Here is a 72,089-nt window from a genome sequence, read left to right as displayed (position 1 = left end):
GAATTACTGGAAGGTAGAGATAAGCACATTTTTTTTTGGTAGGCATGGTGAAAATTTCGCGTTGGAAATTTTTTTTACGTACACCAGTGCACAAATTTACCCTATTAAAAGATTTGCAAACAAAAAAACAGTTGCATTAAAAAAGCCGTGGTTATGTTGAAAATTAATTTTTTTATGCTGTTTCAAATGCAGATGGTAACATGCAGAATTTTGCCTCAAATCCATGCCTGGGGAAAGAATGTGCTCATCAATAAAAGTATTCTATTGGATAATTTTAAAGAATTCATAGTGTTTTTGGTAATTAACAATTTTTGTTAATTCAGCTGTGACCATTATTCCTGTAGTTACAGACCTATAGGGAAACATGAGATACATTTGTGTTGCCTTGTAGTGAGCCCGTAGCCCCACACACGTTGCCTGTACATGCCAAGTGGCAACACTATTTTGAACACAGAAAATCTCTTATACAGAAGATACAGTGATTATGATTTATGAACAAATCTGTTGTAAAGATTCTTATGAGACAGAACTTCTTACCTCATGAGAAGGAGGTTTTGCTGCAGCAAAGTTGTTCGGTTATTGATGCATGATAGAAATGCTCAAATACATTGGGCAAATGCAGAGAGAAGTTTATATACTCTATGGTTACTGGTCTAGAAAATGATTATTATTAAAATTAATTAGCAGGTATATGCTATAATTATAAGATAATGCTAGTTACAGGTTAATATAAGAGTATAGCATGCTTGCAAAATATCTTTGGGGATTAAAGTGAAAAGCTGTCATGGCATCCATTTATAATTAAGGGGAGGCAGAAGCATAAATGACATCAGCATATTTGAAAGCAAAAGTATGTAATGAGTGGCACAGTGACTGCAAAACCCATAGAGGATAGGTACTGTATGTCTTTCCCAGAATGCTTTATCAGACTCTGCAGAAGTTGAGAATAACAGAAACTGTGCTCACCAGGCTGAGAGCGAGTACATTAAATCAGACATCACCTGTGAAAAGGGCTGAGGCTGAGAGTGTTCTCCATTTCCAAGAAGATACTGAGACTGTCAGCAGACATTCTGCCCTATTATTAGAAGAATGGACATTAATTTGTTGGTTACATGTGCAGGGCACCCCGAGGCCGATGCCTGTCTGTCACCCAACCCCTCCCCCACATGCGCAAACTCGCGATCACGCATGCGTGGGTCTTTACAATCGCATACGGAGCAGTGGGGGAGAGGTCCCCATTGCTCCATATGCAAAAAAAACTTCAATATTTTGGGCCACAAAAGCCCGGGCCTAGGGCAGGACAGATTGGGGGGCGGCATGCCACCCCCCAATTTGTGCCGCCCTAGGCCCGGGCCTTTGTGGCCTTTCCACAAATCTGGGTCTGTACATGTTCTGTATGAAATGTAAATGTTATTTGGTGAAAATAAAACAAAAAACATGATGTGAATAAAATATACCAAATAGTAATTAAGAAAAAATAAATTGCAGAAAAACTTAAGTTAAATTCACCAAAAGGTCCTGAATGTTAAATAATTCCTCTGATGAAGCACCCAATGGTGCGAAACGCGTTAGGAAGGAGAGTGGGTACCATGAGGCACTGGGTTTTCCTTTCCACTGTGGTATAGTATGGCTTATGTTTTTTTAAATTTGTGTTAAATCTTCTGAGCCAATAAATGTTTGTTTTTTTCACTAAAAAACTTTTGTATTGATTTAAATATACCAAATACCAACATTCCAAATTGCTGCTTAAAGGGAGTCTATCATGATTTTTATGTTAAAATGTTATTTCTAAATTACAATGTTTACACAGCAAATAATTCACTCTACCATTTAAAATTTTATTCTTGAACAAATTTATTTTTTTAGCTGTAATATTGGGGAGTAGGTGCCATCTTAGTGCATTGTGCCTGAGTCTGAGCTTTCAGAAGGAGCCAGCGCTACACATTAGAACTGCATTCAGGTAATGTATTGTTTCTCCTACTCCCATGTAACTGGAGGAGTCCCAAGCTGGACCTGGATTTCTTACTATTGAGTGCTATTCTGATACCTACTTGGGGCTGCTATCTTGCTCCCTTCCCATTGTTCTGCTGATCAGCTGTTGGGCACACCTGTCCCACTTCTCCCTTAACTTTGACTTTGTGTCAATCAGATATGGCAGTTAGGGAATGCCTGTGGGTGCAGGCTACAATGGGCCCTGTATTTATCACCTGCCTTGTGGTTGTTTGAAGTTCCCACACTGTAAGTGGGCTTGTATGCACCTGTACTAAGCTCCCTTTCCTTTTGTCTAAGAACTCCCTTAGCCCAGCCATAAACCCCTGGAGGCCTGTGTCAGCACCACCAATTTTTTTCCTATTTAGTTCTCCTTGTGTAAAAAGTTCCCCACTGAACATTTTGACTGAGGCAGATGCAATCGCCAAGCTTGCGCAGACTCAACTAGGAAAAGGGGAGGCTTCTAGCTATACCTTTATACAGGCCTCTCCTCACTCTGCTGCCTGTGCCACAATCTGTAGAAGCCCCTGTAACATATCCTCTATTTGCCCCCCTACATCTACATAACCAAGTCCACTACACTACCCTTAGCACGATAGGATTGTCCCTCACTAACAGTCAGTGTGTTGTTGTAAAGAATAACTCGGTTTTTATTTGTATGACAATGATAAATAGTATGTTTTCATAAATTCAATATTGTTGATTATTTTCTACCATTGAATGATTCTAATTTGTATTGGTTGGTTATTGATTTATTTTTTTTTATGCTTATCTATCTCCCCACCAGTTTTGACACAGGAATATATTTCATATAATGTTCTAAATATGGGATTATATACCCAATAGCTTGGGATGTTAGACATTATGGGTCCCAATTACTAAACAATTTTGAGATAAATTTGTATTTTTTCTTAACTGTAGAACATTTCGGAATGTATGTGAAAAATTCATTAAAATCCCATGAGTTTTTTGTGGTTTTCAGTAAATTTTTTACAAAAAAAAAGTATTTTGCTCAAAGAATACGAACATTTCGGAATTCGCTAACGCTATTCGCTACACTTTCATTGGGACAATCTTTTCACCAGGTTTGATATTGTTGATTGTGGGTCACACTGGATGCCAAGTTCACTGTGTCTGTGGTGTGGCAAGAACTGCTGCTTTATGTTCTTTCACCGCTGGAGGTCCCTGAAATGCAAGAGGACAGGAAGCCCTAAAGCTATAAGCACGGGGACTGCATGACAAGGGATCCAAATAACCAGCAGCCACATTACACTGGTTTATGTTTAGAGATTGGCAGAATCAGGTGCAACTGTGATTGGGTGAGAAGGAAAGAGTTAAGGCAGGAACTGGGCTGGGGGCGGAGTAAGAGAGGGAAGTGATGTCAGAAGCACTCACTTCCTTATCTTCTGAGCTGGTAGAAACATGAGGCAGAGCTCTCTCTGTAATATAATGTTATTAGCTGCAGTATATACACACTAACTCCTCACTATACTGCTGGCTTTGGCTGCTTGTAGTCTCTTGCTGTATATTAACTGTTTTACAGCATTTAATCCCTCTGTAGTCACTCATGGAAATCAGCCTGGGCCCAAAAGTATATCCTCTGTATTATATAGGAATCAGGGCTGTGACATTGAGCTGCAGCTACTGCAACTCATTACAGTATACAGAGAGCTATAGTTAGAGTATACAGAGAGAGTTATAGTTGGAGTATACAATGAGAGTTATAGTTGGAGTATACAGAGAGAGTTACAGTTGGAGTATACAGAGAGAGTTACAGTTGGAGTATACAGAGAGAGTTACAGTTGGAGTATACAGAGAGAGTTACAGTTGGAGTATACAGAGAGAGACAGTTGGAGTATACAGAGAGAGTTATAGTTGGAGTATATAGAGAGAGTTATAGTTGGAGTATACAGAGAGAGCTATAGTTGGAGTATACAGAGAGAGTTATAGTTGGAGTATACAGAGAGAGTTATAGTTGGAGTATACAGAGAGCTGTAGTTGGAGTATACAGAAAGAGTTATAGTTGGAGTATACAGAGAGAGTTATAGTTGGAGTGTACTGAGAGTTATAGTTGGAGTATACAGAGAGTTATAGTTGGAGTATACAGAGAGAGTTATAGTTGGAGTATACAGAGAGAGCTATAGTTGGAGTATACAGAAAGAGTTATAGTTGGAGTATACAGAGAGAGTTATAGTTGGAGTATACAGAGAGAGTTATAGTTGGAGTATACAGAAAGAGTTATAGTTGGAGTATACAGAGAGAGTTATAGTTGGAGTATGCAGAGAGTTATAGTTGGAGTATACAGAGAGAGTTATAGTTGGAGTATACAGAGAGAGTTATAGTTGGAGTATACAGAGAGAGCTATAGTTGGAGTATACAGAGAGAGTTATAGTTGGAGTATACAGAGAGAGTTATAGTTGGAGTATACAGAGAGAGTTATAGTTGGAGTATGCAGAGAGTTATAGTTGGAATATACAGAGAGAGTTATAGATGGAGTATACAGAGAGAGTTATAGTTGGAGTATACAGAGAGAGTTATAGTTGGAGTATACAGAGAGAGTTATAGTTGGAGTATACAGAGAGAGCTATAGTTGGAGTATACAGAGAGAGTTATAGTTGGAGTATACAGAGAGAGCTATAGTTGGAGTATACAGAGAGAGTTATAGTTGGAGTATACAGAGAGAGTTATAGTTGGAGTATACAGAGAGAGTTATAGTTGGAGTATACAGAGAGAGTTATAGTTGGAGTATGCAGAGAGTTATAGTTGGAGTATACAGAGAGAGTTATAGTTGGAGTATACAGAGAGAGTTATAGTTGGAGTATACAGAGAGAGTTATAGTTGGAGTATACAGAGAGAGTTATAGTTGGAGTATACAGAGAGAGTTATAGTTGGAGTATACAGAGAGAGTTATAGTTGGAGTATGCAGAGAGTTATAGTTGGAGTATACAGAGAGAGCTATAGTTGGAGTATACAGAGAGCTATAGTTTGAGGTGGGGCTTTGCTGTACTAACACTACGTATTGCACAGTGGTTCTATAGATATATTCATTTGATTCAGCAGCCTGCTGTCAGAGTTTGACCTCTAATTTTACAGGGCCTTATCCAGTTGCAGATGTCATCTATCTATATACTATTAACCCATGCAGAACCTGCCAGATAGCCATCTAGTTATTTGGACAACATTCCAGCTGCCCTGTTATCCCCTGTAGAAGCTACACATTGTCATTCAGGCTGTGTATCTAGGGCAGAAGTAGTTCTACTGTGTTTCGGCACACACACACATATACATAGAGAGAGAGAGAGAGAGAGAGAGAGAGAGAGAGAGAGAGAGAGTGGATTACAGTACAGTAGCCCCTGTGAGTGTATCATGGACCATGTGGCAGAATTCTCTCTTTTACATAATGTTATTAGTTGCAGTATATACACATTTATTCCTCATTATTATACTAGCATTGTGGGTAGAACTATTTGGGCAGGCTGCTTAATAGTCGTTTCCTTGTTGTTGTTACAGCAGTTAATCACACTGGCAGCAGGGGAGTCAGCCTGGGTCCAAAAAGGCATCCTCTCTATTATATATAGAAATCCAGGCTGTGACACTGAGCTGCTGCAACTCATCAGCGTACACAGAGAGCAGTAGTTGGAGTTTACAGAGAGGAGCTTAGTCAGGAATAGGGCAAAGCCTAAGTACAGTAACTTTCCCAGGCTTTGGTTTAATAAGTCTGTACATTGCATGGTATTTCTATAGATATAGTTCTTGATTTAGCAGCCTTTAGTAGGATTCTTACCTCTAATTTATTGAGTCACAGATTTCAGCTCATGCTCAGAGGACAATCCGCTGCTACTGCAGACAGAACTTACATATAGTACAATCCTCTATTAGTACGTCTAGTAGGAGTCCAGATACCGATGGGTAAGTATAAAAAACAGAACCTGTCTATTGTAGCTTAGCTGGGATGCAGCCGACTGGTAGCGAGGCAGGTGCTTGATGGGCATGGGTCCCGCAGGAGTGATAACAATTAACTGCCTGGTTACACTTGCCCACCCTACCCCTAGCAGTTGGGTGACTGACATGCCAGGTAGCCAAGGAAGGAGGAGAACACTTTAAAGCAGAAGAGTTCAAAACAGATGACTGCTTTTTACTTTTAAACTGAATATGTTGGCATCTGTGCTCATATATAATGTAGAGTGTAAAGATGAATGTTTCAGAACCCATAATGTGGGGAATCAATTAGTATATGTAATTCTAATAAAATGCAGATAAGTTCAGATGCCTATTGTATCCCTTGGTTTCTAGTATTTCTCCCTGTGATGTACTGTCTGCTGTTCATTTCTGGGTGCAGTAATATTATATAACATTTTGGGGAAAAAATGCAAAAAAGACACCCAGCACTTGAAGAGAGAATGGCAAATATTTCTACTGCCACTGTCTGTTTCCCCTTGGTACTGAGATAAGCAGGTATAAATGTCACCCAAACACTGGCAAATACCAACATACTGAACGTAATGAACTTGGTCTCATTAAATGTGTCAGGAAGCTTCCTAGCCAGAAAGGCAACAAATAAACTAACGGAAGCTAAGAGACCCATGTACCCCAAGACAGAAGCAAATAACACCCTGGACCCCTCATTGCACTCAATCACTATTATTCCTATTTCTGCTGCCATATTGTACTCTGCAAATGGAGCGTCTGTGGTCAGCCAAACTATGCATAGAATTATCTGAACCATGGTACACACTGGGACAATATAAATGGGTATTCGTAGTCCCACTAGTTTCTTTAGTTTACTGTCTGGATTTGTAGCACTAAATATCATTACGACAGTGATAGTCTTTGCTAGTATGGTAGAAACGCAAAGTGAAAAAATGACAGCAAACATGACCTGGCGTATCATGCACATTATCCGGTTGGGTCTGCCAATAAATGCCAAGGAACACATGAAGCCAAACATGAGGGAGATGAGAAGTAGGTAACTGAGATCTCTGTTATTTGCCTTCACTATGGGGGTCTTTCTTTTGATTATAAACAGGCAGAACACTGAAAATGTAACGAGACAAAACAAGACTGAAATACAAGCTAAAATGGAGCCCAGTGTCTCTTCATAAGAAAGGAACTTAATGGGTTTTGGTAGGCACTCTTCTTTTCTGCTATCAGGCCATTTGTCTTCTGGGCACTTGAGACATTCACTGTCATCTAGAATAACAGAAACAATGTTATACAGAGAGAAGAAGGCACAGTACGAATGCCCCAGGAGGTGGCCCCCCTCATTCTCTGGCAGTAAGGCCTTTCCATACACAAACCCGGTGTGAACTGATTGGATGCAGCTGTGGATAGTAATGCTTAATATTGGTTGGATTCTGCACCATATGTACATGACTGCAATCTGAATCCCAGCATATGTCATAAGTATACGTACAATGGATTTTTCACTGTATTTATATGTGAAAATTGCTACTCTGATCAGATGTAAGTACCTAAAAGTATTGAATTGTGTGCTTCAAATATTGCATGTGCTACTGCCTTTGTTCAAACTATTGGCACAACCTATAATGCATTAGAGTGTGTGCGAGTTAAGCCTACACACAACAGTGAATACATGCTGCCTCTAGAAGTACTTAAAGACACACTTTGAATATAGTTTGTGCTACTTTATTCTGTCCTGTGATTAACATATGTTCATTTAATTCTTGGATCACAGAAAGTATATCATTGTCTGCTCATATCAATTAGGAGGCAGTAAATAACCACTTGTCTGACCACTTGATACTTGGATTACACATTTTTGGATCTGCATTCATTCAACCATCACCGGAATCATTGAATTTAACTCAGATAGAATCAAAGCTTGGCCTTACTAAGAACCATACTTGATATATTATGATTCACACTACTTTATCATGTTATTATGGTGATGTCATGCTCATAGAGTGATATTATAATGGTAATATGTTTATAGAGTGATACCTTTATTACCTATTATACATATTGTATACATGTTTCAGTAATGAGGGGCCCCTCCTTTGATGGCTTCGTTGTTGTTTTCGTTGTTGGTTTAAGGATGTCTAAACATACATGGAAATAACTGCAGGGAATTTAAATCTCCTGCTTAAGATCAATTGGCAATTTAGCGGTCTAGGTCTCCAGGAATAATGAGTGAATGAGGCACCAATCCTAAATGAGGATTTTTTATAGGATTGTGCTCTATTTTAATATAAATTCTGTATGTGTAACTGTAAGCCTTGGGCAAGTCTTTTGTACCTCTTGACAAGATATATGTTTGTAAATTGGCCAAAAAGTCTAGTTGCAATTACTTTAGTATAAATGGAACCATTGTATCTACTGTATTCCTTCTCATGACTAAATACCGACAATCAGGAGAGTATTTTAGGGACATGAAAGTATCTTTTAACTAAGTATTTAATTCACGCAGCTTTCATTACAGTCTATTTTACTGTAGACTCTAGGGGCCATGTTGGAACAGAGACAACTATGGGACACTCCTGGGGACCCTTTTAAGCTTGAATAATCATTTTCTAAAACCCCACCTGAGATCCTGAACTCAGGCAGGGTTTTGCTCCAGTTAGCTTGGCTATTTCCTAAGTGGGGCTTTTGAAAAGAATAAAAAGTTCAGCACCTTTCTCCCATGTACCTAGAATTAGTCTGGGACTCAGCTTCTCTACATAATAACTGGTTTTGAATTAAGAGTAAAGTTCATTTTATTTAATATTTGCTATTAAAAATTATAGTCATCTTGGAGGGCTACCCTAGCCAACATGGGGACCTAATTTAGGGTCCTGACCCACTAGCAGGCCCTGTCTGTTCTGTAACTAAATAGCATCACTTTTATGGTCTCAGACTGAAAGGGTCCATCTGAATATCTAGTGTCTCAAGTAGCTGCACAGTGTGCCCTTTATAGCATGAAGAATAGGTTCAATCATTGCGGATTATACAGGGGCAAAAAGGCATATAAACATTCAGTGGCCAAAGTGCTGCATCTGTTTATTTGCAGTATATTTGTGTAACCTCTATTTCAGCTCAATAGCTACCTCCCTGGACTAGTACCAGTAGAACATGGGTTACGATGTACACTCTTACCCAGAATGGGCCTTGGCTAAGTGGAATAGGAAGGTGAGGGCGTTCCGAAACTACACCTCTCTTGCTGCTATGCAGAAAAATAAAAACAGAGGGCACCAAAGATTCTTGCACGCAACAAAATAATAAGTGTTTATTTAACATCCACAGGGTTTACTCATAATTCAGTTTCTCAGAGGCCAAAGGTACACCACATGCATAGTGTAATACAGACTGACACTCCCCTGTGGGCAGACTTGGCAGGAATCTCACTTCACCTCTGCCACACCCTGTTGTGGATCCCCTCAGGGAATTCTCTATCCTGATTCCCTAGTCACTGGGATCCCTACACTACAGGCAATATGGTCTGGGAGAGATACCTTCAAAACTACCAGTTCTATGTAGGAGATCAGAACTGCTCTTTCTAGCTCAGCCCTAACTGCCTTACACCCCTAGAGTGGTACTATAAAGGGGGCTACACCTGCCACTATCTAATGCCTTATTCACGGGGCCCTGTTCCCCGACTATAACTAGGCCCGTGCCCCGGGCTCACAGCAACACCCACCCTGTTCCTCAGGGGGAAGCAAAGAGGAAGTGCCACTCCTTTCCCAGCACTATACCAAAGTGAGGCAGGAAGTGGTCACCATACCTTCTAACAAATAGCAGACATATGTTAATGAACCTACTTAGATACATTTCCTTCTGCCCAGCAACCAAGGGAACTGAACCTGTAGGGATTTAAAGCCATAGGGGGTTATTTAACCCTATGGGACCTACATTTGTTTTTAATAAAGCTTCAGGGTCTGACTTTGCTACCAAAGAAAAAGCAAGTGTAACTGAAGTCATGTTGTACCTAGGAATATGTATGGCAATGCATCCCTGCAGTGGTAAATAACAGTACTTCAAAACACATTCGGGCCATCGAGTGATACAACTCCTTAATAAAGTCAAAATAGGTGCTAATGGCATCTGTATTATCTATAGTTAAACATACAGTAGGTTGAATATTTTTCTTAAAACAAATTATGTATCAAACTATACCAGTTATAATGAAGGAAATGAATGTGCCACTGAGGCCATCATTAGTAAGGCACCCTGTTCTGTTTATTTATACAGAAGAAGAATGGTAGTATTGAGATAAAATAAGATTGGCTTGAACTGTATATTTTTCCTCAACCTTAATATCTATTATCCAATAACTAAATGCTAATGTTACAAACCATTTGGGTTGAGAATCTCTCCTTCAGAACATGGCAGGCAATCAAAGCAGCAGATCTTCTGCCCCTGAATTGCAGCTCTTCTGTAGCCTTTGGGGCATGGATCACTGCAAACCGAACTCGGGACCTATGAAGAAATGATAATAATTATGTATTTGACAGCCTGGGTATGATTCATTTCTAACTGATAAATAAATGGTAAATAAAAAGTTCATGAAAACAAATTAAATCTGCCCAATTCAATTAAATTTCATTATCAGCATTTGGCCTACAGGCAGGATTGGCTTGTGGCCTGATAACACTGCTCTCTGCCATCACTAAGGGGCCCATTTAATAACTTTTGTAACTTTTTTGTTTCCTTAAATTGTATTTTTTAGCAATAAAAATCATGGATTCTACTTATTACACTAAACCATAAAGAAATTATTTATTTATTAAATGCAAAAGCCACAACAAAACATTAATCCAAAACTATGCCATCTAAAAACCTAAGTCATGCAGAAGTCAATGGGAGCTGTCCGAGGCAAATTGTAACGATCTTCCTTTGCTTTGTGGCTTAAAAGGTTTTTTTCATTTTCTCATTTGTAAGCACAAGAAAATTAGGATTTTGAGGTTTTTGCTTTGGATCCATTTTTTTGTACTTTTTTTTTAAAAAAAAGGCTGTTGATAAATTACTTGATTTTTTCTTTAGTGAAAAATATTTTTTCTTGGGGTTTCAGAAATCACTAAAATTAGAAGGTTGATAAATGGGCTGTCTTTAAAGTGATACTGACACTAAAAAGTACTTTTCAAAATATGAATGTACATTAAAAGTCGCCTACAGGTCTTGTTGATCATGTTTCACTATTAGAGCTGCTTCTGTAAGTAAGTGTTACTTGAACTTCCTAAACCTGACTGTTTTGCAAATCTGACTGTCTCTTTACAGCCTGTCAGTTATAGCTCCTAATGCTAATGGCCTACTGCAGCACAAATATGGCCGCCCCCTCATAGAGGAACATGGGGGATCAGATAGGTATTGTAAAAGCATTGAAAAAATACTTTTAAGGTAAAATAATAAATAATATGCAAAGAAAATGTTATGATAGATGTAAAAAAAGGTATAATTGCTGGTGTTAGTATCTATTTAACTCATTATTTGCTAACATAGTTCTCTATTTCCTTTGCTGTTGCCTAACTACACATCTGACCTTTACCTAGTAGATTTCATGCTAAAAGGTTTTCGATGCAGCAAACACTGCCATCCCATAAATGATAATATTACCAACCCTTTGATGCCACTTGCATGATTTACCAAAGTCCAATAAAACTTACTTGGCTGTGTCCTCCATTCCATAAAATCTTGTTTAGCTGAATGCTGAGCCCCTCGCCATTTAGAGAGCCGAAATCAAAACTACCAATAGAGACATACTGATTACTTCCATTCGGGAACAGCTGCCAGTTCAAAATCTCCACAGACTGAGGGACATCCCCATTCTCATCAAAATATATTCTTTTTCCTGCTGTGTTGTTGAAGTCTATGTTTCTGATGTAATGAAGCAGCTAGGAGAAAAGATGACACTATTTGTATAGTTCGTTTTCATAGAGCAAAAATTATGGAATACAGAATCATTGCAAAGAGAGAGTTGCATTAAAAGCAGCAAGTATTTTAGTTTTTTGTTGTAAAGGGAGGCTGGCTGGAATCCAGTGGGAGGCATCACAGAGGGTATTGTGGTTTTTCAAGTCCAAGATAGACCAAATGGGAATAGAGCAAGAGTCTGTCTGCAAGAGCTAGGTGGCTATTCTTTCCCACTCTTAATGTAATTTTTAATAAATTATAGGCCAGCTGTTTTGGTGTTTCGCCAGTACAGCTTCCTTCCTGATATTTTGTTGGTTCAGGCAGTAGGAAATGACCTGGGGAGGATATCGCAGAGGGAGCTGATAAGAGTTATGCGTCAAGATACGGAAAGCCTCAGGCTCAGAACCAGGGTTTGGAGCTCGTCTCTCCATTTTATTTTTGGCCTGATGATGTGCACCTAAATGATGTAGGCCCGGGTATGTTTACTTTGGGCAAACAGGGAGGGATCCAAACAGCCATATATGAGGTTGATAGGGTTGCCCAGCCTTCTTAAGGCATCAAGCAGCCCAGGACGTGACAGATATAATGCTCGCCAAGCAGTCAGGTTTACATTTCCTAGGGTAAAAAGCACAGTGTTACGCGGTCTTCTTGGGCATGGGGTCCCGGGAGACAGAGGATATAATTACCTGCTTTCACTTGCCCACCTGTGTGGCTGTAGAAGGTGATTAGCATGGCAGATAGCTTGTTTCTGTATATTTTGTCTATTGAGGTAAAGGTTGAGCAAAGGTTCAGGTCTCAGGAGCAGTAGGTTGGTCTGACCTAATTAAGGGTAAGTTAATTTTGCAGAGCTGCTGCACATCTAAAATCACAATTGGAGACGCTCCTCTGGGTTCAGCCTGAGATCCATTTAGGGTCACTTCCATGGTCTCTTAAATTCTGTTGGAAACCTAGCTTGAAGGCCAATTATAGTGAGATTTGGGATGAAAATGTATGTGCTGCCCTTGATATCCTTAGGACTATGGCAGGTACAGGTATAATGGCTGATATAGCTAAATACTATAAGCTAAGGCTCTGGACAAATGTTGGATATTAATGCAGACTTGAACCAAAAAAGCAACACTCACATGAGAGAAAATTGGTAGCTGAAATATTGCTAAAGTACAATGTGGGACATTTTCACTGTAGTATTTTGTAAAAGAGATGCACCAAGACTGCATTCCCTAGTGTAAAATATGACCTTTCCTTCCAGGAGGGCAGAGTTTAGATCCAGTTATCTTTTGCTTCACTCAAAATACAGTTCACTTTTGTTATATGAATTGGTCAAGTTCAAAAAGACTACAGGGCTCATTGATGAAATTCAGGGGAGGGTGCAAACGATGGACACTGCTTTATTCATGATAACTTGTTCATCACTAAAACATGCAAGTTAGGGAGCACGGTAGGTGTATGGTACAACTGAACCCTAGAATTAGTGCCTGCCAATCTAAACCTGGGACAGGGCGCACAGATCAATTCTGTGTAAATGAGCTTTAAAGGGTGCTATTACTCTTGGCATAAGTAAATGAGCCCTTACAAATCCCATAATGGGCCAGATTCAATTCAAAGAGAAAAAACACTTTAAACTTATAATGCAATCCAAAACCTTTGTTAACAGGTGAGAAACAATGGCATTTGGAAGATGTAACAATGAGGAATATAAAGGCTTATGTCAGGTTGGCTAATGGTCACAAAATAAGTAGCCAATGGCACTATTATGTTACAGCTGACTTTCTCATATACCAGACAAAACTGTTCCTAAGGCTATGAATTAAATATTAATGACTTTTGTAAAACAGATCACAGGAGGTTAATGTAATATAAATGGAACTGGTGCTTTTTACAAGATGATGACATTAACACTATATTAAGTTATATATAGTTCTGTATTAAGCTATTTCATAATTACATTAAATTGAATGCATTTTATAGATATTTGCACATAAATAGCAGAACAGTTCCACTACACATAACTTGAAAGAAAAGGATAAAGGAACATCTAATGAAATCATAATATCCTGTAATGATATATACAGGTCCTTTTTGTCACTGGCTTTAATTAAAAATTTTATGAAATGAATGACTGCTTTCCCCTCACACAACTTAATCTGTGCATTATATACAGTACCTGCCAAGGCCGGTGGTTATAAATATCAGCACAAGATCCATTCTTGAAAGGCCCTTTCCCTGGGACACAGTTCTTCATCTGGTGCAAAGCATGAGCTACTGCAAAGACTGCATTATGTGTTCTATATGAATATATAAAGTTATAGACATCATATATATTGGGATCAATACTGTCCAGTCTCTCCTCTCCTGTGCACCAAACAATGTCTTCTTTAAGCAGTGCTGGAGATGTATTATTGACTGCATCATTTCCTGGCCAAATACAGTGAAAAACATTCTCCCAAAATGTCTTCATGTAAGGATCATCTGGAAATCTGGAAGGATGGATGCTATAAAGAAACTCCTTAAAGCCTGGAATTTTCCCCTTTTGAGGTGATAATGCAATGCTCCCATTTAAGGTTGTTAAGATGTCAGTCCTAGGGAAGTCAGAAGTAATGGACCAGCCTGCCATTTCCAGCCATACTTTGTCAGTGATATTGTGAAAAGATGCCTGTTCCATTAAAGGGACAAGGTCTTCTATGGAACAGAATAAAATGATCACTGTTGCTCTGGATCTCTTGACAAGACCAATGATACGGTAGACAGACTCCATAGAGTTGATTATAGGAAGTATCTCTTTAAATGCAATGCATCCACCATTCTTCTCTATTTCTCTAGTTACAATTTGAGCACCCAATATTCTCAATTCAATGTTTGAACATATAATACCCACCCAGGTCCAGTTGAAGTACTTAACCACATGAGCAATGGCAAAATATTCATAGTCAGCGTTATATATTGTCCTGAAGAAGGATGGAAACTGAATTTTATTGCTCAATAAAGGCAGCACAGAACCATAGCTAATCTGTTGAAAAATAACGGCAAGAAAAAAGATATAACTCAACTTTATCATTGTGTGGATAGTTATTTATCCCAAATTACTTCATTGGTTACATAATTACACTTGCACTGAGCTAGAAAAAGACACTTGCCCTTCCATTTTACCCCTTGGGAACACCCAACACTGCTAATCCAGAGAAAGGTTTTGCCAACAATGCCTCTAGTGCAGGAACATAAAGTTAAAAGAGGACTACTTGTTAGCAATCAGATGTTTTTTCTAGATCATCTGATCTGGGTAATGTAATAAAAGAGACCATTTTTGCCCAGGTCCAGTAACTCTTAGCAACCAATAAGGCATTTGACTTTAAAGAGATGTTAATGGTACCTGCTGATTGGTTGCTGTAGGTGACTAGATCTGTAGAAAACATTGCACGATTTATTACATAACCTGTTTATTTCTTAAATATATATATTTATTTTAACCTTTGATGCTGTGTTAATGTCACTTAGTGTATCTTGTGTAACAATAGGCTTTTTTGCACACGATTCATCAGAAAAGCAAAGACGGACATATTGGTGCTCAACCCAACTATGCAGAAGCACAAGGAGCATGTGTGGATGGAAATACTAGGGCCAATATGAACAACTTTGCATCCAATTGACAAGCACAGTGGGGTCACAATTAATTTGGATGCAGATATGTCAGGTAGTGACACCATTAATGAAAGTACTTGTGTCCTTGCAGTTCCATATTGGGCAAAGCTCCACTGCAGCTGTCCTGTCTCTTCTGATAAATCATGTGCAAGTGCATCTATTGGCAACTAGGAACCCTGCAGTTACAATCACCCTTAACATGATGGGAATTCCTGGGTTCTAGTAATACCCTGTTTTCCCGAAAATAGGACATCCTCCGAAAGTAAGGCACCCCCCGATTATTCACCCCCCTCGGAAAATAAGGCACCCCCTGAAAATAAGACACCCACCTAGGGTGATGGAATAAATGTGTCCTGTATTTTTCTTCATGGAAAAATAAGACATCCCCTGAAAATAAGACCTAGTGCATATTTTGGAGCTTAAAAAAATATAAGACAGTGTCTTATTTTCGGGGAAACACGGTAGATTGTGTTAATAGGTTCAGCAAACTGTATCAAAGAATCATGCGCTAATGCCATTTTTAACATTGCATGTCATTAGTGACACATTAGCCACAACTTCACTCTGGTTTATAAAGTTGTGTTAGTTTTGACACATCAGGCGTATTTATTGTAGGCGCAACTAACTGTGTGGCTGGAATTCTGAAAAAAGAAAAATGTTCCAATTTGCATTTGAAAACTGCACTTTTAACACTAGACTGCACTTATTAATAACCGCTGTGATCGTAAATGAGGCATATACTGTAATTCAGTATTAGCATTTATGATCCTGTGGTTTTTATTTTTATTGTAATCACAGAGAGTAGTTTAACATTACTACAAAGGGGTAATGTACCTGCGGATATCTGTACAATCCCAAGATCCTTGCTAGGGGCTCTGAGGCCTTAGAGGGCAAGTCTCCAACAATAGCCAGTGGCATAAGATCCTTGTTGCAGTGAAAGTTTGGCACTCCATTTTTTTTCCCAGATAAAATCCATGTTGCTCCTATTAGTGACCGTATCTCATTATAACAGGAATCATAGAGGTGGAAGCCCAGTGTTATATTGGGTAAAAGATTGTTTGATTCATTAATTTCCATAATTGCAAACACCATTGCGAGTAGGAAGCGATAAAATCTAATTTGAAAACTTGAAAATAAAATAATAAACTGTCAAAAGGACCAAGTGATCAAAGTACTATGAATACTGTCCTTACTGTATATGAGGTGGATCAGAGGTGGATCAGAGGCACACAATGACACACATGGTTGATAACATGTGCAGATACACGGAGTGGATTTTGGGAAGAAATGTAAGAGTATGCATTTTATGTCAAAATCCTATTTATGAGGCCAATTTATCAACTCATTTAGTTGTTCCAGTGGTTTTTGAAACCATGAAATATCTAATTTTCACTAAGACCACAAATGTCAAGTTATCTATCAAAGAATAAATAAATAAATATGGATGGAATTTGAATACGAATCCAAAGTCACATAATACACAGTAGTAAGAGGGCCTGGGTGCAGTTCATCACAGGAAGAAATCAAGCCTGAAGCAGAAATCTGCACATCTCAGATCTTATGAAGCATGAAGGATTGTGTATTTGAGACTAAGGCTATTGTCACACAGAACATAGTCTCCACAAGCTGAAAAATGCTTGCCGAGAAGCTGCCCCGATACTGTACAAATCTACTACTTGTACCTGCACCCACAAGCACTGAATACGCTCGAGTGCAGGTACATGGGGTGTATTTCTGCCTGAGAATGCTGCCATATGCAGTTTTAGGCAGAAATACAATACGTGTGCCTGCACCCAGACAGAAGTCCCTCCCCTATCAAAAACTTTAACGCCTCCCCACTCCCTTACACAGGTGTCTAAGTACCAAAGTGCCAGGTTCCTTTATGAATATTAATTAGTGCAATTTCCAGGGTTTGCTACTCACTTCAGATACCTCGTGTCCCAGGTCAAAATATAGTTCAATGAATACTCCAAAGTACCCTCTTCTGCCTTAGACTTGGCAATGAGGTCTTATGAGGAAAAGAAAGAGAAAGAAAAGAGAGAGAAAAAAATAGTGTGATACTGTTAATTTCCAATGTGCATCCCATATGTGCATCATTTAATCACCAGGGATAACTTTGCTTATAACACCCTTCTTTGTGCCCAATTATGGTACTCTTTTCCCATTGCCAATCTACTTACAGACCCCCTTGGGTTTATACAGTATCCAATAGGTCACTTTCAACCCACGACTCTCTGCTTTTTCGTTTCCAACTCCTTTTATTCAAGTAGTGTTTGGAACCACTTTAAATCGGTGGATACCCAGCATTGGAGACTTTAGGTTAATTACACGTTTCCCTTCCCTTTCCCTTTCAATGCGCTTACTGTTGGGCAAATGCATATGTGTAAAAACTTAATTACTTTAATACAATAAAACTTAACCGATACACTCACAAACAAAATATAGGATGCGCATATCAAGAGTCACTTGTATAGGTCAGGTTGCTGCTCCTTTATTTCCCCTGTTCATGACCTGCAGAGTCGCTCCTGGGTTCAGCAGTCCTGCCCGGTATGGTGCTCCTCGCCACGTCCTTTCTCACCACTGACGCATTTCGCCACTTCTGGCTTCTTCCTGAGCGATGACCTCATTCCATCCTGGCTAAGTTTTTATGTCCCACAATTCAAAACATCCAAATCTTTATTGATCCATTTGCTTTAACTGCATCTCTAAATTTATCAAAGTCCATATATTCACTTTATTTATTCAAAATAAATAGTTAATTTCAACCTCAGAAATACTAAAACATTATAACTTAGCATAAATTATTACCTGTTCATAAAAATTTCTCAGTTGTAAAACTTCTTTTCCTCAGAAGACCTCATTGCCAAGTCGAAGATAGAGAAGGGCACTCTGGTGTATTCATTGGGGTTCCTTTATGATAGAGAATAGTGTTGGAAAACCTTTCTGACATGGAGAATGGCCAGGAAACAAAAATCACAGTAAGTATGATGTAATTTTCCCTTTTACCCTGACCATCTCCATGTCAGCTACGGATGGGATATACCAATGCTTAACCCATAGGGAGGTTAATATAAGGGAGTATTATCAAAAGAATCTCTGAACTTAAAACATCGTACTAAGTTTAAGTAGATGGATTCTGCTCTCATTTTAACCCAACTTATGCAACTAATTTAACCCATATATACTAAAGGAAATTCCTCAAAGACTGCAGTTGAGGGTCTTGTGAAAACAAAAGGAACATTCCCAATGGGAAACTTAAAGTAGAATAAAATAACACTAAAGCACATACCAAAGTATCTAAGGAAAGAGCCCTACCAGAAAGCCTCCCTCCAATGAAGCAAATTGGACATGAAACAAGCACATTGTGGGACCCAACAGGATTAACACAGGAAGAAATCCTGCCACTCAGCCAGGGAACAACAAATCTAACAGTGTTAGCCCTAGTGTAAGATTATTAAAAATAACCATGTTCCAAAACCATGTCTACTACCCAAATGTTCTATGTAAATATTTCCACTATTAGTAATCTCAATGCCACTCTAATATCTGCCTCCTGCCTGGCTCGCCAGTTATGTAAGATTATTAAAAATAACCAAAGTTCTACAGTATAGTGTGGCAAAGAGAGATCACTGAACAATAAATGTAAAAATGATTTTATATTGTTTGGAAACAAATATTTACATAAACATAATTCTTGAACTAGATAAAACATATAAAACAAGAGACTACCATATACACAAAAAGGTCATACAAAACAATACACTACAAATATACACACTAACGTAACTAAACACACTAAAATGAAACACAGAGGCACAACTACCTAAATAATAATAATAATATCCCACATCACACCATATAACCACACTGTGGAACCTTAACTCTAGAAGTTTACACTGCCTAAGTATACCTCTCCTTAGGTTTGATCAGGTGCCTGGTCTGTGATGTCAGGATTCCCTCTGATTTGGTACGGTGGTCACTCCTCTCCTGGCCCTGTGTCTACCTGTGCCCTATTGAAGCCAACTTATATACAGGAGAGATGGGTGGCTTCTTCAACTTTCTAGAAGTCTCTCCTGATTGGTCCATTTGAATGATGCTAGCACATACCAGTCAGTTACAGGAAGTTACCCGTCCGCCATTATGGGTATTCCAGTCTTCATGTCTGCATCTCCACCAAGACTGCCCTTCCTGACTAAGTGATTATGCATATCACCAGGGATCCATTCAGCCTGCTCAAGTATCCTTGACCCTTTGATAATGTTAATGAGAGTTTAGGGTGACAGCACCTTTCCCAGACCAGTACCTTTGTTTTCCAAATGAGGAAACTCCTATTGTTTGGACCAGACAACCAGGTGCTAAGCTAATTAGACTGTTTACTCTACTAGAGTAAAAGGCTTCATTATTTATTAATAAAATATAGGAACCCACAACATATACTGTATATATTTTACAAGAATCTTACACAAAATAAACTGTAAAAACCCTATCATGACCTGGTCCCCAATAGTGAAGCAGTGCTGCAATGAAACAAGTACTCAGAGTAGACCTACATTAGAGTTGTCTAGAATAACCTAGAATTATTGTACAGTTGAAAGAGAAAAGGCACAGGTTACATAACAGATAACAGATAAATTCTGTAGTGTACAATGGGATTCTGCCCAGCTTATCTGTTATCTACTTTGTATCCTGGCACCACAGGATTCCTACATGCCCCAGCCAATGCATTCTTAGTAAGCCAGTTTGGGAGATTATATTGGCGGGGGAACAGCAGCCTTCTTAGCGAGGCCTTAAGTACCAGGGCCTACACAAACTGCTTTTCCTGTAAGCAGGAACCTTTATCTGGTGCAATAATTACTCATTCAGTATTACACTATTCAGAAGCCCTTTATCAGAAAACCCTTAAAACCTGACTCCATTTAAAGGCAGCCTTCTCAGCAAGGCCCTGAGATAGATCCTTAATGAAAGAAATATCATTACTGCCTGAGGTCCAAGGCAGAAGGCCAAAAAGATACCTGTGTTAAGGAGGGAGAAGTCTTTATATGTTAAGAGATATTTTACTGAAACCAATGACACAGTTGGACGTACCTGCTGCACTGAAGAGGTTGGGGACTTTCCCTATAGGTTTTTTCAAGATGAGTCACTTCTACATGAATAGAAAAGAGGCCTCCCAGTGTGATATCTCCAGGGAGAGAATAGCCACTGACTTCTTCAGTAACCAGTCTGCACCCTTCTAATAATGTTTCACATCCACCATCTTTGTACCATAAAAGTATTAGCAACAGACGGCAAAGCATAATGGTAATTAGAGGCAAGTCCATTCTGTTTATTGGCCTGTTGTTTGAAAAGTAAAAACAGATTCTATATTATAGTGAAAATACACTTGCTGTAAATGCATTCAGTGGAGTGGATATCAGACAAACGGTTCTGCTCTGTACTATAAAATACAGTTTCTATTTATGCATTTATATATTTCCTACTGAGTAATAAAGAGTATTTAGGACTTATGGAATTGCACCATATGAACATGGGATGTCGCTGGCTACAAGGTAACTACAAATGCAGCCAATGGGCTGATGTGGGATGTACAGAAGGCAAAGTTAGATGCAGAGTGCTGAATGTAACAACAATTGTAAATGTACCAAAATACTATAAATCATCAAATGGAATACTTTAATTATATTTGAATTTTGTATCAAAAGGCAGCTAACTCTGGAACTGGATAATAGCTGTGTTCTTAAATGCAATGGCTGGCAATATATGCTGGCACTCATAAAAAAAAAAATCATGATTGTGAAAAAGTGGAAACAAACTTTTTTCTGTGCCTCATTTTTACATAGGCCATTGCTGCATAAATATCTAATGTACAGTGTAAATATAGGGAGCGGATGGAAACAGATAAACATTTGTGTATGAAGCCTCCAAGCCACTGAAGTGTAAATTGACATACATACTATTATAATAGGCTGCAGGCCAACAAGAAAAAAGTTGCATCAAAAAAGTCGTGGTCATGTTAAAAAAAAAATTTGATGTTGTTTCATGAAAAAAAATGCAGATGGCAAAATGTAGAATTTTGCTGCAAATCCAAGTCTGGTGAAAAAAAATTGCTTATTAATAAAAGTATTCTATTTGATCATTTTAAAGAATGTATAGTATTTTTAGTAATTAACAATCTCTGTTAATTCAGCTGTGACCATTATTCCTGTAGTTACAGACCTATAGGGAAACATGAGATACATTTGTGTTGCCTTGTAGTGAGCCCATAGCCCCACACACGTTGCCTGTACATGCCAAGTGGCAACACTATTTTGAACACAGAAAATCTCTTATACAGAAGATACAGTGATTATGATTTATGAACAAATCTGTTGTAAAGATTCTTAAGAGACATAACTTCTTACCTCATGAGAAGGAGGTTTTGCTGCAGCAAAGTTGTTCGGTTATTGATGCTTGATAGAAATGCTCAAATACATTGGGCAAATGCAGAGAGAAGTTTATATACTCTATGGTTACTGGTCTAGAAAATGATTATTAAAATTAATTAGCAGGTATATGCTATAATTATAATTATAAGGTAATGGTAGTTACAGGTTAATATAGGAGTATAGCGTGATTGCAAAGTTTATTTGGGGCTTCATTTAAAGTGGAAAACTCTCATGGCATTCATTTATAATTAAGGGGAGGCAGAAACATAAATGACATCAGCATATTTGAAAGTAAAAGTATGTAATGAGTGGCACAGTGACTGCAAAAACCATAGAGGATAGGTACTGTATGTCTTTCCCAGAATGCTTTATCAGACACTGCAGAAGTTGAGAATAACAGAAACTGTGCTCACCAGGCTGAGAGCGAGTACATTAAATTAGACATCACCTGTGAAAAGGGATGAGGCTGAGAGTGTTCTCCGTGTACAAGAAGATATTGAGACTGTCAGCAGACATTCTGCCCTATTATTAGAAGAATGGACATTAATTTGTTGGTTACATGTGCTGTATGAAATGTAAATGTTATTTGGTGAAAAAAAACATGATGTGAAAAAGTATACCAAATACCAACATACCAAATTCCTGCTTAAAGGGATACTGTCATGATTTTTATGGTTTCATTTTTATTTCTAAATTACACTGTTTAGACAGCAAATAATTCACTCTGCCAGTTAAAATGTTATTCTTGAACCAACAAATGTATTTTTTAGCTGTCGTTTCGCAAATTTTTCGGCAAAGCGTTACAGATTCGCTCATCACTAGTGCCTGAGTCTGAGCTTTCAGAAGGAGCCAGTGCTACACATTAGAACTGCTTTCAGGTAACCTATTGTTATTCCTACTCCCATTTTACTGGAGGAGTCCCAAGCCGGACTTGGATTTCTTACTATTGAGTGCTATTCTGATACCTACTGGGAGCTGCTATCTATCTCCCTTCCCATTGTTCTGCTGATTGACTGTTGGCCACACCTGTCCCACCCCTTTTGATCCCTTAACTTGTCACTTTGTCAATCAGATATGTCAGTTAGGGAACACCTGTGGGTGCAGGCTACAATGGGCCCTGTATAAAATGCCTTCTGGGTGATTGAGGTTCCCTCACTGTTGCTATACCTTTATACAGGCCTCTCCTCACACTGCTGCCTGTGCCACAATCCTCTGTAGAAGCCCCTGTAACACTGCCTTGGTAAGCTTAATAAACTGCTCTCTACTCATTTTTGTTGTTCAAGTTTTTCTCTATTTGCTCCCCTACATCAACATAACAAAGTCCACTACAGTACCCTTAGCACCACAGGATTGTCCCGCACCAACAGTGAGCATATTGTTGTAAAAAATAGCTCTAAGGTTTTTAGAGCCTCCCATAGGGCTCAATGGCACTCTGCAGCTCCAACCCGGCCCAAGGAAAGTCTCCCATAGGGCTCAATGGCACTCTGCAGCTCCAACCCGGCCCAAGGAAAGTCTCCCATAGGGCTCAATGGCACTCTGCAGCTCCAACCCGGCCCAAGGAAAGTCTCCCATAGGGCTCAATGGCACTCTGCAGCTCCAACCCGGCCCAAGGAAAGTCTCCCATAGGGCTCAATGGCACTCTGCAGCTCCATAGGGCTCAATGGCACTCTGCAGCTCCAACCTGGCCCAAGGAAAGTCTCCCATAGGGCTCAATGGCACTCTGCAGCTCCAACCTGGCCCAAGGAAAGTCTCCCATAGGGCTCAATGGCACTCTGCAGCTCCAACCTGGCCCAAGGAAAGTCTCCCATAGGGCTCAATGGCACTCTGCAGCTCCAACCTGGCCCAAGGAAAGTCTCCCATAGGGCTCAATGGCACTCTGCAGCTCCAACCCGGCCCAAGGAAAGTCTCCCATAGGGCTCAATGGCACTCTGCAGCTCCAACCCGGCCCAAGGAAAGTCTCCCATAGGGCTCAATGGCACTCTGCAGCTCCAACCCGGCCCAAGGAAAGTCTCCCATAGGGCTCAATGGCACCCTGCAGCTCCAACCCGGCCCAAGGAAAGTCTCCCATAGGGTTCAATGGCACTCTGCAGCTCCAACCCGGCCCAAGGAAAGTCTCCCATAAGGCTCAATGGCACTCTGCAGCTCCAACCTGGCCCAAGGAAAGTCTCCCATAGGACTCAATGGCACTCTGCAGCTCCAACCTGGCCCAAGGAAAGTCTCCCATAGGGCTCAATGGCACTCTGCAGCTCCAACCCGGCCCAAGGAAAGTCTCCCTTAGGGTTCAATGGCACTCTGCAGCTCCAACCCGGCCCAAGGAAAGTCTCCCATAGGGCTCAATGGCACTCTGCAGCTCCAACGCGGCCCAAGGAAAGTCTCCCATAGGGCTCAATGACACTCTGCAGCTCCAACCCGGCCCAAGGAAAGTCTCCCATAGGGCTCAATGGCACTCTGCAGCTCCAACCTGGCCCAAGGAAAGTCTCCCATAGGGCTCAATGGCACTCTGCAGCTCCAACCTGGCCCAAGGAAAGTCTCCCATAGGGCTCAATGGCACTCTGCAGCTCCAACCCGGCCCAAGGAAAGCCTCCCATAGGGCTCAATGGCACTCTGCAGCTCCAACCTGGCCCAAGGAAAGTCTCCCATAGGGCTCAATGGCACTCTGCAGCTCCAACTTGGCCCAAGGAAAGTCTCCCATAGGGCTCAATGGCACTCTGCAGCTCCAACCCGGCCCAAGGAAAGCCTCCCATAGGGCTCAATGGCACTCTGCAGCTCCAACCTGGCCCAAGGAAAGTCTCCCATAGGGCTCAATGGCACTCTGCAGCTCCAACCCGGCCCAAGGAAAGTCTCCCATAGGGCTCAATGGCATTCTGCAGCTCCAACCCGGCCCAAGGAAAGTCACAATACCAAAGCTTGAATGAATCCAAAACTTTCGTTGTCCTTGTGTGAAGTACGGAAAGTACGACTTTTTCATGGAATAACGAATGTATCACAAAAGAGTTGTACTATTTTAACGATATTATCGTTAACACTACGAATATTTCTAAACTTTAGAAAAAATATGGATTTTTCGCAATCGTGCTTTAATGAATGGGCCCCTAGGTGTGAATGTAAATCCTACCCCAAGAATCATACAATCTATCAAGATATAATCAACAAGATGGCAGTGGGTTACTCACAATTACATTAAGAAACAGCCTTTAAAATGTCAAAATAGGTACATCACTCAATGATAGAACCTCGCCTATTTAAATATGGTGCACTGGAATGGCTTAGCCTTAAATGGTTGCTTAAATACAGAAGGACTCATTTACTATCTGCATCTGCTGTGTATATAGCACTTTGCACCATGATATGGACTGTTGAGGAGTCCTGCATTAGTTCCATTAATGCAACACTACCTGCAGTGTGTGTGTGCAGGCTACAACAGGGCCCTGTACTTACCACTGCCCTATGGGGTAGGACCCCCACTGCTGCTGGGCTTGCATGCACTTTTGTTGAGCTTTCTTGCCTTTTGTCTAAAAACTGCCTTTAGTAGCAAATAACTTTCCCCTAGTGTATGTATCAGTATGTATGTATGTATGTATGTATGTATAAATGAGGAATATCTATGAATCAAGGCTTATATCCTCTTTGTCTGATTTACAAAGACAGGTGCTAGAGTGTATCGGTGCAGTTGCCCAGAGCAACCCATCAGATATCTGATTTAACTACACTAATTGCTGATTGGTTGCTATACAAATATACTACTGTATATTAGCATCTATCTTTGTAAATTAGCCCATGCAGCTAATGATCTTTGTTAAAATCCTGCTTAAGCATTGTCATTGTCTTGCTGGTCAAATTAACTGCTTTTCAGACAGATAAACTGATCTTTGGGATGACTAACAACTCTTGGCCATGAAGCTTTCTATATGTAGTAAATAATTCATGTCTATCTTCTTTCTATAGCCCCTTTCTTATCTTTCTATAAGCAACAGAAATCCTCAGATCCAGAAAGTTAATTTCCTCCATGCACCACTCATATACTGGTAATAGGGGACTTAAAAAACAGTGTATATATTGTATAATCGTAGTTCATAGAGCTATCGACAAGGAAAAGGTGACAGTCAAAGCCAGTGATGTCCCTTGTTTTTCCTAAATAACATATTGTTTCTGTTGTTCTAGATGCTAGTCAATGCTTCAAGTGCCCAGAAGACAAATGGCCTGATAGCAGAAACAAAGAGTGTTTTGCCTGTTCATAATAAAACGGAAAACTCCCATAGTAAAGGCAAATAACAGAGATCTCAGTTACCTACTTCTCATCTCCCTCATGTTTGGCTTCATGTGTCCCTTGGCATTCATTGGCAGACCCAACCGGATAATGTGCATGATACGCCAGGTCATGTTTGCTGTCATTTTTTAACTTTGTGTTTCTACCATACTAGCAAAGACTATCACTGTCATAATGATATTTAGTGCTACAAATCCAAATAGTAAAATTAACACCTTGGTTTCCGAATACCTGTCTATATTGTACCAGTGTGCACAGTGATTCAGATAATTCTGTGTATTGTTTGGTTGGTTTAAGCAGCTGCATTTGCAGAGTTCAATATGGCAGCAGAAATAGGAATAATAGTGATTGAGTGCAATGAAGGGTCAAGGGTGTTATTTGCTTGTGTCTTGGGGTACATGGGTCTCTTAGCTTCCGTTAGTTTATTTGTTGCCTTTATGGCTAGGAAGCTCCCTGACACATTTAATGAGACCAAGTTCATTACATTCAGTATGTTGGTATTTGCCACAGTTTGGGTGACATTTATACCCGTTTACCTCAGTACCAAGGGCAGTGGCAGTAGAAATATTTGCCATTGTATCTTCAAGTGTCAGACTTCTTGTGTGTTTTCCCCAAAATGTTATATAATTTTACTGCACCCAGAAATGAACAGCAAAGAATATATCACAAGAAGAAATCCGAGGCGCTAGGAGACATTATTATGACTATGGGCATCTTACACATACAGTATATTTATTTTCATGTGATGTGTTGATTTTATCCAAGTTAAGTGTTTCTGGCTTAAAGATGTATTGCATTATGCTGTTTATCTCAGGTTCTTAATAAAAGCAACTTACCCTTTTATACCTCTCCATTCAAATTGACCCATTGGGTGGAACAGTTGTAAACCTATAAGAAAATCCTTTAGCTTTAATGAATCAATGTGACAAGATTTAAAGGCAATTTCTCTTCTCACACTGTTGGGCTCACTTATACTTGCATTGCAGACAAAATAAGGCAATACAATTTCTTCCAGACCTCCATGTATTTCACTCTGGGCAGTTATCTCCTGTACTTTGTACATATTTTCCACACCATGCGAGTATCAGTAATAACCTTACACATCATTCAAACCTGTGATTTATTTAGCACTTCAAAGCCAAAGACATCAAGCACAATTATAGATATCATATAATCAACACGATGGCAGTTAGTTACTTACAATTGCATGAGGAAATAGTCTTTAAAATGACAAAATAGGTATGTCATTCAATGATAGAACCTATCTTCTTTAAATATGGTGCACTGGAATGGCTTAAATGGTTGCTTATATTCCAAGGGACTCATTTACTATCTGTATCTGCTGTGTTTATAGCGATCTAAAGGTAGAAGGATTGTTGAGGAGTCATGCAGTTGTTCCAAGAATGCAGCACTACCTGCAGTGTGTGTTCAGACTACAACAGGGCCCTGTACGTACCACTACCCTATGGGTCTGTCAGGTCCCCCACTGCTGTTGGGCTTGCATGCACTTGTGTTGAGCTCTCTTGCCTTGTCTAAAAACTCCCTTACCAAAAATTACACATAAACACATAAAAACAAAAAATGTATTTTTTATAAATCATATTTTGTTCTTTCCGGATTAGTCCGGATAGTTCTCAGGTGCTTTCATTCTCCATGTCTGTGTCCTTGTTTCGTACGATATTCAGTGCATGTATGGCGGCTCGATGAGGCGACCGATATCGCAAAAGTCTGTGGGCTCGTCGATTGGCCAGGTTAAAAGATTGTGATAAAAAAATCTACTTTCAGGGCTTAATTGGCAGAAGGATGTAGCATTTCTATTGTTTCTTCCTCCGTATCTGATGATCTAGCCCTGAACGTTAGTAGAGGGTGGGAACGATCTTTCGTGTGACCAATGGTTGCACGAAAGATCCAAATTGCTACATGTATGGCCACCTTTAGACTACTTTTGTGACTTTATTTCATGCAAAACAATTTTATCTCATTTTATATAATGTGCACTATTGGCACTCGCCATTTTTCTTTTTTTTTAGAGGAAAAACTATGTTGTCATTTGTCAAGTTAATGCTTGTTTTCTGAAAGAGAGTACTTGTCTTTAGTAGCCAAGAAATGACTCTTTTTAGAGCTGTTGTGTCATCCACAAAAATCCCCAAATCCTCCTCAGTTACGAAGGCAACAACACACTAACATTTAGGGTCACATTTATCAAAACACGAGTTCGAATCCCGAATGGGAAAAATTCGTATTGGAAACGAAAATTTCTGAAGATCGCAAATATCCCGAAAATGCTTACGAAAAAATCGTATTAGTCGCGATAATATCGTATTGGCGATCCAAAAGTCACAAAATTTTTGTACCGAACCATTGTAAACAGAGGCAGAGCGTTTCTGAATTTTTCATGTGAGCGCACGAAAAAGTCACGCAAGCTTGTGTCTTGGTAAATCTCCCCCTTAGTGTAGTTTATGTTATTTCTACATATTATTTATTCACCAGTTTGCTACCCAGTTTTCTAGTTACATCAAATCTTATTGCAAAAGACCATTATTGTGCATTGAATTTTTAGTTTTGCACAATTTAATATCATCTGCAAAAATAGAGACAGTACTTACAATGCCAGCCTCAAGATTATTAATAAACAAATTAAAAAGCAAAGGTGATCTAAGTAGATCACATTTACTGCCATCCCAATGTTTAGGCTTCTGAGCACCTCCTCACAGAAGGCAATTAAATTAGTCTGGCAAGATCTGTTACTCATAAAACCAAGCTGACACAAACTAATAGTATTGCAATTCGCAATGTATTTAAGTATCATATCCCTAATTACCCCTTCCAAAGCTTTCCTACCACTGGTATCATACTAACAGGCCTATAGTTTTAATTAGGCACACACCAAATCCTTTTTTGGGATCCGGCTGAACCCCAAATCCTTTGCGAAAGATTTGTTTTAATACCGAACCCAAATCCTACTTTGCATATGCATGTTTATGAGACAAAAAGTCACATGATTTAATTTGGATTTGTTTTGGCCAGAGGAATGGATTTGGTTGAAATTCTGCTCGATTCTGCTGAAAAAAGGCCCAATCTTGGCCAGATCCTGAATCAAATTCTGTATTCAGTGCATCCCTAGTTTTCAGGCTAAGAGCAAGATCCATATTCAATAAACACCACATAAGCAATTGCCAAACCTCTCTGCACTATTCCAGACTTTAAAGATTCCTTAAAAATAAAAAAAAGGGCTTTGTAATTGAAGAGCTAAGCTCTTTTAGTATCCTGTGATCAATATGAGTCAAGTTATATTCAAGCATATTTACTTTACTTCTTTTCTTTCTTTTCATGTTTTAGTCCCTTTTGAATTTCCTCCTTAGTCACCCATCCATCAATAGTTATCTTATTAGAACTGGATCTATTTAGAGGGAAGCCTTCATTAGCTGGTTCTTTAATTGTGTAAATTAAAGAACCAACTGAGATCTGAAACTAACGGGCCCATTTACTAACCATTAGATTTTTTTTTGCCCAATTTGGATTTTTAGCACTAAAAGTCACAGGAAAAAGTTGCAATTTTTTTTTTAGATTTTAGACTTTTTCGTATCTTGCACGTTTTTTTCGTATTTTGTGCGACTTTTTCATACCTTGCAACGAAATTTGTGTGTCAAAATCGTATTGTCGCGCAGAGTACAAAAGTTTCAGATTCATTCAAGCTTCAGTATCGTGACTTTCCTTGGGCCAGGTTGGAGCTGCAGAGTGCCATTGAGCCCTATGGGAGGCTTTCCTTGGGCCGGGTTGGAGCTGCAGAGTGCCATTGAGCCCTACGGGAGACTTTCCTTGGGCCAGGTTGGAGCTGCAGAGTGCCATTGAGCCCTACGGGAGACTTTCCTTGGGCCAGGTTGGAGCTGCAGAGTGCCATTGAGCCCTACGGGAGACTTTCCTCGGGCCGGGTTGGAGCTGCAGAGTGCCATTGAGCCCTACGGGAGACTTTCCTCGGGCCGGGTTGGAGCTGCAGAGTGCCATTGAGCCCTATGGGAGACTTTCCTTGGGCCGGGTTGGAGCTGCAGAGTGCCATTGAGCCCTATGGGAGACTTTCCTTGGGCCGGGTTGGAGCTGCAGAGTGCCATTGAGCCCTATGGGAGGCTTTCCTTGTGCCGGGTTGGAGCTGCAGAGTGCCATTGAGCCCTATGGGAGACTTTCCTTGGGCCAGGTTGGAGCTGCAGAGTGCCATTGAGCCCTATGGGAGACTTTCCTTGGGCCAGGTTGGAGCTGCAGAGTGCCATTGAGCCCTATGGGAGGCTTTCCTTGGGCCAGGTTGGAGCTGCAGAGTGCCATTGAGCCCTATGGGAGGCTTTCCTTGGGCCAGGTTGGAGCTGCAGAGTGCCATGGAGCTGCAGAGTGCCATTGAGCCCTATGGGAGACTTTCCTTGGGCCAGGTTGGAGCTGCAGAGTGCCATTGAGCCCTATGGGAGACTTTCCTTGGGCCAGGTTGGAGCTGCAGAGTGCCATTGAGCCCTATGGGAGGCTTTCCTTCGGCCAGGTTGGAGCTGCAGAGTGCCATGGAGCTGCAGAGTGCCATTGAGCCCTATGGGAGACTTTCCTTGGGCCAGGTTGGAGCTGCAGAGTGCCATTGAGCCCTATGGGAGGCTTTCCTTGGGCCAGGTTGGAGCTGCAGAGTGCCATTGAGCCCTATGGGAGGCTTTCCTTGGGCCAGGTTGGAGCTGCAGAGTGCCATGGAGCTGCAGAGTGCCATTGAGCCCTATGGGAGACTTTCCTTGGGCCAGGTTGGAGCTGCAGAGTGCCATTGAGCCCTATGGGAGACTTTCCTTGGGCCAGGTTGGAGCTGCAGAGTTCCATTGATTCCTATGGGAGGCTTCCAAAATCGTGCACAAAAGGATCAAAGTCGGAAAGGTTTTCCTGCATTTTACGATCGTTCGGATACGAAAATTTTGTGGCTTTCGGATCACCAATATGATATTATTGTGTTTAATACGATTTTTTCGTAAGCATATTCATGATATTTGCAATCTTAAAGAGATACTGACACCAGAAATTAAATCTTTTTTTACATCTATCATAACATTGACATAACATGACCTTCATTTTTGCCATTAAAGTATTTGCCCAATGCTTTTATATTCCCTGTTTGATCCCCCATGTTCCTCTATAAGGGGGCTGCCATATTTGTCCAGCAGGGGGCCATTAGCATTAGAAGCTATAACTGACAGGCTGAGAAGGGACAGTCAGGTTGGCAAAACAGTCAGGTTTAGGAACTTCAAGCAACAATTATTTACAAAAGCAAATCTCTCAGTAAAAATCAATCAACATGACCTATAGGCAACTTTTTATGTGCATTCATATTTTGAGGAGTTGTTTTTTAGTGTCAGTATCACTTTAAGAAATTATCGTATCCAATCCAAATTTATCCCATTCTGGATTCGAACTCGTGTTTTCATGAATGTGCCCCATGTGTCAAAACGGCTAAAAATCTCAATATGACAATTTGCCAGCTAAAACTTGTTGCCAAAGTTCACACATCTAAATTTTAGTGTCTTAGTTATATTTATAACTGTTCCCTAAATGCTCAGTCACACAAATGCAGGAGATGAGTTCAGTATTATTAGGTACCTAAGGTGCTTTAATAGGAGCATCTAAAAAAATAGCTTGTGATGATAGTCATTAGTTTCTTTTCTTTAATAAAATGAATTACCCAGTAGGAGCCTGTCATAACCAGGAACATGATAATTTAACTTTCTCCCCAAAGAAATCAATTGCTACTCCTCAACGGAATTTTAATTTCCATTATAATTATTTTTTTTATTATAATAACAGTGTTGGCATATAATTTATTTGAAATTACTATAATTTTTCTATCAGTTTTAAAATTGTCAGAGTCGAGATTATATATAAATATATAAAACCTTCACATCTCTGTGCATTTAAGCTTGTGGTATTATAAAAAAGTGGACGTAAGAAGGAGCCTTCCATGATAAGGACAGAGATTGCTAATCACATTTATTGTCGTTGGATCATTTTGAGCATTTCTATCAAACTACGATAATAAAATACCTTCCCTAAAGAGTTGCTCTTTTCTGAGGTAAGGTGTTATCTCAATTTTTTATTTGACTTGTCAGGGAGGCCATTGTGAATAACCGCCATTTACTGCCTTAGTGCCTTTCCATTTGTGGCCAGCATTATCTATTTTAGACAAAAAACAGGAATTAGGGTAAACATATTCAAACATTACATAAATTGTTGACAAAATACATTTCAAAATGCCAACATATAGGGCATCATAACTTATGTAGCTCCTAATGGAATGCTGACAAACTGTGGGCTACCTGCCATGTGGGCAAGTGAAAGAAGGAAACGGAATGTGATCTCCTACACAAAAAAAGACAGGAACCAAGTGGCTGCCGTCTCCAAATTCACCTTGCCTCTCACTTTTGTAAAGATTTAGGTTACTAAATCTTTACAAAAGTGATAGGCAAGGTGAATTTGGAGACGGCAGCCACTTGGTTCCTGTCTTTTTTTTGCTTTATGGTTTCCCAGGGCTTAGTTAGCCAAAAATTAAGAAAGTAAAACTTTGGATAGCTCCACACCTTGTATCTATTTTCCTTTTGCAAACTTAATCAAGGTTTTTCAGAAAAATAACCTAGGAATTGATTAACCTAATTAATTAATTAATTTATTCACTGATTTATTTAATTGGTTTTATAAGCACTGCACCTTACAGACTAATGAATTCGTTTAAACAGTGTGATCTATTTATAAATGGTATTTTTAATTGATCAAGTTAGCACTGAAGCACAAGCACTTTATATCAGCACATTTGTATCATTATTTTAAATCAGATTAATTGTGGGTTATTGAAATTGCGCATTATTTAAGCACGTGCACTTTTATAATCATCAGGCACAAGTCACTTTATTAGATTAGGTAATGAATTATATATACCTAATTATATTTGCAATCAAGGCTGTGAATGGAAACTTTTAATATTGTATGTCTGACATAAAGGGGGTTAATTTTTCTAAATTTGTATATTACACTCCTAAGAAGATATTGAATGAGAAGGATTCCTTTTCCTTCCCCTATTTTTCTTTATAAAACTACACAAGGGGTCCCCAACCTTTCTTATTCGTGAGCCACAGTCATGTGTAAATGTAAAAAGACTTGGAGAGCAACACAAGCATCATAAAAGTTCATGGAGGTGCCAAATAAGGGCTAAGATTGGCTATTAGGGGCCTCTATGCACACTATCAGCTTACAGGGGCTTTATTTGATAGGAAATCTTGTTTTTATTCAACCAAAACTTGCCCCCAAGTCAGGAATTCAAAAATAACTCCCTGGTTTGGGGGCACTGAGAGCAACATCCAAGGGGTTGATGAGCCCCTTGTGTTGCTCCCCAAGTCTTTTTACATTTGACTGTCTCTCATGAGTAAGAAAGGTTGGGGATCACTGCTTTAGAGGCACACTGACCCCTACATTGCCTTGCCTGCCCTTTATGCCCAGCAGCTGGATACTCTGTATCAAAGACAGCTTCCAAAGGGCCATACCAAGTATACAAAACTACATTAATATCATGGTCAAATAAAAATCAATATAATATAGAATTAATATCAGTACATAGCAAATGTAATAATGTCACATAATAGTATGTGTGATATCCTTTTTAATTGACTTTGTTTACAGTAAACATCCCTTGACTTCCAACCAACATATGATTAAAATGAATATGTATATAATGCCCATCTACTTTAGCCGCCTGTATTTGTTCCTAATGCTGTTATGTCATAAGCATGGAGCATGTAACACTTCATTAGAAGGGTGCAGACTGTCTTCCCATGATGTAATTGGCTATTCTCTGGCTGGAGATATCACATTAGGAGGTCTCTTCTCTCTCCATATGGAAGTAACTCAGCCTTCTGTGACCTATAGGGAAAGTCCACAACCTTTTCAGTGTGTCAAGTAAGTTTCATTGATCTTATTTTGGTAATTAAAGAAGCATGATATCTCGTTAAACAAAAAATTATAGCATGATAAATATGTTATTAAGATGCCTGTGTAAAATAGACAGTTCATTTATGGTATCATAGTACAAAGCTAGCACACCAGTGTTTTGTCTTTGCTTCCTATCCCCCAAATAGTAAGTTGTCTTGGGTGCAGGTCCAAGAATGAGCTAAATGTGCTTACAGTGTCATACACAGGTCCAGATAAAAACTGCCTGCCCTATATCATATGGTAAAGTAATTACAGAGCTTGATGTCCCTATAGATCCCCACATGAACATTTAAATTAATGGACAGAGATTGTAAAGAAGTCTGCTTTGAATAATGCAATGCTGCAATGCCTTCCATTATTGTGTAGGATGCACAACTTTTGATGCGCACAGCTTTTTTGACACAATTGTGCCTTTTTTGACATGACCGCCCCTTTTTTTTGACACAACCGCAGCTATTTTGATATAACTGTGCCTATTTTGAAGCAACCACGCCTTTTTTTTTATGTGACTGCCAATTTTCACTGCAAAATTTTGCAGAAGTTATGTAAAACAATTTGCGGAAATTCTTTGCGAATCCATGCCTGCTGAAAAAAATGTGCTCATCACTATAAAGCATATATATATATAAAGTATCTGTAAGATGCAGTGCGTGCTAGGTCCAGCTGTTTATTTATACTAATTGTTTGCATGCTGGGAGAAGTGGTGTTTAATGTCCATTTCCTGTAGACCGGTATGACCTGGTGATATAAGAGTCAGAGTAATACTCACCAATAGTATCTGCCTTGAATGGTTTATCTTCCCACTGGAGCAACTACTAGAAGCAACTACACCTGGGGAAGGTTACATATTTTATTAGAATCCATGAGGAGTATAAGAAGTTCAGATGACAAAAAAAAGTTTTGTTTTACTTTTGTAATGGTTTGTTTTGGCACAGAGTACCTAAGCTGAAAAAAATATAACTAAGTATTCAAATTGTTTCACTCACTGGGCCACATACCCAATTGGTAATTGGAAAAGGTCTTGATGTACTGTGTAATTTGTAGATATGGAAACACACCTACAATTCTAAAGTCGTCCATTGAACGCAGTTTTAAGATGTGAATGATTTATTCTTCTTAAGGTTTCACATTAGGTATTACCGGTTTCTCCTTGCCATGGTGTATGCCATAATGGAAATTAATGCCTCAGATGATCTTCTGCCCAATGTAACACTGGGCTTCATCCTCTATGATTCTTGCTACAATGAGGTTCGGTCATTAACTGGTACAGCGTGGATTTTATCAGGAACTAAAAATGGTGTTCCAAGTTTTAGTTGCAAAGAGGGTAATATGCCATTGGCTATTATTGGTGATATGCCCTCGAAGGCCTCAATACCTATTGCCAGAATCTTGGGATTGTACAGATATCCACAGGTATGTAATTACTTTTTATGGACCTGGGATTGCTCGGTTCACATTATAAATTGTCTATATTAGATAGATGATAGATAGATGATAGATAGATAGATAGATAGATAGATAGATAGATAGATAGATTAGGATTTAGGATTTATAATCTGGAAGAACTAAAGTTTCCCCAGCAAGAGTTTTCAATTTAACTAAAAAATATATAAATGTTAAATGGGGCAAATAAAGTTGTTCTAACACAAATAAGGGCCTACCCAATGAAAAATTAAATTACTATTATTATTTGTAATGCATATGATTATGTATGTTCAGAATAAAAGAGTAGCATTGTTTCTGATTTATTTTTTATAATTCAACAGGTTAGCTATGCTTCAGCTACGCCTTTACTGAGCGATAAAACACAGTTCCCATCCTTCCTCAGGACAATACATAACAGTTATTATGAAGGTTTTATTATTGCTGACTTATTGAAATATTTCAACTGGACCTGGGTGGGGATAATAGTTTCAGATAATGACTTGGGAAGAACAGGTCTTCAAATAGTAACAAGAGAGTATGAGAAAAATGGCGGATGTATTGCATTTCAAGAGATACTTCCTATATTTTCCTCTATGAAGTCTGTTCTCCGCATTGTTGATGTTGTTAAAAAGTCCAAAGCAACAGTAGTAGTTTTGTTTTGCACCACAGAAAACCTTGTATCTCTAATGGAACTGGCTTCTTTTCACAATATCACTGACAAAGTGTGGGTGGCAACGCCCGGCTGGTCCATTACTTCTGACTTCCCTAGGAGAGACATTTTAACAACCTTAAATGGGAGCCTTGGATTAGCAAATCAAAATGGTAAAATTCCTGGATTTAAGGAGTTTCTTTATAGTATCCATCCTTCCATATCTACAAATGATCCTTACATGAAGACATTTTGGGAGAATGTTTTTCACTGTATTTGGCCAGGAAATGATGCAGTCAATAATACATCTCCAGCACTGCTTAAAGAAGACATTGTTTGGTGCACAGGAGAGGAGAGACTGGACAGTATTGATCCCAATATATATGATGTCTATAACTTTAAATACACATATAGAACACATAACGCTGTCTTTGCAGTAGCTCATGCTTTGCACCAGATGAAGAACTGTGTCCCAGGGAAAGGGCCTTTCAAGAATGGATCTTGTGCTGATATTTATAACCACCGGCCTTGGCAGGTACCATATACTGACAGACATACATGTTTGAGAGTTTATACGTTGGTTTATACGTTGAGGGTTTAGCACGTTGCTGATAAATAGCCTTCTAGTCCCTTATTAAACCTCTGAACCAAAAATTATAAACTAGACAAAAGTAAGCAGCAAACATTAGGCCAAAGGTGATTATTATTGTTATTGTTAAATAGTGAAGGCCAAGAAAGAGCGCAGAGGATGTGGAGGAGCTGTAGCCATGCTCCCATTTATTTAAATGTAAATAAAAGGTAAATACACCCCCTCTTTGGCTTTCCTAATGGTTAAGCTGAGAAGAAGGGCAGGCATTCTTGCTTTAAACCATCTTTGCCTATTAAATATATATGGGTAGGGACTTTTTCTGTTGGAACCTTGATATTATCATTAAGTAGGCACTGATTCTTATATATTGTCATTTGCAACTTGGCCCTTGTGGCTCCTAATCAGTAATATCTGGATGGAGACTCTGTCTTTCCCAAGTTCCCTAGTTCTATAATGAATAAGGAGGTTCATCAAAATGGTTTCTAATTGGAATTCTTTATCTTTGGCAAGCAACTTCATTGGATAATTTAACCTTGCACACCATTCATCATTCATTTAGTATACTTGATATTCATTAAGTTACAAGCAAAGGCATTCTTGGTACATTCTTCTAACAAAAATTTATATAACAATATAAATGGTATGTTTTTCTCTTGTAGCTGCTTCATTACCTCAAGAGAGTTGACTTCAAAAACACTGCAGGGGAACGGATATTTTTTAATGAGAATGGGGATGTCCCTGTCTCTGTGGATATTCTGAACTGGCAGCTGTTCCCTAATGGAAGCAATCAGTATGTCTCTATTGGAAGCATTGACACCGGAGCTCCAAAGGGCAAAGTGTTCAGAATTCAGCTAAAGGAGATTTTATGGAATACAGGAAACAGTCAAGTAAGTATTATTAAATTAGAAGACATTAATAACACTTCATAATTAGAGCTTTGCCCTTTAATTCTAGTTTAAATCTAAAGCTTTGTTCATTAGCCAATAAATTGAAACGTAATGGAAGAATGGCTGCCATCTACACATCCTTCATATATTTGACATCCTAGCTTTTGAAAACACTTTTAAGTCTATTTTCCAAGTACTTACTATGTAGAATGCCTCCCAGTCATTCACAATCCCCCTCATGCTTTAACCCACACTACCTGCAAATACTCACAAGTGCATGAAGCATATAGGGCTCAAATACCTTTTGTGAATGGCAAATCACTTGCAATTTCAGTTGAAGTTATAAATCTCTAATATCAGTGACAATGTATTTCCCTATACCAGGCATCCCCAACCTTTTTTAACTCATGAGTCTCAATCAGATTAATAAGTATTGGTGTTCCCAAAAGTTCTTTGGTTATGCCAAATAAGGACTGTGATTGGCTATTTGGTAGCCCCATGGGGACTGCTGGCCTGCAGGAGACTCTGTATGGAGTAAAACTGTGTCTCTGTGCCTCCAAAACTTGCCTCCAAGCCAGAGATTTAAAAAAATGGGCTCCTACTTTGAGGCCACTGGGAGCAAAGGGGGTGGTGAGCAACACATTGCTTTTGACTCCTGGGGCATTTTGTCTCCAAAGATGTAATCATGATGCCTATGAATATGTGTCTTTGGACATGAAACTCATCAGGCCATGATTTTTCTAAACTGATGAAATGAAATTGATTTTTTAGCTTCACAAGTGCTTGACATTTTCCCCTTCATTGCACTTCATCCCTAGCTATGTGCTTGGGGGAACGTTCACTTTCAGCTTAATGTACTGGCTTACCCACAAGCATAGGACCTGGGGTTTGTACACTTATGCCTCAGCAAATTTGTTGGGTGAGCATTTTGAAGATTCAAATTTTACTGTTTGGAGCGGTGAGTCTGGTGTATTTACACCCATACTATATGGTCAGCATAAGGTTTATGGTTTAACTGAGCTGCAGTTTTTATTACATTTAAATACAATATTGAACCCATGGGTATTCTTTATAATAGGAGTATTTCAGTTCCTCATTATAAGGGCATATATTTAGTGGTTAATTTAACAAATCTGAGATAAGCGCTATTTCTTCCTAGAGGGCCTTCCCCCTCTATCCCCTCCCCTAATACAGCAAACCCTTTTTTGCACTTTTCACACTGAATTCTGAGTATGTAAATGACTGCAGTGGGCTTATTTACATTTGCAGGTTTGTGATAAAATGTCCATTTTTATTTCACAAATGGAGCTGTAATTATGTCAGATCCCATTGGTCACACCAGAATGGTAGCTAAGGTGTATTGCACACAGGATGTATCAATGATGTTGCTTTGGCTGAAGAGCAAAAATCCTTCTGAGGAGATGCTAGTATTTATAGAAACCACCACCTGATGACAGGTGACAGGCCATTGGATAAAAAGTGCCTGTGCAGAATACAGTACATCCAGTGTTCCAAGAGCCAAATAGTTCCAGGACATTAGAAACATTGGGCCTGATTCACTAAAGGGCGATAAAAATGATCGCACGCTTTTTTGCGTTAAAAAACGCAAAATAATTTGTGCACGATTCACCATAGTATTATCGCGTGCGAAAAATCGCCATTTTCGCATGGGTTATTTCTCGCACTAGTTTTACCGCATACCGTTAATTTCCGTGCTGAAAAGAATACGATCGCATGATTCACTATAACTTTTGCGCGCTAAATATCGCATTCGGCTATGCGAAAATTAACACCTACTACAAGCAGGCGAAAAATTATAGAAAAGTACAGTAAATGATTTTTTGCAATAAAATATGGACTTACAGTGTTATTTATTCAAGTATGTGTTTCCCCCAGAGTGACGCAGCCGCCAGTTTGCAGCGAAATGTTCATTTTTAATACAGTAATTTTCCGCAAGTATTGGCGTGTATGGCTAACATGGCGTGCGTTCATTTGCGCGACTATTTATATTCGGCTACAAGTGATGAAATGTTTCGCCAGGCATGGATTCGTAGCGAATTTTTGGACGTGCGTTGAATTTTTTTGCGGCGGATTTTTTCATGCGTTTCACAAAACAATCCGCCAATGGCAAAACGCCTGAAAAAATTTGCCATGCAAAAATTCACCGCACATACAAAAATTTATACAAGCGTCAAAAAATAATAGTCACAGCAACAATTTTTTTGCCCGCGCAACATTTTTGCCGTTTCGTGGATCTTTCGAAAGATTTGCTAATTTTTCACTAAAGAAACCAGAACACATTTGCTCATCACTAGTGGGAACTATTTATAAGCATCTAATATTTATATGATACAATTTATATACACCATTTATATGTGGCTAATATTTATATACACCATTTATATGCGGCGACAATTTTTATACACTATTTCTATGCTACCATTCATATGCAGTGACTATTCGCGGGCGTAATTTAGCACACGTACCAGCAAATACCGCATTGAAATAGTCTTCGCGAGTTAAATAACGCATGCAATATCGCGCGTAAAAAAGCGCGAGTATGCTTATAGTGAATCGTGCGAAAAATCGCCAAAATTAAGCCGCGGTAAAAATTTTAGCGCACAATAAAAATAGCGCACATTTTATCGCCCTTTAGTGAATCAGGCCCATTGAATCTGACTTGCATCCAACTGAATAGTTGAATTGTTCATGCCATGCCAAGAAACTTTTATATTCTGATTACTCACTGAAAAATCTATTGATTCATAATAATTTTATAAGAATGGATAGCTCATCAAATTACATTTTTCTCACAGGTCCCTGTCTCAGTCTGTAGTGATCCATGTCCCAAAGGCTACAGAAGAGCTGCACTTCAAGGGCAGAAGATCTGCTGCTTTGATTGTCTGCCATGTTCTGAAGGAGAGATTCTCAACCCAAATGGTTTGTAATGTAATGTAAATCATTTTTTTAGAAGATATACATAATAATAAGATATACCCTGGAAATGGTAGCTTGCTATTGCAGGTCAAATAAACTGCTCTTCAGACAGAAAAACTAAACTTTGAGATGCCACTTCACACTCTGAGGTCATGACAGATTTTTATATGTAGTAAATAATTCATGGATATGCTCTTTCTATAGCCCCTTTCTTATCTTTCTATAAGCAACAGAAATCCTCAGATCCAGAAAGTTAAGTAGTATTAAATTTTATCAAGAAACAGTGTATATATAGTATAATATGAGTTCATAAAGTTATTGAACAAACCAAAGAGAAGGGCACTCTCCCTCAGTTTACTGGGTATAAGCAATTTTATTATAAAGATAAAAATGCACTTACAAAAGCAGTCAGTTTGCTTATCAACCAATAAATTCAGCCAGTCCAATGGGTTTCGTCATCAAAAAAATCTTAATCGGGGGCAAAATGAATACTTACAGTGGCTCGCAATCTGTATTAAGTAACCCCCATCAGCGAAGATTAGCTTAACTAATAATAACACATATCATAAACATCTAAGGGTGTCATTTATCTATTAACTTGTAATTGTGCATTACAGTATGTAGGGCAAACCAACAGAAAACTCTAGGATAGATTTAGGGAACATAGATTAAAAATTTAAAATGATAAAACATGTGGCCTTTCTAAACATTTCTCTGAACTTCATGAGGGCAACAGGTCTACAGATCATTGGTACAGAACATGTTAACCCATCTAATTTTGAATAAAATGTAACTAAAGAATTCTATAAAAAAGAAAATGATTGGGTTTATGAATTACAGACACTATTTCCTCTTGGTTTATAATGATTTAAGTATATTTTCTATGGTCTATGGTCTTTAGATTTGGTTTTCGGTTCTGCTTTTATGTCCAATATATAAATATCAGAAATCGCTCAGTAAATACATTGCACTCTTTGGCTGCTCAGCAGTAACCAAGGGCTGGTTGCTTAGCGCAGTCTTCCTTTTGGGGCTAGCTGTGAGTACGAATTCTCCCTTCCCTCTCAGTCACTCCCAGTGATTGTTGTGCATTGGGAGCAGATTGGATATTTGCTTCCCATTGTTCTACTGCCGGCTTCTGGAATGGGAGGGGAGGGAGTGATATCACTCCAACTTGCAGCACAGCAGTAAAGAGTGACTGAAGTTTATCAGAGCACAGGTCACATGGCTGTAGCACCCTGGGAAATGAAGACTATGGCTAGCCCCATGTGAAATTTCAAAATTACTTTTTAACTTTTCATTGTGAATGGACTTGTTTTACCCAGTAGCGTCCCCCATATTATTGTTATTATAAAGCTATTGGCCTAGAAAAAAGTGACCAAGCCAGTGGTGTCCCTTGTATTTCCTAAATAATATATTGTTTCTGTTGTTCTAGATGACAGTGAATGTCTCAAGTGCCCAGAAGACAAATGGCCTGATAGCAGAAAAGAAGAGTGTCTTCCAAAGCTCATTCAGTTCCTTTCTTATGAAGAGACACTGGGCTCTGCTTTAGCTTGTATTTCAGTCTTGTTTTGTCTCCTTACATTTTTGGTGTTTTGCCTGTTCATAATTAAACAGAAAACTCCCATAGTGAAGGCAAATAACAGAGAGCTCAGCTACCTACTTCTCATCTCCCTCATATTTGGTTTCCTTTGTCCCTTGGCATTCATTGGCAGACCCAACCGGATAATGTGCATGATACGCCAGGTCATGTTTGCTGTCATTTTTTCACTTTGTGTTTCTACCATACTAGCAAAGACTATCACTGTCATAATGATATTTAGTGCTACAAATCCAAACAGTAAAATGAATACATTGGTAGGATTCAGAATACCTGTCTGTATTGTCCCTGTATGCACAGTGATTCAGATAATTCTGTGCATTGTTTGGTTGGCTCAAGCAGCTCCATTTGCAGAGTTCAATATGGCAGCAGAAATAGGAATAATAGTGATTGAGTGCAATGAAGGATCCAGGGTGTTATTTGCTTCTGTCTTGGGGTACATGGGTCTCTTAGCTTCCGTTAGTTTATTTGTTGCCTTTATGGCTAGGAAGCTCCCTGACACATTTAATGAGACCAAGTTTATTACATTCAGTATGTTGGTATTTGCCAGTGTTTGGGTGACATTTATACCTGCTTATCTCAGTACCAAGGGGAAACAGACAGTGGCAGTAGAAATCTTTGCCATTCTCTCTTCAAGTGCCGGACTTCTTGTTTGTGTTTTTTTTCCAAAATGCTATATAATATTACTGCACCCAGAAATGAACAGCAGAGAATATATTACAAGGAGAAATGCTAGAAGCCAGGAGACATGATTAGGACTATGTTCATCTTAAACATATATTTTGACAAGATGTGTAATAGGTAGAGCTCAAATTAAAGGCTGTTTACTTCCATGTGACTTTGTGCTACAGAACATTTCCTAGTAATTCAGGATGTACTCACTAAAAAAGGACAAATGGATGTCATTTTAAATTGTGCTTATTAATCATCTTGATTGTGAATAGTGGAATAAACAAGGTACTATATTAAGGAGTTTTGATTTGCTTAGTGCTGCTTTCACATCTTTGTTCCTTAGGGTGTAAATAAAGGGGTTGAGTACTGGAGAGATCAAGGCATACATGAGAGTGAAGTATTTTTTATAGGGATTCCCATTGGGCTTGAAGTAGACAATGCCAAGAGTGACATAATAGAGACTCGCTACAATTAGATGTGAGGAGCACGTGGAGAAAGCTCTTTGTTTTCCTTTAGAAGTCTTAATCTTCGAAACAGTAATAATGATGCGAATATACACTACCAAGATTATGAAGAATGGAATGCCACATCCAATAACTGCTAATACGCTCGTGACTGCATTGCTAACCAATGAATCAGAACAAGCTAAAATTTGCAGTGGTGGAAAGTCACAAAAGAAATGGTCAATCTCATTGGGACCACAGAATTCTAAGTTAGCTGTTAGCATGGTGCCAATGAACATAATGACAGTACCAATAAGCCAAGGAAGAACTGCAAGACCAATGCAAAACCTCTTTGTCATGACAGCTGGATAATGCAAAGGACGGTTAATAGCCAAGTCCCGATCAAAAGCCATAACAGCAAGAAGGTAACTCTCTGCGGCCCCCAAGGTATCTGCCACAAACATTTGTACAAAGCATCCAATGAAGGATATTCGATTATTCTTAGAAATAAGGCTTGCTAAGAATCTTGGATGAATGGCAGACATATAGATAATTTCTAAAACTGCCAGTATGCTGATAAAAAAATACATTGGGGTTTGAAGCAATGGTTCAACCCCAACTAAGATAATGATGAAAAGATTCCCTGTGACACTAACCGTGTAGGCCAGCTGGATGATAACAAATAGCAATGTCTGATGGAAGCTGGGGAATGCTAAGAGAATAAATTCATTCACCACTATTTTGTCAAGCTCTTCTGCTACACATGGGGTCTGTGGAAAATGCAAAAAAATGTTTTGACTTGGAGGAAGAAAGACTGTGGTGTATACACAATAAAAGGAAACATTTTTATATGATATGGGCTACTTTTGGGAAAAATGGTTTTATTCAGTATTGTTATATGGCATGTAAACAATAAGGGGCAAATATAATAAAATTAGAGATTGTTTCCCCAATTTGAGAAAACTCAAGCAAACCATTTTTATTTTTACAACTTTAGTTTTTCTAACTCAAATTTTTAAAATTATCAATCAAAAAAATCAATTTTACGTGCATTAAAAGTTACAGATTTATTACACTACGCTCTATCATGTAGAATTACTGTAAATCGAGAGCGACTGGAATTGCTGAGTAACCACAGAAGAAATTTCACTACTGAGCTGCTTCTTCAGTTCAGCTGACTGGTATGGGAAGTCCTCAGCATATAAACTCGTCCAATTTTCCATATAAACTCTTTCAATACAAGGACAGATGAGTAGTAAAACATCTTCATGAATCATGTTTACTCAGCAAATCCAGTTACTCTAGATATACCATGACCTGGATGAATGAAAACCTTCATAGACATACATTATACTCTATAAATATATACTATTTATACTGCTTATATTTTTATGCTTCAGGAAGCTTCTCCATTGTCAGGTCTCCACCATTTCCGGCTGATTCCTCAGATAAACAATTCTCTGAGGCTTTCAGCTTTACTTCTTGCCCACTACAACCACCTTTAAATATAAGGAATTTAGGAGTGAAAAGGGCTGATTCACTAGAGTCCGATAAAATGTGCGCTATTTATTTTATAAAATTTTATCGCGTCTAAATTTTCGCGACTTATCGCACGATTCACTATAAGCATACTTGCGGTAATTTACACGCGATATTGCATGCGTTATTTAACTCACGAAGACTATTTTCTTTCCTTATTTGCCGGTACATGCGCTAATTAATGCCCGCGTATAGTCGCCGCAAATAGATAGTAGCCGCATATGAATTGTCGCCACATATAAATGGCAGCATATAAATGGTAGCATATAATTAGTAGCTGCTTATAAATAGTAACTGCTAGTGATGAGCGAATCTGTTCCGTTTATCTTTAGAGAAAAATTCGCAATGTCGTGCGGCCAAAAAAAATTTTGCCCGCGACTATTTATATGCAGCTACAATTGCTGAAATGTTTTGCCAGGCATGGATTCGCAGCAAATTTTTGGCCGTGCAGCGAATTTTTCCGCGGCAAATTATCTCATGCGTTTTGCCATTGGCGGATTGTTTTGCGAAACGCATGAAAAAATTTGCAGCGGAAAAATTTGCCGCACGTCCAAAATTTCACCGCGAATCCATGCCTGGCGAAACATTTCATCAATTGTAGCTGCATATAAATAGTTGCGCAAATAAACGCAAATAAACATGTTAGCCATACACGCCAATACTTTCGTAAAATTACTGTTTTAAAAATTACCATTTGCCTGCAAACTGGCGGCTACATCACCCTAGGGCCAACACATACTTGAATAAATCCCACTGCAAAGTCCATATTTTATTGCCAAAAGCTCATTTACTGTACTTTTCTATAATTACCGCCTGCCTCAAGTAGGTGTTATTTTTCGCATAGCCTAATGCGATATTTAGCGCACCTAAGTGATTGTGAATCATGCGTTAGTATTATTTTCAGTGCGCTATTTAACGCATGCGTGAAAACTAATGCATGCAACGCAACGTGATAATACTGTTGTGAATCACGCGCTAATTTTGCGTCTTATTTAACACAAAAAAGCGTGCAATAAAATTTATCGTACTTTAGTGAATCAGCCCTATAATCTTCTTCCTCCTATTATTATAGGAACTATTGTCAGATCCTGGCAGCTAAGCATTCTTCAAAATAGGAACAATTCTGACCCATAAGAGCACATTCAATACACTGACAACAGCAAGAGATGTTCTTGTCTGTCTGCAAAGGTAGTAACAAGGGAGAAAGCATATTCATCAGTTATGGAAAAGTTTAAGAAACATGGACACTTCCCAAAAGCAATATAATAACATTTAATTAAACTTAATTGTGTGGAGTTTTATAAACATGCAACAATATAGTTATTTAAATATATAACTTACTCTGGATTCATTGCACATTCTTTGTCGCAATCCTGCAGATCACTAAACCTCTAACACAGTGTAGCCATTGTATCTCTTACATTTACTTACAGTATATGGTTCCATGAGTCCTATATATGTTCACATTGGGGTTACATGTGGGAGTTCTCTATTAATCCAAAGTCAAATTGAGCCCTTTGCTTCCTTTTTTTCATAGACATATGCCTAAACATAAATGAACTAATAAGGTCCTTGGTGACTCCATGTTTAACACTGCCAGCGTTGTAATAAAATATCAGTTGACAGATGCTGATGTGCAGATGGTGCTTAGGGAATAGTTAATTAAACTGAACATAAACAAATGGTTTAGTCTGTGTATAGACAGTTCTAAATGTACAGATTAGAGCAAGATATTACACCAATTTGCCAGGAAACAATTACTCAGACATAACAGACATAAGGGTTGATTCACTAAAGTGCGATAAGCGTTATCGAATGCTTTTTTGCATTAAAATAGACACGGAAAAAACGCACGATTCGCTGAAGTATTATCGCAACGTTAAGTCGCATATTGTGTGCATTAAATAGCGTGCAACCGAATGCTTTAATTTTAACACATTGAGTTAATTAGCGCGCAGAAATAATACTAACGCACTTAGACGCGCTAAATATCTGTGCGAAAATTAACACCTACTTGGGGCAGAAAAGTACAGTTCATGAGCTTTTGGCAACACAATATGGACTTTGCAGTGGGATTTATTCAAGTCTGTGTTGGCCCTAGAGTGACGCAGCCACCAGTTTGCAGGGAAATGGGCATTTTCAAAAAAGTAGTTTTACGAGCGTAATGGTGTGTATGGCTAATATGGCGTGCACGCAAAAAATTCCGCGCAGGTGCGTTAATTAGAGCGCGCGACAAGTAGCATGCTGCGTTAATTAGCGCATGTTGCATCAAATACCGCACGAAAATAGTCTCCGTGACTTAAATAGCGCAAACAGCATCGCGTCTAAATAAATAACACTAAATAACTAAATAACACAAGTATCCTTTCAGTGAATCGTGCGTTAAGACACAAATAATAAGATGCGATAAAATTTTAAACGCATGCTATAAATAGCGCACATTTTATCGCACTTTAGTGAATCAACCCTATAATATCAAATGGCTGAATTTTGGATGTATGTCTTTTTCCAAGATGATATTAGTGATGAGCGAATCGTGCTTTCGCATCAAAATGGGAATGGCTGTGTCAAAATGGGCGTGGTCACAGGAAACAAAACATGTGCACAACAAAAATAAGACGCGTGACCAAAAATTTGCTCGACAAATACGTTTCGTGGATTTTTTGCCGTTTCATGAATTTTCCTAGTGTTTTGTGAATTTTTCGGTTAAGCAAAACGGGACAGATTCGCTCATCACTAGACGAGATTAATTTTTATCAAGATTCATGTTCTATGCAATCTGCAAACTAACTGATCTTATGATTCATATCATATACAAACCATACATCCCACTGGTGAAGTGGGACAGTACTAAATAGGTAGGGTTATTGGGGTGTGAGTGTAGTTTGGGCAGATCCAGGATATATGCCTGTGTGTGGCTGAAGCAGATCAGATTTTTTTTAAATATTCTATTTTCAAATGTTGTGAGGTATGCATGGACATGCCCACAACTCAACAATTCCTACCAGAGTGCATAGATAATTGGTAACATTTTAAATCTTCTCTTGCAAGTTGTACACAGTACGCCTATTGTTGCTGTGGTACCCTAGAGTTACTGGCAACCTTGAAGATTGTGTCAGCCCCAGGTTTGCCAAGGTGGCCTGCATAAATGCACACAATGCATTTGTGGCTAAAAATTTGGAAGCAGCAATGCAAAATAAAACCCCACTGCTTCTAGAAAAATGGTCCATTTGGGAAGTACAAGGTCTCTCCTCTTGATAATCATCAACTGATACTATTGTTAACTGTTCAAATGTAAAGCTCACTTTCTCTACGTATGTCTGGCTACAATTTAATTCAGGAGGCAAGGTTTAAGGTGGCTATAATTTCAGATTTTAGTCTTCTTCCAACGAACCTTTGGATATTGGCCATACATTTCAATGCAACAAAGCAACAAAAAGAAGCATAATTCTGAAGCATAAGAAGCATAATTTTGAGGCACAAGAAGCATAATTTTGATGCCAAGCACAAAATATAATGCCGTCCAACGACTGAAGGTCTTCAGCACAATTTGCGTTGAAGCATATTTAAAAAAAGTACAAGTTTTGGTGATTTGTGCTTGAGACTGCACTTTGCACACTATGCTTTTGTGTGGGGGAAGTATTGGTGCAGAAAAAAAAGATTTTTGTTTCCTAAAGCACTAAGCTGATTTTTTTAGGGGGAAAAGGGACAAATTCGCTCATCACTATCTGCTAGTAATTTCTGAATTTTCATAGTGAAGGAGGGGGTTGACGACCCCCTTCTTCAGAAAGCAAAACCATACTGTGCTTTTGGGTAAGCAGCAACTTTAATTACCTATGGCTATATACATGGGGAAGTGCTTCTTTTTGCAATGTCCTACCTCTTTGGTAGGACTTTGCAAAAGGTGAACATTTCTTTTAAATATATATAAACTATATGTATATATGAAAATAACAACAACAGTACAAAAAAGTAAAAAAATGGGATGGATAAAGTTACATGCATGTACAGAGCCTTAAAATATAAATTGGTATTGCAAAGCCAGGGTGAGATATGAAACATATGAGTGCACTGTGCATTTAGATGAATATAACTTTTTAGGATGGACAAAGAGAATAAAAAGGCAAAGGTGTTTGCACTAAAGTCTTACAGTATTAACAGCATAGGGTAGAAATTTAATCTGGCAATAATCTGAGAAAGATGCAAACCTCCTAAGTGAAGAGAATGAAGGTCAAGCTACCATTCAAAATGGGGAAAAAAAACCCATCACAAATTGGTCAAGAACTATCAAGACATTGACTGGAGGGCTGAAAAAGCACAGAGGTTACTGAGCATGCTAAATGACTTTGTTTTGCATTGTGCAACTTGCTTTTTTTGGAGAGGAGAGACCTGTGGAACAACCCTCGATTAGAGTACTACCTGCATTAAGTATTGCTCTTTTTAAGAGGAACAGGTGAGGGAATGCATGTAGCTGTCCAATGGCCTAACCATCCCCTAACCTGCCCATCATTTAGATGCTCTGAAAAAAATCACTGTGAAGTGAGATTTGAGCTATTAGCAGCCTTATTGGCCAGCCGATCAACCCAGATTAGTATGCAACTATCTGTGAAGAACATTAGAGGACTGGGGCAACTAATGGATTTATGATGAGCACACAGAGTTAAGTAGAGAATGGAAAAGATGGGGGGGGTACAACAATTATGTAAAATTGGTTTATTATGGGCATGAATGTTGAAGGGTATTAAATATTCCCCTAATTGTCTGTTAGTACTGCATTAGAATGATAGAAGTACCGATTTTGTCATGATGAATATCCATGTCAAAGTCGCTTGCCACCCATAGTATTTCCCATTGTATTCTGCCATTTCTAATTTGAAAATGAAGTGTATTAACCCACAATTACATATAACACAAACCCTCACATGTATTATGAAGATATCTATATAAGTTATATATTTTTTACAGTTTAATACATATAGTCCAAAATATTTTATATACTGCAGGTTAGATTCACCATTCTTGGATCTCTTCTTTATAAGAATTAGCTTCTTTGCAGATTTACAGACCTAAGATTACAACTAATTTTATTTCAATAATAAAGTGTGCTTATTTGGTAACATCTCTTAGTATCTTAATGGGGGGTGGGGGGGTAAGGGCAATGGCACACAGGGAGATTTGTCACCCATGGTTAAATCTTCACTATTGTGGGGGACAAATCTACCTAAAATGCCTTGCCCTTTACTTACCGTTGGATCGCCGGGAGTAAAACACATTACTCAAGGCGATCCAGCTTAATCTCATGAAAAGGAAGGCCTTTCCCATGATTAAGCCAGATGGCTGTGAATAATATGTTTTATTTGTGGTGATCGAAATGTAAAAAAAAGGGCAAGGCATTTTTGGTAATTTGTCACCTGTGGTAGCGAAGATTTTTAGTGGGCAACAAATCCCAAAAGATGGCAGATTGAAGAGATAGAGGTATGTGCTTAAATTCACAAGGGGTGTTCCAATCAGGTCTTTCCTTTCATGGCAATGAAACTTAGACTGACCCCCTTTGACAAAATTATCATTACACCATACAAGTATTGAGCTTATAGGACACAGAATTGGAAAGACTGGAATCCCTGCAATGAAACCTAGTGGGTCTGCTATTTTCATTAAAAAAGAAATCAGAGATGACAATATAATGCCTTAACCCCATTGTACTACAGAAATTAAAGTTAAACAACCTCATGTCAGTTTTGTCAGCCATATTTTTTGATTACTATATTTATAGGTAGTGATGAGCGCATCACTTCCGTGTTTCGCAAATCTTTGGAAAGATTTCCGAATTTTTCGGCAAAGCGAAATGGGACAGATTTGCTCATCACTATTTATAGGTAACAATATTTGTTATTTTTAAAACAATGGAAGCAATATTTACAGCATGTTAAAGCATGAAGCTTCACATCAATAGCACTAAGAATACGTTGCAGCATACCTACTAAATCCTTCAATAGCTTCTTTGAAAATCTAACTTATACAATGCCTCAAAGGTTAAATTCACAGGATTATTTATTATAAATGTATTAATACTGTAATTGGTACTTACAATTTACTACTATTTTCAAAATCACATACGTAATGCAGATGATTTCCAAAGAGCAGCTTTGACCTCCTTGTTTCTAAAAGTGTATATGAAAGGATTCAGAATGGGAGTGACCACAGTGTACAGGAGTCCAAAGAATGACCCATAAGGGCCATCCTTTGGAGCAAGATATCCAAAAATTCCTGCAAAGTAAATGAGACTAACTACAATAAGATGTGAGGAACAGGTGGAAAAGACTTTCTGTTTACTTTTTGTACCCTTAATTTTTGAAATAGCAACAATGATATGGGTGTAGAATCCCAAGATAATGATAAATGGTAAAATAGTTGTAAAAATTGCAGCTGAGTTTGTAAGAAGTATAGTGGTGAATTGATTGGAGCAAATCATATTCTTGATTGGAGCTAAATAACAGTAAAAATGGTTGATTTCATTAGATCCACAAAATTTTGATCTTGCCATATAAATTGTGGGAATTAACACTGTAATGAAGCCAAGAGCCCATGGGAGTGCGGCAAGTCCAATGCAGGTATTCTGAGTCATGATGACTTTGTAATGCAAAGGGTTGTTGATAGCGAAGTCTCGATCGAAGGCCATGACTGCTAAAAGAAAACATTCTGTAGCCCCCAAGCTATCGGAGACAAGCAACTGAGCAAAGCATCCAGCAAAAGAGATGGTATTGTCGGCTGCAATAAGGCTAGCTAGCAGTTTTGGAATGACTGCAGAGGCAAAACAAATTTCTAATGCAGAGAGAGTACTGATAAAAAAATACATGGGAGTGTGGAGTGAAGGTTTTGCCCTCACCAAAATAATAACTGAAATATTCCCGATGAGGCATCCAATGTAAGCCAGTTGAATGACAATAAAGAGAAAGATTTGGAATTGGTGAAAGCTGGAAAAGGCCAAGAAAATAAAATCCTTCACCGTAGTTTCATTGGTCTGATTCATTCCGTGTTCGGTGGAAATCTACAAAACAATCATATAGCTTTTAGGATGATTTCTTATAGCTAAGAACTTATTTAAACATGAATCAAATGAGTTCTTATTACTTTTCCTTTCCTTGCGCAGAAGTTATTTGCTTTGCATGTAATGACTTTCTATACATCAGAAGCTTCAAAGAGAGCATAGGTATGAACTTTGCACCTTGCCCCCACACATTGCATACAAGTGCAGCTCTTTTGGCACCTAGAATAGAGTGCAGTGTTCCACCTCACTGAAAAGTGCAATTAAGGAGTGCTGATAGATGTAGATACTGTTGTGAAAACCCTACAAAAATTCAATACAAAGTTCAAAAAGATCTCACTTAAATCAACTTACAATCAGCATAGTTACATAGTTACATAGGGTTGAAAAAAGACCAGAGTCCATCAAGTTCAACCCATCCAAGTAAACCCAGCACACACAACCCACACCTACCAATCTATACACTCACATACATAAACTATATATACAACCATTAATACTAACTGTAGATATTAGTATCACAATAGCCTTGGATACTATGCTTGTTCAAGCATGAATGGGTAAAACCAAGAGTAAATAGTAAAAGAGTGAAAACAAGAAATAAAAACAAGGAATTTTTGAAAATGTATGTACAACCCTTTGACTGACGGACAAAATGGAGCTTATTTACTAACAGGGGGGAAAAATGTGCTCTTGTCTATTCTTTAATGGTCAGCATCAGTTTAAAAACCTATGCTGTTTTGTTTCTCTATGCTCATCATTTTTTTTAAAACATTTTTGGCTCCACTTCTTGGGGGTTTTAGATCATGTAGCAAACAGATTAAATAAGGAATTCGGTTGAAATTTTAAGAATAATTCTTAAAGTGCAATAACATGATATCCAAAATATTTATTTTTACTAAAAACCATCAAGCTACAAAGCTCTACTAAAACCTGGCAGTTTGGATGGAATTTCTGAAAAAAGCTCAAAGTTGCCACTTTGAAGCATCTTGTCTCCCACATTTCACTATATACCAAACCACAACATTGTAAATATGAATGTCAGGGGTCCACTGAACAGTTTGATGCCCAACATGCATGCATTTATCAAAATATGTTACATGTAGGCACCCCAAAATAAAAATAGAACATTTGATATTGACTGTATTTATTTAGAACACCAGAAACCCATGAATTTTTGGAAAGTACACATTCTCCAAAGTCCAATACCGGTTAATATGTCTTTTTACTTCAATTTACCACAGAGTAAAGCATTATTAAATGTACTAGTGTTTGAAGAAATATTTGAAAATCACCTCAAAGCTTCCACTTTGCAGCATGTTAAAAGAAGCAGCCCCATGGACAATGAAAGAACCTTTATTATGAAAGGCAACACAAGGTGAGCGATGTATGCTATAAGACCATAAGATCCTAAGCAAAGTGATGTGATGAGGTTATTAATTATAAAGATAAAACAAAAATTAAGGAATATATTGTCATAAATATGACACACCTTTGCATTATTATCTTTCACATCTCATTAGGTACCATGACAAAGCCTACTAAATAGGAACACCAGCAGTATTCTGAATAGTTTTATGTTCAATGTGTATAGATTTACCGAAGTAGGTAGAATGTTGAGGCCCAAAAATAAAAATACCCCATGTGCTCTTATTCCTATCTTCTCAGCTAATATAAAATACACACATTTACTGCTTTTTATGTAAGGTTAAGTCAGAAAAACTAAGGTCACCCCAGAAGTGTTTTTTAAAGTTACACATTCCCCTGAATCCAAAATGAGTACATTTTTCTTCCTACTCCAAACTACCAAACAACTACATTTGTCAGTTTTGGTTAATAACAGACAAAAAAAAAAAAACAGACAAAAAAAAAAAAAAGAAAGAAAATCTTTGTATTAAAGATTATAACCAGGTTAATATCTTGTCATATATATGTCAGACCCTTTAGTTCACTGAGTAATTTCTTCTATTGCAGGTATAAGTTATAGAATACTGATACTGTGGTAACAACCCTACAGTGGCTCATTATAAGGTTTCAAAAGCTTTCACTTACCTCTAGCAGCATGTCCTTCAGCATAAATGGGTGTCTGATATTTAGTGAAATTGTCAGTGTTTTTAAAGGCACTGTCTCATTATACTTTTGCTGTAAACCCCACTGGAATTATGGTACCAAAGGGAAAATGTGTCCTTTGACGTTTAATTAATTGAGTGGTAGAGCTCAATTAAGAAATAAACAAGGATCTTCTAAAAATGTATGTTTGACCCTTTGAATGACAGACACAATAGGGCTTATTTACTAAGAGAAGAAAAAATTGCTGAGCAAACTCTTCAGCTGGTCATACCCTCCTTGGTCGGCTCATCGAGGTCTGTAAGTTTGGCAGATATGGGCCCAATTAGGCCATCCACACACTGGATCAAATCAGGCTGAAATTATTAATGGCCTAGTGTGCCAATGGTTGAATCAAAGAGAGGGGCCTATAGGTCCCTTGGATGAGAACTGCATCAACATGCTGATATGGTCCTTCTTGGTAAAATCAAACCTGCTGATGAATATCTGTCAGATTTTAAGATAGATATCCATCAGGCAGACCCCTTAGTGGGCCCCATATGCAGACCAATAAGCTGCCAACTTGGTCTTGAAAGGACCATTTCTGTCATTTCAACTACTGTAAAATCAACACATTTACTGTAATGTATGGGGGATAAAACAATATAAAAGTAATGCTTACCGTGGAAATCCATGTATTATTGGAACTTACACATTTCTTTGAATCCAAAATGGGTAAATATGTCTTTCTACTCCAAACTACTGAACAGCAAACCTTTAATAAACTTGGGGGTTTTTTATGAAATTTTTTAGAAGATTCTACTTTGCAGCATTTTATCTCCCATATGGCATTAGGTACCACAATATAACAATCTAAATATAAACACCAGGGGTCTGTTAAACAGTTTGATGTCCAATGAGCATAGGTTTACCTGACTGTATGGCATCTAGGGGCCATAAAATGAAAATAGCTCATACCATGGCTATTTCAGCGACAGGAAAAATCAACACATTTATTGCATTTTATGTGGGGTAAAGCAATAACAGAGTAAATTCACCCTTAAAGCCATACATTTTTGGAAAGTAAACATTCTCCTAAATTCAGAATGAGTAAATATTTCTTTCTATCCCAAATTACTAAACAGCAAAACGTGAAATTTCTGAAATTCACCTCAAAATTTCTGTTTGCAGCATCTTATTCCCAAATTTCATTAAAGGAGAAGGAAAGGCTAATAAAGACTTAATACCAAGCTGCAGGCATACCTTCAGTTCTCTCAATAGTGCCCCCAAAAGTCTCCCCATATTTCACCTGTTCAGAAGATCAGAAGCCAAACAGGAAAAAAAAACGCTGAGCAGTGTAGAGAAGATTCCCATAATGCATCGCTTCTTCAAGACTTGGTGACTTGTTACTGCAGGCGGCGCATGTGCACACAGCAGGAGCGTCCAGTTGCCATGGCGACGCAGCATCAGAGAACTCTGTAACAAGCAGGTGGGGGGAGCGGGGGGGCAGGTGCTGCGAGCGGCGGAGGGTTTGTGGCAGGAGCGGGGAGCGGGGGAGTTTGTGGCAGGAGCGGGGAGCGGTGGAGGGTTTGTGGCAGGAGCGGGGAGTGGTGGAGGGTTTGCGGCAGGAGCCGGAAGCAGGGGGGGTTTGTGGAGCTTGAGGGGGTTTGTGGCAGGAGCGGGGTGCGGCGGAGGCTTTGTGGCAGGAACGGGGATCGGAGGGGGGGGGCTGGCTTGTGCTTTTCAGCCCATACAGACATGCTGGACAAGATGGCGGTGCCGTTCACTGAAACAAGTATGTAGGTTCTAGTAAGTGTATCTCAGTTATTCTTTCATTAGGCAAGCCAGGAATATAGCGTTTTTACACAGCAATAGTAGTACTATTTAATAGTGTGCTTTATAGATTTTGACTTTCCTTCTCCTTTTGATACCCAGTGTTCATAGGTTTAACAAAGTATGTGCACGTAAGTTCACCTCAGAAACATTCTAAAGAATCCAAGATGGGCAAATATGTCTTCCTACTTTAAACTGCCAAATCACAAAGCCTTCCTAAAGCTGGTGGCATTGATAAACTTTTTGAATATTGCCTCATAGCTTCAATCTTGTTTCCCTCATTAATATAGTCCCTTGGTATTCAACTTCATTTTGTATTACCCAAAATTGGTAAAGGCATCTTTATACTTTAAAATACCAAACTTCTTAAACTAACAGATTTCTTATAATTTAGAAAACTGGAAAAATGTATATGTTGGCGCTTTATAAATAAATGTTAATAATAATAATAATAATAATCTCCCACAATATCTCCCATTAATATCATAAATACAGAAGTTAAATACCATAAATATAAATGCCAATGGTCTGTCGAACAGTTTGACACCCAATACACATATATTTACTAAAGTGAGTCAAATGTTGTGACCCTAAAATTAAAATAATGCATGACTGGCTATTCAGCCCCTGCAAACAAAGCACACTGCCTGCTCATTAAGAATCCTGTCTCCTAACAGCAAAAATACCTCAGAAAATATTTTATAAATACTGTATATGTTCCAATGAATCCATAAACTGCAAATTACTAAAGTGTAAAGCTTTGCTAAATGTAGTGTTATATCTGGAAAAAAATATCCACATGTATCTTGCAGAAAGAGAAAACACCCTAAATATGTACTCCAGTTTGTGCAACAGAGCCAGTATGCATGGATTTACCAAAGTATGTAACATGTAGGGACTCAAATATCAGATTAGTGCACATCCAGCTTCTGAAAACAAAGCACCTGTATGCATATTGTGTGTTGTAAGACATTCTAAGGGGCACATTTACTAACCCACGAACGGGCCGAATGCGTCCGATTGCGGTTTTTTTCGTAATGATCGGTAATTTTGCGATTTTTTTTTTGGCGTCTTTATGATTTTTGCGTAAAAACGCGATTTTTTCGGCGTCTTTACGATTTTTGCGTAAAAACGCGAGTTTTTCGTAGCCATTACGAAAGTTGCGCAAAGTCGCGATTTTTTCGTAGCGTTAAAACTTGCGCAAAACGGCGTGCCTTTTAAGTTTTAACGCTACGAAAAAGGCGCGACTTTGCGCGCAAGTGTTAACGCTACGAAAAAATCGCGACTTTGCGCAACTTTCGTAAAGACGCCGAAAAACTCGCGTTTTTACGCAAAAATCTTAAAGACGCCGAAAAAAATCGCAAAAAATACGAAAAAGTCGCAAAATGTTCGTTTCCAATCGGAATTTTTCCAATTCGGATTCGAAATCGTGTCTTAGTAAATCAGCCCCTAACAGTATAAACACCCAAGAAAACAGATGTTTTTAGAAAGCAGACATTGTGACAATTTCAGAATGAGTAAATATATTGTTATACACCAAACTGTAAAGCTTTGCTAAAGTTTGCATTTTTCCATTTTTTTTTGAAAAACAATGAAATTATTGCAATCTGCAGAATTTATCTTTCACTATCTCTTACACAGAAAGATAAAAAACCATAAATATAACTCCAGTGGTCTACTACATTGTTTGATGTCTGATCTGCAAAGGTTTATCAAAGTAGGGACCCTAAAATGAAAAATGAATTTTCTTGCCTGGCTACCTCGTCAAATAAAGCAGCCGTTATGTGTATAAAGATATTTTTTTTAAAAATTGGGGGTAAAGTACTCATTTTGAAAAATCAAAATTGGCTAAATACGTCTTTCTACTCCAAACTAACAAACTGTAAAGCTTTACTAAAGTTAGTGGGTTTTATGACATCTCTGAAAATCACCAAAATACTGTATTGCTGCATTTAGCTCACACAATTTCTTGCAAAGAAAAGTTGATGTCCAGTATGAATCCAGTGAAATACTTCAAAAGACTTTTTCATACTTGACTCAGGACTTCCATCACCTCACAACTAGGGGGCACATTTACTAACCCACGAACGGGCCGAATGCGTCCGATTGCGTTTTTTTCGTAATGATCGGTATTTTGCGATTTTTTTTGGAAATTATCGCAACTTTTTCGTTACCAATACGATTTGTGCGAAAAAACGCGAGTTTTTCGTAGCCATTCCGAAAGTCCGAAAAGTCGCGATTTGTTCGTAGGGTTAAAACTTGCGCGAAACGTCGCACCTTTTAAGTTTTAACGCTACGAAAAAGGCGCGACTTTTCGCGCAAGTTTTAATGCTACGAAAAAAATCGCCAGATTTTGCGCAACTTTCGGAATGGCTACGAAAAACTCGCGTTTTTTCGCGCAAATCGTATTGGTAACGAAAAAGTTGCGATAATTTCCGAAAAGTCGTAAAGGCGCCGAAAAAAATCGCAAAAAATACGAAAAAGTCGCAAAATGTTCGTTTTCCAATCGGAATTTTTCCAATTCGGATTCGAATTCATGTCTTAGTAAATCAGCCCCCAAGTGTTAATTACATTCAGTTCAACAGAGGAGCCTTCCTGGAGCTGATGAATGTTAGAAAGAGCTGAAAGAATAACAAAACTGCAGATAGTCTGGTGTATCTCTCCTATTTTAAGTTTATTGGATGGATATGGGTAAAACAATGATCTATTTGCTATACAAACGTGATGAAAAAAGGGTTCAAACATATCAGTTTTATTATTGTTATTATTATCATTAGTAGTAATGCGCTTTGGGTCCTACGGGAGAAAAGCGATTTACAAATGTTTGTTGTTGTTGTTGTTGTTGTTGTAGTAGTAGTAGTATTTATTTACTGATCGTTTATTATTTATATAAGTTTTTTTTTCATTGATGTTATTTTTTGTAAATTATTTTTTAACTTTATTATTTTCCATTTTAAAAACATAACAGAGAATAAGAATGTGACATGACTTTACATTTGTGATATTAATTCAAGAGGGCAGGTTGAATGTGAAAATGAACAATACATTTACAGTACAACATGATATATTCCAAAGGGATAATGTTATGCAAAGACACACACAACTGTACATAAAAAATGTATATTACATAATTAAGTATTACATTATATTTGCTCACTTCTAAGAAAGAAAAGGAAGGTAAAATATGACAAGCCGACATTTTTCCATTTAGAAGAAATAGAGAGTTTTGTTTATAGAATTCTTTTCAATTCATAGTAAAGGGTCTAAAAAATGTGAACTGTTCTTTTTTAAAACCGTTCGATGTTTTTGAATTTTTTGAGTTAGAAAGCTTCTTTTTGACATAGCTATTTCGTGCAATATTCAATAGTGACTAATGATGCTGATCTTTTCTTTTATAGCTGCAGACTGCAGCTGAATGAAAATCCTTTATGCAAGCAGACTTCAATGCAGAATTGAGGCACGACGCATTTTATATTTCTACTGTCGTGCCTCAATTCTGCCCTGTCAAAGGCCAAGCAGGAGTACTACAATACCCTCATAAACAATGGCAATTCCAATCCAAGATGCCTGTTTTCTATATTTGATACCCCTCTAAAGCCCTCATTAACAAAATCACTCAGCCTCATACAATGGTGATTTCAAAAACAAACAAAAAACAAAGTAGAGTCCATCCGCAATCAGATTCCCACATTTACTCACACAAACCAGCTCCTCCTTCCTAAATCTACTTCTGCCTGCCTTAAATCTTTTAATCCTGTAACTGTCTCTGAAATCTCCCAATGTCTCTTGTCATCCCCACTCACAACTTGCTCTCTAGACCCTATGCCTTCTTCTCTACTAAACACTGTGCTGCTGAGCTTACTCACATGTTCAACAAGTGTCCCACTATCTGCTCAAAAGGCCTGTGTCAAGCCTATTCTTAAAAGAGCCACACTTTACCCATCTTGTCTGTCCAGTTTCTCCAATTTTCTTTCTTGTACCCCTTGCCTCTAAAATTCTAGAATGTATTGTGTTCTCCCAAATTACTAATATTCTATACACTCATAATAGATCCATCTTTAGACTGCCTTGTGCAGAGTTACAAGTGAGCTTCTGGTTACCAAAACCACTTGGTTGCACCCCCATTACCACCATTGTTTCCCACCTTACACCTTTCTGCCTTGCTGCTCCTTACATTTGGAATGCCCTCTGAGTTATATATTTTATTAACAATTGACCTTTACAGAGGTATATAAAACAGAGGTGGGATCAACTTCAGCATCTTACAAGATTTCAGTAGGTCTCGTTACCCTACTCTATATAGCCTTTTTTATTTTTATTAAGACTGGAACAATTCAACTCTTCCATTGCACTTTAAATGGAGAGAAGATAAACCTACCTGCTGTCATTACAGACAAGTTGGGCAGCCCCTTCAGTATGAATAAAATAATATTTTAGGAAGGATTAGAGGCACCAGAATACCCAGAAATGGCTGAGAGTGCACCTTCTGTCTTATTCTCAAAAGGTTCTGTTATCACATGATGTTCTTTTATTTTAAGTGTGGATTGATCAATAAAATAAGTCCAATATTGTTGCCATGCATGGCTGTAGTACAGCATCTAGGCAGGACCCTGTTAGCTCTATACAATGTGACACATTTACAGTAACATCACTGTAGCAGTCTCCCTGCTATAGTTCAATGAGTGCCAATGACATCAAATAGTTATTTAAATGAATCCTTAATCTTTTCTTTAGGACGTTCCTCAATGTCAAATGCTTTGAGTACCCTAGAGGAGGAGAGCCACAGACTGTTTATGTATAAATACATTTTTTTTTAAATCACAATACATAAACAGTATAATCGCCACACCCCCACCATATTGCGCCCAACTTGTTGATTAAATAAATTGATTCTGCTCAAGAACAGGTACAGATCACTGCTTATCTTTTTTTCCTCTTCTTGGGTACTTCTATTGTACTCTCTCAGATATAGAGAGAGGAGTATGTTCTATTTATATCAGTGATCCCCAACCAGTGGCTCAGGGGCAACATGTTGCTCACCACCCTCTTGGATGTTGCTCTCAGTGCCCCCAAACCAGGGAGTTATTTTTGAATTCCTGACTTGGGGGCAAGTTTTGGTTGAATAAAAACAAGATTTCCTACCAAATAAAGCCCCCTGTAAGCTGATAGTGTGCATAGAGGCTGCCTAATAGCCAATCACAGCCCTTATTTGGCACCTCCATGAGCTTTTATGGTGCTTGTGTTGCTCTCCAAGTCTTTTTATATTTGACTGTGGCTCACGAGTAAGAAAGGTTGGGGACCCCTATTTATTTATTGTGCTTCGCATATCTGAACCACATGTGTTGTTTTATTGTAGCATATGCTGACTAAATGTTTCATAGATTCTGGTCATGTGAAACATATGCGAACACAAAAATGTCCAATGTTAAAATCAACATTTCCTTTGTTTGGCCTAATTATTAGTGATGAGTGAATTTTTTCATCAGGCATGGATTCGTAGCGAATTTCCAGATTTCACTATTGACGTAAAAAATGGGCGCAGTCACCAAAATGGGCACGCTAGTGTCATAAATAGGCGTGGTCACATAAAAAAAAGACATGCGCCACAAAAAAAGACGCGGGGAAGTGAAACAGGACAGATTCACTCATCACTACTGATTATGTTAGCTTAAGAAGTAACAAAAACCATAGGGTGTATACATTTCTAGGTCAGTACAGTTATTAAAATCATTTTATATACTTATTTATTTATTTAAAACATGTTTGTACAAACTTAGATTTGCTGAGAGAGACAATTCTTTTGACGAGAGACAATTTTTTTGATGCGAGAGACAATTCTTTTGATGAGAGAGACAATTCTTTTTGGTACAAGACAATTCTTTTGATGCGCAACTTGAAGTTTGACCCTCGCAATAATTCTTTTGACATGGGCGTCAATTTTCAGACACGCGGTGTGTTTTGCAAAAAAATCCGCCAATGGCGAAACAAAGAAATTTGCCGCAAATCCATGCCTGACAAATTTTTTTTTCGCCCATCATGAATTGTTACAATTTGTATGAGGCAGATTTATGAAAGGGTGAAATTAGACCTCACTACAGTAACCCTCCCCCACTATCTATTCGTTCTTATGGGATTTTTCAAGGAGTATTTATCAAATGATGAACTCTAACTTTTACCTGTTGATAAATGCACCTCTCAAAATCCCTTTGGAATGAATAAAGAGTGGGGGAACTGTACTGCAGTGAGCTCTAAATTGGCAAATAGGCTTGGAAATATGTGAAATGGCAACTTTTCATTCCAGGTTATTTAGGAAAGATTGCAGGGCTCTCCCATTTCTATCCCTGGTAATTTCTTTAGTGCTAATTCTTGCTTTATATAAAGATAGCACCTTCACCTTTTTTAATCCTTCTGTCCCAATTATACCATAATTTTCTGTACATGCAATGAACTCCAACTGTCTCATTTATTCTAAAAAGTTCCATTCCAAGTTTGCAGGCGGAGGAGGTACTTTTTGTACTATTTACAATATTTATTGGAGAGATAGACCTATAGTTACTGGTAGACTGGTATCAGATATCAGTTATTGATATCAGTTTCATTCTTTTTAAAAGGAGTACTGTCCCTCATCCTTTTCCTTTTTAGGAAGCTTTGATATTCACACAATATGTCTGTACTACTCTTTCTCATGTGGCAGTTATCTATTTTCCACACTGGGCCTAGAACTCTGAATAAACAGCAGCATTTTATCAATGGTTCCTTCCTGTTTCTTTTGGATTCTGTCAATGTTTCTAATCTCTGACACAATCCAAGGGTCACTGTCTTGACCTAGTATTCATCTGTTCTATTTCAATATTTCCAATTTCTTGAGCTTCCTTTATTCTTTCTGTTTTGCCTTTCTTTATCTTATCTCAAAGTCAATAAAAGTCACTTGAACTCCAGGACCAAAGTCGTAAAATGTGACCATAATGCTGAACCATCTTACATGCCCCTCAGACAAATAGTCCTGTTGAACCCTGGTTGATTGAGGATCTCATAGAAATTTCCATTAAGGGAAAGTAAGTGAAAAGGAGACACATTTCTTCACTTCCTGCTGGTTAATGGGTGGTGGACCCCAATAGAAACATGGCCATGAATGTGTATGGCCCAGTATGCGTCTCGTTGGACAATCAGTTAGGTACCAGGTGGGTTGGGCCCTTGTATGGTCTCCTTTATTATACCTGATGTCTCCACTTGTCTGTCCTCATCACTGTTCTTTAAAGGAACAGTAACACCAAAAAATGAAAGTGTATAAAAGTAACTAAAATATAATGTGCTGCTGCCCTGCACTGGTAAAAGTTGTGAGTTTACTTCAGAAAGTCTACTATAATTTATATAAATAAGCTGCTATGTAGCCATGGGGGCAGGCATTCAAAGGAGAAAAGGCACAGGCACATAGCAGATAACAGATAAACACTATTGTATTCTACAGAACTTGTCTGTTATCTGCTGTGTAACTTGTGCCTTTTCTCCATTTTCCAGCTTGAATGGCTGCCCCCGTGGCTACACAGCAGCTTATCATATAAATTATAGTGTTACTCACCAGTTTTACCAGTGCAGGGCAACAATGCATTACATTTTTATTACTTTAACCCTTTTACTGCCAGCTGTTTTGGTCAAAGCGGATTTTGTATTGCCAGACAGTTTTTGAACATTTTGCACTGTTTCAATTTAGGGGCCTTTCCTCGGGGGGACTTTTAGTTTACCCAGGAAAACAATATATAGTTTTTTTCAGAACAACCTAAGCTTTCAAAATATGGTAGAATTTTTGTGTAATTCCAATTCTGTAACAAGATATAGGCTCCTAAATGTCTAAAAATGCAAAAAAATTAAAATGTTCCATAATATAATCACACATACTAGAAACAAAAATTATTTTATGCATGAATATACAACTGATTTGGAAAGTCCCATGTCTCCTGAACGTGCCAATACCAAATATATATAGTTTTATGGAGATTTCTCACTTGTATAGGTCAAAACTCCCAGCAGTACACTACCTAATTTCCAAAGCACTGCTCCAGAAAGCTGCATACTTTAGATTTCAAGGCCAAAAATTCTACTAACAGAAGGTTTATCCCAGAAAATTGTACATTTTTGGAAAGAACAGATTCTGGGGAATACAGAATAGGCACAACTGTCTGTCTACTCCAAACTATCAAGTTGCAATGCATTCCTAAAGTTATTGGTTTTTATCAAAATTTGTTAAAAATTTGTTAAAAATCGCTTCAAAGCTTCCAGTCTATAGTATCTTATCTCCTACAGGTCATAAAGTAACCAAATAAAACACCCTATATATGAATGCCAGGGGTCCACTGAACAGTTTGATGCCCAATATGTATAGGTTTCCCTAAGTATGTGGCATGTAGGGGCCACAATGTGAACATACCCCATATGTACTGTCATTTCTATCATTTCAGCTCCTGCAAAATCAACACATTTACATCATTATATGTGGGATAAAGCTAGTAAAAAGTACGCTCACCCCAGAAAGTCATATATTTTTGGAAAGTACACATTCCCCCGAATCTAAAATGGGTACCCATGTCTTTCTACTCCAAAGTACCAAGCCGCACAGCTTTTCTAAAGTTAGCAATTTTGATGACATTTCCAAAAATCCCCTCAAAGCTTCCACTTTGCAGCATCTTATCTCCCACATAGCATTAGGTACCAAGATAAAACACCCTAAATTTGAACGCCAGGGGTCCACTGAACAGTTTGATGCCCAATATGTATAGGTTTACCTAAGTATGTGGCATGTAGGGGCCCCAATGTGAACATACCCCCATATGTACTGTCATTTCTGTCATTTCAGCTCCTGCAAAATCAACACATTTACATCATTATATGTGGGATAAAGCTAGTAAAAAGTACGCTCACCCCAGAAAGTCATATATTTTTGGAAAGTGCACATTCCCCCAAATCTAAAATTGGTACCCATGTCTTTCTACTCCAAAATACCAAGCCGCACAGCTTTTCTAAAGTTAGCAATTTTGATGACATTTCCAAAAATCCCCTCAAAGCTTCCACTTTGCAGCATCTTATCTCCCACATAGCATTAGGTACCAAGATAAATCACCCTGAATTTGAATACCAGGGGTCCACTGAATAGTTTGATGCCCAATATGTATAGGTTTACCTAAGTATGTGGCATGTAGGGGCCCCAATGTGAACATACCCCCATATGTACTGTCATTTCTGTCATTTCTGTCATTTCAGCTCCTGCAAAATCAACACATTTACATCATTATATGTGGGATAAAGCTAGTAAAAAGTACTCTCACCCCAGAAAGTCATATATTTTTGGAAAGTACACATTCCCCCGAATCTAAAATGGGTGCCCATGTCTTTCTACTCCAAAGTACCAAGCCGCACAGCTTTTCTAAAGTTAGCAATTTTGATGACATTTCCAAAAATCCCCTCAAAGCTTCCACTTTGCAGCATCTTATCTCCCACATAGCATTAGGTACCAAGATAAAACACCCTAAATTTGAACACCAGGGGTCCACTGAACAGTTTGATGCCCAATATGTATAGGTTTACCTAAGTATGTGGCATGTAGGGGCCCCAATGTGAACATACCCCATATGTACTGTCATTTCTGTCATTTCAGCTCCTGCAAAATCAACACATTTACATCATTATATGTGGGATAAAGCTAGTAAAAAGTATGCTCACCCCAGAAAGTCATATATTTTTGGAAAGTACACATTCCCCCGAATCTAAAATGGGTACCCATGTCTTTCTACTCCAAAGTACCAAGCCGCACAGCTTTTCTAAAATTAGCAATTTTGATGACATTGCCAAAAATCCCCTCAAAGCTTCCACTTTGCAGCATCTTATCTCCCACATAGCATTAGGTACCAAGATAAAACACCCTGAATTTGAACACCAGGGGTCCACTGAACAGTTTGATGCCCAATATGTATAGGTTTACCTAAGTATGTGGCATGTAGGGGCCCCAATGTGAACATACCCCCATATGTACTGTCATTTCTGTCATTTCAGCTCCTGCAAAATCAACACATTTACATCATTATATGTGGGATAAAGCTAGTAAAAAGTATGTTCACCCCAGAAAGTCATATATTTTTGGAAAGTACACATTCCCCCGAATTTAAAATGGGTACCCATGTCTTTCTACTCCAAAGTACAATGCCGCACAGCTTTTCTAAAGTTAGAAATTCTGATGACATTTCCAAAAATCCCCCCAAAGCTTCCACTTTGCAGCATCTTATCTCCCACATAGCATTAGGTACCAAGATAAAACACCCTAAATATGAATGCCAGGGGTCCACTGAACAGTTTGATGCCCAATATGTATAGGTTTACCTAAGTATGTGGCATGTAGGGGCCCCAATGTGAATATACCCCCATATGATCTATCATTTCAGCTCCTGCAAAATCAACACATTTACATCCTTTATGTGGGATAATGCTACAAAAAAAGTACACTCACCCCAGAAAGCCATATATTTTTGGAAAGTACACATCCCCCCGAATCTATGATGGGTAAACATTTCTTCTTGCTTCAAAGTACCAAGCTGTAAAGCTTTCCTAAGTTTGCAGATTTATATGACATTTTAAAAATCGCATAAAAATGTTGCAATTTGCATTTATCTCTCACAATTTCTTGATAAAGATCAGATAAAGACAAATCACCCCAAATAGGAACACCAGAGGCCTACTGAACAGTTTCATGCCCAATATGCATAGATATACCAAAGTCTGCGGTATGTACTGAACCCAAAATGAAAATAGCGCATAAGGATTTCTCGCCTGCCAGCTCAGCTTTTGCACACAGAGCCCCCTTGTCAGTGTATTATGTGCCAAAACTTCCCCTAACTATACAGTGACCCCCACAAAACCATATATTTTTGGAAAGTACACATTCTGACAAATACAACAAGGGTAAAGAGTCCTTTCTACACCAAAGTACCAATCTGCAGAGCTTTCCTAAAGTTATTGGTTTTTATGACATTTCAGAAAATCGCCTAAAAATGTTGCAATTTGCCGCATTTATCTCACACAATTTCTTGCGTGAGAACAGGAATTGCTCCAGCAGCCATTTTAGGAGCATTGGCACTCTTGGAAAACAATAATGTGTTTAACTTTCTTTTTAAACTGGGTGAAACTGAAAACAATGTGGGGATTAACTTGTCCTTGAAGGACAGGCTGTCACTGACTATTCTATTCCCCTACTATGCTAAGCCTTCATAGGACTCAATGGTACTCGACAGATCAAACCTGTTGTATTTTTATTTTAAAAGAAAGTTAACTAAATAAGGATAAATCAAGAATTATGGGAGTTATTTTCAAAAACATTTTCTAGGAATAATAATGAAAAAAATTGAGTTCTGGTGAAAACCCACTTGTAAATCTCGAAATTATCTAGACGTAAGAAAAAAATCTGACTTTATCTCATAATTGCTTAGTAAATGTGCCCCAATGTGTTGCACTTAAAACAAGGGTATCATTATTTACTAACATGTTGACTTATGAGTAACTCCATAGCCATAGAATACATTACAGCACACTGCTGATTTCTCCAATAGTGTTTCTGATGCACAAATCAAGAGTCTATAAAATTCACTGCATTTTGATGCTATTAGTTTATTAATACTGTGTTTAGTACTTACAATTTTTTAATAAATCTTGTGTGTTTTTTTCAGAATCCCATATGTACTGCAGACAATTTCGAAAAAGCTGCTTTTACTTCCTTGTTTCTAAAAGTATAAATTAAAGGATTCAGAATGGGAGTGACCACAGTGTACAGGAGAGCAAAGAATTTCCGATAATGGCCATCCTTTGGGCCAAGATAAACAAATAAAGCTGCACAGTAAATGAGATTTACTACAATGAGATGTGCTGAACAAGTGGAAAAGGCTTTATGTTTATTTTCTGTACCCTTAATTTTTAAAATAGCAACAATGATATGGGCGTAGAATCCCAAGATTAGAATGAACGGGAAAAAAGTTGCAAAAACCGCAACTGAGTTTGTAATAAGTTTGCTGGTGAATTGATTGGAGCAAATCAAGTCCTGGATTGGTGCTAAATGACAGTAAAAATGGTTGATTTCATTAGGGCCACTGAATTGTAATCTTGCTGTGTAAATTGTAGGAATTAATACTGTAATGAAGCCAAGAGCCCATGGGAGTGCGGCAAGTCCAAAGCAGGTATTCTGGGTCATGATGACTTTGTAGTATAAAGGGTTGTTGATAGCTAAGTCTCGATCGAAGGCCATGACTGCTAAAAGAAAACATTCTGTAGTGCCCAAGCTATCAGAGACAAACAACTGCGCAAAGCAGCCAGCAAAAGAGATGGTATTGTCGGCTGCAATAAGGTTGGCTAGCAGTTTTGGAATGATTGCAGAAGTAACAAAAAGTTCTAATGCAGAAAGTGTACTGATAAAATAATACATTGGAGTATGTAATGAAGGTTTTACCCTCACCAAGATAATAACTGAAATATTTTCAACGAGGCACACAATATATGCCAGCTGGATGATAATAAAGAGAAAGATCTGGAATTGGTGGAAGCTAGAAAAGGCCAAGAAAACAAATTCCTTCACTGTGGTCTGATTCATTCTGTGTGGAAATCTACAAAATAATCACAAAAAGTTTATTAATAATAAACCAAATCTACAAAACTACATCCCAACAAGATTCTAATAGTGTACATTGCAGGGAATGTTTTCAAACTGTGGTTTTCTTGCTCATGTTGTATGTCATTTAGTAGAGTAGGGTAACTATATGTATATGGATTTGTGTATTCAGGTATTTCCGTAAGAAAAGTAACTACTACCGAATAATGTTTTTGTGCATGTTACTTACTAATATATTTATGAGTTTGTTCATGCAGTTTGCTATCAAGATATGGTGACATGTGGTTGTGTTATATTTTTTTTTTGTTCGTTTTTCTGATTTTGACAAGGTATGGAAAAAACATTATTACAGTATTATCATGAAAGAGCCTCATTCGACAGAGAGGTAAAACTCAAACTATAAATTGTCTAAGTTTAAATGCAAGGGAATTAATATAGACAGTGTCTGCTAACAAACCAAAAACAAATGAATATCTTTGCATAGAAGAGCCAAAACAGAGTGATATGTGATGAATATATATTAAGATGGAGCAAAAATCAAGGCATCATCCTTATACTTAGCTGAATAAGTTAGGCTTCGGATAGTGAAATTATGGTTAAAATATTAAACCAATTCAATACACAGTTCTAAAAGATTTCCCTTACATCAAGTAGCATATCCTCCAGCATGAATAGGTGTTTGGCAAAAACGTGCCTTACAGTAAAATTGTCTGTGTTTTTAAAGGCTCGGTCTCACTGTTGGTTACACCCCAGGGAAAATGGGACCTTTGATAATTAATTAATGAACTGATGGAGTTTGAAAAAAAAAATAATAATAATCTTCTGAAAATATATTTTACCCATTGACTGAGAAAGACAATCAAGGTTACTGACTAACAGTAGTAACATTAGCTCTGGCTCATTTGAGTATGGGTTCAAACCCCAAAAACCTTGGTGTGCCGGTCATAAAGAGTCAGCATCTATTTAAAGGTCTGAGTTGCTTTTTTTCATCTCTTTAATACGTTTGCCCCCACCTCTTAGTATTCAAGAAAAAATAAAGGTTACAGCTCACGTGACAAGATAGCGGCATGTCTACAAATCTAATTCAACAAAAGGGCTAAACTAAGGGAACTGCTTTTGAACGCACTCATTTTGCAATCAGAGAAACCGGGATACCTGAGTTTGTTGAAAATATCCCTCCTCTTTTTAATTATTTGGCAACCATAAGACAAAGGGGTTCATTTACTAAGTGCAAAGTATGTTGCATTTGCAAAAAAAAAAAGAATAATCTGAAATTTTGTTTTGCACTTTCCACCCTTTCTTCCAGTCTCTTTTGTAGTAACTTATATTTTTATTAATTTAAACCAAACGACAAAAGGAAGCATAGCTTTCACAATTCGTACCGTGTACTAATTTCTGGTGGCATGTAAAGATGTAGCGAACCTCACAAAAAAAGTTCGCGAACCCGTTTGCGAACTTCCGCCAGAAAGTGCGAACTTTTGCAAACTTTGCGAACCCCATAGACTTCAATGAGAAGGCGAACTTTAAAAACTAGAAAAGCCATTTCTGGCCAGAAAACTGATTTTAAAGTTGTTTAAAGGGTGCCACGACCTGGACAGTGGCATGCAGGAGGGGGATCAATGGCAAAAATTTCTCTGAAAAATACATTGTTGACACAGCGTTGCGTTTTGTGCTGTAAAGGGCAGAAATCACACTACATTTCTAAATTTCATAGTAGTGGATACGGAATATATTATTGCTGGTGGAAAAACATCGCTCGGGTGATTTTATTGCAATGCAATGTCACTACTATGTGTAACATGTTTGGTGCACTACTATGAATAACAGCAAACAGCACTGCACACATTAAACAACAGTAAGTTAAATTAAAAAAAAAAAATTAATAATAAAAAAAAGTTATCTCTGCTTGGTGCTGGGGGTGAACTACTAGGAGCAGCACACCAGTCCCCCACAGCTAGACTAATAGCACTGGGCTCTATAAATTACAGTAGCAAAGTAAAAAAACACAAATAAAAAAAAATGATGTGAATGTGTGGTTGGTGCTGCTCTCCAACACTCACAGATGGAGCTGCAGTACACAATGAAAAGAGTAACAGTAATCAGAAAATAAAAGCAGTCCTTACAAGGACTATTGGGTTACAGCAGATGAGATCAGTAGGACAGCTGCCCACAGCAGCTACATACAGAGCAGTAGAAAGTAGATTACTAGTCAGCAAAGCTACCTAAACTGTCCCTCAAACCCCTGCACAGCTCTCTCCCTATGCTAACTCATCAAACACACACAGGCAGAATGTAAAATGGCTGCTGGGCTTCGGTTTATATATGGAAGGGAGTGGTCTGGGGGTGGTCCAGGAGGGAGAGCTGCCTGATTGGCTGCCATGTATCTGCTGGCTCTGGGGTGAGAGGTCAAAATTTGGCTCCAGCTAAGGCGAACCCAAAATTGCGAACATCGCTAAAAGTTCGCGAACTTGCGAACACCCGATTTGAGTGCGAATTAGTTCTCCGGCGAACAGTTCACTACATCTCTAGTGGCATGTGGTGACAAAAATAGTATGACATTCCAAGTAGTTTAACAATACCTTCAGAGTTACAATCCTTTGATCGCTCAAATAATATTAAGTCTGTCATTCGATTAAACATTGCCTATGCATGGGATTGCTTATCAAAAGGGAGGTTCAACTCAAAAAAACAAAGGGCTCCAGAAAGTTCCTAATTTGAATGTACCTGTACCAGCAAAGTGTAGATCCTGGGATCTTTTGTAGTGATGAACAAATCTGTAAATCTGTAATCCCTGAAATCAGCAAAACGGCGAAAATGTTGCACAGCAAAAAAAATTGTTGCGAATTTTGATGCCTGTTTCGCAAAATAATCCACTAATGCCAAAACATGGAAATTTGCTGCGAATCCATGCCTGCCGAATTATTTCGCCCATCACTAATCTTTAGAAGAAAAAGTCCATCAGAACTCATCGTGTCCCTAATAGTACACGGGGGGGAGGGGTGGGGGTTGCCTCCCAGGTATGCTTAATGGAGATTTAACTGCTGGTTGAAATGAGGCATTGTCCAGAACAGCAGTCAAAGGCAAATGGAGTGAACATATATTTTAAGTTTGCCCTCCTCCACAGGTTTTGAGTCATTTTGGTATGCCAGGACCATGGATTGGGATGAAATGGGGCAAATTGTGCCTTTGCAATTTTTCAATGTTTACCCAGGCTATATCAGAAGACCAACATGACCAGGCCAATATTTGTCAGATATGCAGAGCTTTATAATATTGCTAAAGTGTTGGTAGCCCAAGACCCCCTTGGTTGTTTTAAAGTGCCAAAAACCATTCTACTGATTCTGTGGCATTTGCCACCAAAAACCAAATCATGAAAAGCCGTTTGCAGTTCCTTGAAAAACTTTAGTGGGGACCTCTATGGTAAAGACTTCAAAAAGATACAAGAATTTAGGAAGCATGTTCATCTTAATGTAGGCAATCTTACCAAACCACAAGATGTGGCCCATTTATGTAAATTTGATTTAACTGTTTTGGACAGTGGAACAACGTTCTGACATTTGTCTGACATATAAACACAATGCATCTGATTTAGTGATGTTTATTTTATGTCCCAATAATAAGCCCAATTGCTTTAGTAGGCTATAAAG

General features: G+C 38.3%; 3 protein-coding genes across 3 annotated transcripts; 1 reads left to right on the top strand and 2 right to left on the bottom strand.

Moving 5' to 3' along the window:
• Positions 1-6,007: 6,007 nt before the first annotated feature.
• LOC100490141 (extracellular calcium-sensing receptor-like) lies at positions 6,008-19,688 on the bottom strand. The gene is made up of 7 exons (XM_031891998.1): positions 19,376-19,688; positions 18,274-18,408; positions 16,300-18,170; positions 13,994-14,836; positions 11,586-11,813; positions 10,278-10,401; positions 6,008-7,179 (listed from the first exon to the last, which is right to left on the bottom strand). The coding sequence occupies exons 3-7, from the start codon at positions 16,555-16,557 to the stop codon at positions 6,260-6,262; spliced, it is 2,373 nt and encodes a 790-aa protein (XP_031747858.1). The 5' UTR covers positions 16,558-18,170; positions 18,274-18,408; positions 19,376-19,688; the 3' UTR covers positions 6,008-6,259.
• A 15,622-nt stretch (positions 19,689-35,310) lies between these two features.
• Positions 35,311-42,976, top strand: LOC100496693 (extracellular calcium-sensing receptor). Its single transcript, XM_012968850.3, has 5 exons — positions 35,311-35,553; positions 35,907-36,749; positions 37,463-37,690; positions 40,507-40,630; positions 42,060-42,976. The coding sequence occupies exons 1-5, from the start codon at positions 35,311-35,313 to the stop codon at positions 42,974-42,976; spliced, it is 2,355 nt and encodes a 784-aa protein (XP_012824304.2).
• Positions 42,977-43,149: 173 nt separating this feature from the next.
• Positions 43,150-43,884, bottom strand: LOC100496538 (olfactory receptor 10A2-like). The gene has a single exon (XM_031891752.1). The coding sequence runs from the start codon at positions 43,882-43,884 to the stop codon at positions 43,150-43,152; it is 735 nt and encodes a 244-aa protein (XP_031747612.1).
• Positions 43,885-72,089: the final 28,205 nt, after the last annotated feature.

This window comes from Xenopus tropicalis, chromosome 8, assembly GCF_000004195.4.
Source record: "Xenopus tropicalis strain Nigerian chromosome 8, UCB_Xtro_10.0, whole genome shotgun sequence".
In the NCBI taxonomy this organism is placed as follows: domain Eukaryota; kingdom Metazoa; phylum Chordata; class Amphibia; order Anura; family Pipidae; genus Xenopus; species Xenopus tropicalis.
This window is presented reverse-complemented; position numbering and strand designations above follow the sequence as displayed.

What these genes read in the sequence shown, in the direction of transcription:
- LOC100490141 (XM_031891998.1), bottom strand. Translation starts at nt 16,557, where the DNA reads ATGGTGTTTGCAATTATGGAAATTAATGAATCAAACAATCTTTTACCC. An exon ending in GATTGTACAGATATCCGCAG is followed by an intron (nt 14,837 to 16,299) that starts GTACATTACCCC and finishes ATTTTTCAACAG; the next exon opens with ATTAGCTATGGTTCTGTGCT. An exon ending in GGAATGGAGGACACAGCCAA is followed by an intron (nt 10,402 to 11,585) that starts GTAAGTTTTATT and finishes ATTTCTTCATAG; the next exon opens with GTCCCGAGTTCGGTTTGCAG.
- LOC100496693 (XM_012968850.3), top strand. Translation starts at nt 35,311, where the DNA reads ATGGAAATTAATGCCTCAGATGATCTTCTGCCCAATGTAACACTGGGC. An exon ending in GATTGTACAGATATCCACAG is followed by an intron (nt 35,554 to 35,906) that starts GTATGTAATTAC and finishes ATAATTCAACAG; the next exon opens with GTTAGCTATGCTTCAGCTAC. An exon ending in AGAGATTCTCAACCCAAATG is followed by an intron (nt 40,631 to 42,059) that starts GTTTGTAATGTA and finishes CTGTTGTTCTAG; the next exon opens with ATGACAGTGAATGTCTCAAG.
- LOC100496538 (XM_031891752.1), bottom strand. Translation starts at nt 43,884, where the DNA reads ATGTCTGCCATTCATCCAAGATTCTTAGCAAGCCTTATTTCTAAGAAT.